The following is a 72,089-nucleotide window of genomic DNA, read 5'->3' as shown; positions in this document are numbered from 1 at the left end:
AGCAAGTTAACTTATGAGATGAATCACAAAAACATACGCACATTAATCACGCATTTTATTTTGACTGTACATGATCCTTAACCTTACGTGTGGATGGTTACCTGAAAGGTGGCACGGTTTGTTACACAGTCAGTGATCAGATCAATGCATATGTCAGTGCAAAGATGTGTGAGGAGACTCTGACTGTTTTGTTTGCTGGCAAATTTCACTTAAAAAAAGCACCCTGACAGAACTTTTGATAAAACGGTTTCCGAGTGTAGAGGGGGCCGTGGCCTGCGGACCTGCAGCGAAGCGGGGTGTGCCAGGACCGGCCTCGAAGTCAGCGACAGGTGCGTAGATGGCCCACCAGGGCCTTGTTATCTAATCACCTGTCGCTCTGTATAAGCAGCAACCGGGAGAAGAAACGTTGTTGGAGCTGAAGGGGAGCTGGAATGAGAGCGAGAGCGAGAGCGTGACGGACACGGACAAAAAGACAATTGCTGAAAAGCAACCTGCTGAACTAGAAAAATACAATTGTATTATAACCCTGATCCGGGCTCTCATGATGATGATTGGTGGTCCGAAGAACCCCCTGGAGGGCAACCTTCACACCGAGTTTTAAGCAAATAAATGACGTGCATTCAAGTAAAACTTTAACAAAATGTTAATGTATGACATTCTGACAACATTTTATTTTTGTCCAAATATTTGGGTCTTTTATAAGTTAATTTAAATGTTAAAACCTGTGATTAATTAAAATTCAAAAGCACAATTAATCTAATTTAAATGTTTTGACTATATACAGTACAGGCCAAAAGTTTGGACACACCTTCTCATTCACAACACAAATGATGGTCCCAACTCCATTAAAGCAAGAAATTCCACTAATCAACCCTGATAAGGTATACGTGTGGATTGGAAACCATTTCAGGAGACTACCTCTTGAAGCTCATCGAGAGAATGCCAAGAGTGTGCAAAGCAGTATTCAGAGCAAAGGGTGGCTATTTTGAAGAAATTAGAATATAAAACATATTTTCAGTTATTTCACCTTTTTTTGTTAAGTACATAACTCCACATATGTCAATTCATAGTTGTGATGCCTTCAGTGACAATCTACAATGTAAATAGTCATGAAAATAAAGAAAACGCATTGAATGAGAAGGTGTGTCCAAACTTTTGGACTGTACTGTAAATTAAATGATAACTCAGTAATACATAAAAAAAAAAAAAAAAACACAAACAATTGGCATAATTATTGCATCAATACAGAACACAGAGAACGTGCAAAAGACAACTTACTTGACTTGTAATGTTTGATGCCCAAAATCGCGGGTTTTCCTGAATGCACCTCCCTTGCCATAACCGTCATTTGTGCATAATGACTAAGTGTTTGGTTGTTGCTGTTGTGTCTAGTGGCTCGGCCAGGGCTGCAGTGATAACTGTGTTATGACGGCTCTTGTTGTCAAGTAAAGGTCGACAATATAGTTTAAAAAGAGCCTCTGACACAGTGTGCTTCTGTTGGGACGCAAGATTACTTACAAGAATCTTATTTGCACATTCGCTTAGCGCCGGAATGAAGCTTATAAATTAAATATAGCTTCTTCTTTTCTTGGTCCTGTTACTACTGTATAAATCAGCACCGGTGCCACTGTGGAACCATGTTTCCGTGAGCATCCCTAATCATTCCTGTTCTGGTTTATCCCAAAGGTGTGTGAAGAATAAATGAGTTGAGCTCAGATCTCCCCTTCTTACACACAAAACTCAGCCAACCATGCTTTAATGAACTTGTTTTAAATTTTTCGTATGAGTACAATTGTTATACGCTATATTTTGGTGGTTCTTCATTTAATATACCGTACATGTTACACACTACGAAATATTAGCTAATGTACGATTTATTAGGTTATGGTTTTATTTGGAGTGTTTTGGATTTGCAAACAAAATATTTATAACCCAATAAATCACACATTTGACCGTTTGTAGTATGAAACATGTCCATTATAATAAATGTCAAAATACAAAAATATAGAGTTATTTAGTGTTAACGATTGTGAGAATGCAATTTAATTTCCGTATTCCTTCAATTAATACACATGCGCAAATGTACGGGTTTCATGAATTCCAATAGGGAGCACCACTCGCCAGAACACCGGCTTCTTCTCTTTTTTACTTGTGCAAAATAATATTTATACCATTCAACTCAAACCTGACTCCCTGATGTTTTGGAGCAATACATGGGGAACACATTGTTCAGTAATTCCCCCCCGCAAAATCACAAAACTATCAGAATCTTTAGCATACTTCTGTCCACCTTAACCTACAAAAGTAAACATTCAGTGTCCACTAAAGACACACAACTCGTTTTTTGAGGACAAGACATAAATATTGTAATGATAACAAGAAAGAAGAGTTAATTCTGTGCTATTATGCAAAACCAACTTGTCTTACTTGTCAAAACCTGTTTGAGTGTATTTGGGATCCCCATAAGTCCAGAAAATGTAAAATCAGTTCTTAAAAGAAAGAAGATGGTGGAGATATTATATAACAATCTTGCCTACTTCCATAATTGCTCCAAACAAGCCGTTTGGACTTTGAAACTTCAGTGATGTATTTTGCCTTATTACGTCAGTGGATATTTCCATTTATGGTAAAAGTTTACCTGAAGGGCTTTGCACGAGTGCACCATTTTTATTCAGTTGTCTTCCAAAGTTGCTAGATTTAGTTCTTCAAAAACTATTTTTAGTTCTGTGGGACTTTTGGAAGGTCCCTGGAACGTTCCAGGGGGTGGGCTATGCTGTCGATTACTGATTGGTTGAACACAGTTTGGGGCATTCCTAAAACGTATTTTTCGAACACACGACTGCCATTACGGAGAATGCCAGGACAATTTGTTTATTTCCCATTTTCGTGTAATTCTATTACAACAATTATTTTACAACCGAGAGAAAAAAAACAAAATACAATTTTGACTTGCAGCTACTTTTGTGGGGCATCTTTTTGTTGAAGCCTGATCAGTGCAACTATCTTGCAGTGTTTTTAATCAGCCATTGTCTTTCAACTATATACAGTTTAATGTTGTTTATTATTTTTTTACAGACTTCATTTTGGTGCGCAGAGCTACAAGAAGTATTTACAAAAGCATTTACAAGGAGTGACTGCATGGGTTCCCTCCGGGTACTCCTGCTTCCTCACGCAATGCATGCACCTGGGGATAGGTTGATTGGCAACACTAAATTGGCCCTAGTGTGTGAATGTGAATGTGAATGTTGTTTGTCTATCTGTGTTGGGCCTGTGATGAGGTGGTGACTTGTCCAGGGTGTACCCCGCCTTCCGCCCAAGGCACAGCTCCCCCTCCCCGCGAACCCGAGAGGGCTAAGCGGTAGAAAAATGGATGGATGGATTACATTTAGCTATTTTCATGTGATATCCTTTTGGACTTATTCTAGGGTATATTTTACTATTGTAGTTTTTTATTCATCCTGCAGTGTTAAATGTAAACGTGACACTGCTTGCACTATATATTTGTAATGTTTTCTTATGTCTGTACAGCACTTTGGTCACCTGGAGTTGTTTTTAAATGGGCTATATAAATAAACAAAAGTATGAGTATGAAGAATATGAGTATGAAGTATTCAACTGGACTTGAAGCTACGACATCAGCTGCTTATTACTTTGTTGAATAAATGTGAAATAAAAGTACACGAGTGGAACACAGGTAAATAACATCAAATGTTATCTTTTTACTTTGTCAGTGACACTCCATTTATGCAGTTATTAGCATCAACCTGAGTGAACAGAATGCTAATGCTATAAAAAAATTATATATTTTTTTGTTTTTGCTATAGCAAGCTAACGCTATACCCGATGAGTTTATCTTGTCGGTGTGAGATAAACACTGACATTTGTTATTTATTAGGGATGTCCGGTAATGGCTTTTTGCCGATATCCGATTTTCCGATATTGTCCAACTCTTTAATTACCGATACCAATATAAAACGATACCGATATCAACCGATACCATCCTTTTAAAAAATAAAAAATAAAATAAAATAAGATAAATAAATTAAAAACATTTTCTTGAATAAAAAAGAAAGTAAAACAATATAAAATTAGTAACATAGAAACTAGTAATTAATGTAAATGAGTAAAATTAACTGTTAAAGGTTAGTACTATTAGTGGACCAGCAGCACGCACAATCATGTGTGCTTACGGACTGTATCCCTTGCAGACTGTATTGATATATATTGATATATAATGTAGGAACCAGAATATTAATAACAGAAAGAAACAACCCTTTTGTGTGAATGAGTGTGAATGAGTGTAAATGGGGGAGGGAGGTTTTTTGGGTTGGTGCACTAATTGTAAGTGTATCTTGTGTTCTTTATGTTGATTTAATAAAAAAAAATTTAAATAAAAAAATGTAAAAAAACGATACCAATAATAAAAAACCAGATACCGATAATTTCCGATATTACATTTTAAAGCATTTATCGGCCGATAATATCGGCAGGCCGATATTATCGGACATCTCTATTATTTATATATTGTTATTTACAGCTGAAATGGACCATATGGAATCACCTGAACCTCTTGAATTCATCATTTATGGAGAAAACGACTTTCTGACTGTTGGACATTGCGGACAAAAGACCTAATATTGTCTATTTATTTACATGGTATCAGTGTAGAAATATACTAAACCACTCCTTCAAACCAACACTAAATTGTCCCTAGTGTGTGAATGTGAGTGTGAATGTTGTCTGTCTATCTGTGTTGGCCCTGTGATGAGGTGGCGACTTGTCCAGGGTGTACCCAGCCTTCCGCCCGAATGCAGCCGGGGGGCGGGGTTAAGGTCACACTGAGGGTGGCCGTATAAACAACTTTATCACTGTTACAAATATGCGCTACACTGTGAACCCACACCAAACAAGAATGACAAACACATTTCGGGAGAACATCCGCACCGTAACACAACATAAACACAACTGAACAAATACCCAGAACACCTTGCAGCCCTAACTCTTCCGGGTTAGAATATACACACCAGCTACCACCAAACCACGCCCCCCCCAACCCCGCCCACATCAACCGACGCACGGAGGGGGAGGGGGTTGGTGGTAGCTGGTGTGTATATTCTAGCCCGGAAGAGTTAGGGCTGCAAGGTGTTCTGGGTATTTGTTCTGTTGTGTTTATGTTGTGTTACGGTGCGGATGTTCTCCCGAAATGTGTTTGTCATTCTTGTTTGGTGTGGGTTCACAGTGTGGCGCATATTTGTAACAGTGTTAAGGTTGTTTATACGGTCACCCTCAGTGTGACCTGTGTGGTTGTTAACCAAGTATGTCTTGCAGTCACTCACGTGTGTGTACAGAAGCCAAATTCAACATGTGACCGGGCTGGCACGCTGTTTGTACAGATTGTAGAGGGCGCTAAAGGCAGTGACATCACGGCACGCCCTTAATATTGTTGTTTGTGTGAAAATTGGCAGACATTCGAGAGAATGGTTGCCCTGAAATTCGGGAGTCTCCCAGAAAAATCGAGAGGGTTGGCAAGTATGACGCTGTCAAGCACCATTCATATCAAACTCGCGTTATAGTAACAATAGGTTAAGCTTTGTCAGTGTGCCGTGTGTTACCCAGTTTCCTCTAGGGCAGGGGTCTCAGACACGCGGCCCACGGGCCAATTGCGGCTCGTAAGACGTTATTTTGCGGCCCGCAACTTAATATGAAAATTTAATGTTATTGCGGCCCGCAAAATAACGTCTTGCGGGCCGCGTGTCTGAGACCCCTGCCCTAGAGGAAACTGGGTAACACACGGCACACTGACAAAGCTTAACCTATTGTTACTATAACAATCTACAAGGTTAATACAGTTCGCTTCTCTTTCTTCCCCTCCATTTATCTGCTTTATTTTGTATTTCAAGTTATCAATACATATATGTATTGTTGCATTTGAAACAATTGTATTTTTGATATTAGAAGTAATGATTTGTTTTTATTCATTATCAATAGTGCTATTTCTATTGGTATTTTTATTGCTCCATTTGTAGTGTAATAATGTTCATTGCCATTTCTGTGTTATTATTATTTACTTCACTAACTGTTTCTCTGCAACCACTTTTCGTATCATATTTGTTCATATTGTATTTGCTGATGCTGTTCTGTTGTTGTTGTTGTTATTGTTGTTGTTACTGTTGTTGTCTCTCTGCCTTATCTCCCTCTTGTTCCTGCAATTTCTCCCTCGGTCTTCCTTTTTTTCCCTCTTTCTATCCCCTCTTGCTCTGACCCGGCTGCGCCAAACAATAATATAAATCCATTTAATAAAGTCAAATACAAATAAAGCAACAAGAGAAGTATCCCACACTTCTCTTTTGTAAAGTAAATCTGTACAGCACATACGAGCAACTACATCAACAATTTGATTTTCCTGAGTAGCTGGACAGGACTTTGGCACGTAAATAAGCCCGCCCACAAAACAGCTCATTCTGAATTGACAGTCAGAAAGTGACTTGAAGATGCAACATTTGGACCAAAGCACCATCATTACACGTTATGTAGACCAGTGTTTAACCATAGGGCCAGGGACCATTGTTCGGCGCCAAAAAATATCTGTTTCTCAGCTGTGGTTTGTAAAGGTTGAATCGGTACACAGTTGTAATACATTTTTCCACCACTTTTCGCAGAAATATAAATATCAAACAAAAAGAAGAAATTTGCAGCTAAGGTCGTCGAAAAGTTTCTTAAGAGCAATCATTTTTACTAAAGTGGTGAAATAGATTTTTCATATGCAATTACATTTTATTGACATTTTATCTTAAAAATATATATTTTTGTATTATTTATTATTAATTTAGTTAGAATGTGTTTATTTTAGCACTGCATAATTGTATGTAAATGTATATTTCATTTGTTTTTCGTGAGCATTGTATTTATTTTGTAATCAGTCTTTGTGATTAACACATGGTTGCATATCATTTGACAAGGTTTATGAACTTTAAGTAGGTTAGATATAACTATTAAATACCATTAATATTGATAGTAAGACTACTAAGACTCGACTCGTGGACGTGACAGCGACTGGTGGCTTCCTCGTCAGACAAACAAGAGCTCCAAATTAACCCCAATACTTTTTCTTTTTTGTTAAAAACAAAATGTCACTGCAGTAAATAAGTTCCCATTTAGAGTGTGAAGACCAGAAGCGAGGTGTGTAACTAGCTGAATAAATATACAGGGTGATTCACAAAGAATCACACATTTATTCAGTTCTAAAGCATTGACCAGTGGCGTGCGGTGAGGTTAATGTCTGGTGAGGCACGACTGCATCATCACAGTCAGATTTACAAACATATGAACCCTAAAGATTATCTTATTCACCATGTGATTGGCAGCAGTTAACGGGTTTTGTTTAAAAGCTCATACCAGCATTCTTTACACAACTGTAGCACACAAAAAAGCACATTTAATTAAAAAAAACATTATTATGGTCTTACCTTTCTTGCAGGACATCCACACAGCCAGCCTTTGTGTGTGTACCACGCCGTTTGAAAAAGAACGGGTCTTCTGTTCCGAAGTCAAAAGCAAACCTTTTAGCTCCGGCGTTGGTCTACCTTTAATTATTACCTCCTGCTTCGATTGAAAGTCCAGTTTAGAAAACTGTTTTATTTTACATATGTAATCCTCCATGTTTTTAATAAAAGTTCAGGCGAGAGGAAATAAACAATCGCCGCACTTATTGCTAACTTTTTTTCTTTTCTTCTGCGGCCGAGGAATGATCTCTGGGATCACTACCGCCCTCTACCACCAGGAGGCCGGATTACTGTGAGCCTCAGACAGTACGTTTTTTGCAGCAGTTTTATGAATGCTCAGCACAAGAAATACGTTACACACATACAGTTGTTGACAAAATACACTGTACATTATATACCTCAGCTAACTAAACTATGCCATAGTTTAGTTAGCTGATATAATTCATATAGCAATACAGTCTCACTGCACAGCAGCTCAGCAGTTAGCCGAGTCATTGTGCACAATCCATGTTGAGGCACAAATCAGTGACGTGCCTCAAATGGCTGCTGATCACCGCACCGTCTCTTCTCAGTATTTGAACGGCAAATGTGAAAATAAAAATAAAAATAATCTAAAACTGGTGAAGTTAAATGGAACATAACTTTAGTATAATCACTGGATACATATAACTGTCCAAACCAGCTAGAATTGTGAGCCCTTCAGACGGGCCATGTGGTAATAATGTATGTACAGTGTATGTCATGTGGTCTCTGACAAGCTGCTGTCAATTGACATCTTCAGTCTGTTTTTTAATCTCACGGTAATACAGAACAAAGTGCGTCCCTTTTCAGTTTATCGCGGGACGCATAACTTTGTTTCTAAATATGTGATGACTCGGGTTTTCTAGGAATGGTTGGCAATCCTAGTTCATATTGACATTTTGGTTGGACTACAAGGGCGCCCAAAGTGGGGCCTGCAAATGTTTTTGTTCGGCCTACTAAAAGTTGGCCTTCCAGATGTATTACATACTCACACTGACCTCCTGTAAGCCCACACAATGATTCAGTGCATGTCCGCTAGGCTAAATAGCTATTTAGCCATGATATTTGCACTAATTAAAGGAACTTTATTATTTTATTATTTAGCTATTTGCGTTTCATGCTTAAAATGCTTTTTCCCAAGATGGCGCCGCTGTAGTGGCTGCTGGTGGCTGCTGGTGGCAGGAGCTCTGTGCTCTTGTGTCATGTGGGTTTTTTTGCCTTTTGGTCCGGGACCCTTTGGGACTGTGCGACAAGGGGTGGCACTTTCGTGTCTTCTGCTGTGCTTTTTTGTAAACTTCTGGATCTGCCTCCCGGGAACCTTTTGGCCATGGAGACCAGCTGCTGGGTCTCTGCCACACCAGAGTCCGTTTGGAGAGACTGGAGGAGATGCGGATGAAGAGACAGGTCTGCGGAGCTAGGACTGAGCACCGGGACGGACAAGCTTCACAGTGTCTTGGCTGAATGAGCAGGTATCGGACACCTCGGTCTCCTTAGACCAGGGGTCACCAACCTTTTTGAAACCAAGAGCTACTTCTTGGGTACTGATTAATGCGAAGGGCTACCAGTTTGATACACACTTCAATAAATTGCCAGAAATAGCCAATTTGCTCAATTTACCTTTAACTCTATGTTATTATTAATAATTAATGATATTTACACTTAATTGAACGGTTTAAAAAAGGAAAAATCCAATCTGCACTTTGTTAGAATATATAACAAATTGGACCAAGCTATATTTCTAACAAGACAAATCATTATTTCTTCTAGATTTTCCAGAACAAAAATTTTAAAATAAATTCAAAAGACTTTGAAATAAGATTTAAATTTGATTCTACAGATTTTCTACATTTGCCAGACTCATTTTTTTGAATTGTAATCATAATAAGTTTGAAGAAATATTTCAAAAATATTCTTCGTCGAAAAAACAGAAGCTGAAATTAAGAATTAAATTAAAATGTCTTTATTATTCTTTACAATAAAAAAAATAAATTTACTTGAACATTGATTTAAATCGTCAGGAAAGAAGAGGAAGGAATTTAAAAGGTAAAAAGGTTTATGTGTTTAAAAATCCTAAAATCATTTTTAAGGTTGTATTTTTTCTCTAAAATTGTCTCTCTGAAAGTTATAAGAAGCAAAGTAAAAAAATTAATGAATTTATTTAAACAAGTGAAGACCAAGTCTTTAAAATATTTTCTTGGATTTTCAAATTCTATTTGAGTTTTGTCTCTCTTAGAACTAAAAATGTCGGGCAAAGCGAGACCAGCTTGCTAGTAAATAAATAAAACTTAAAAAATAGAGGCAGCTCACTGGTCCTAAGTCCTGCTATTTGAGCTATTTTTAGAACAGGCCAGCGGGCTACTCATCTGGTCCTTACGGGCTACCTGGTGCCCGCGGGCACCGCGTTGGTGACCCCTGCCTTAGACGCATCCTCGCTCATCCATGCGGACTGGACACTGGCCGAGAGTTGGTGGGCGGCCGAGGGTGAAGTCGGCTCTCTTGGTTGCTTTGTTGGGTCCGCTCCTGTCTCTGGCCATGCTTCCCCCACCCCAGCAGACGATGGCATGGAGGCCACCACAGTGTATGTTTTTTGTTGTTGTTGTTGTTTTACTTTTGTGGCTGTGTGTAGAAGTGGCTGGTTTCATCAGCTCTGCTCTTTTAATGTCCTTTGTGTTCTTTGATGTTTCCCTCTTACACACACATGTTTATGTGTGCTATAGCTATGCGGTTTTTGTTTCCTTGGCTTCACTCTGGACCCCCTCTCCAGGGGCCCAGGCTAAGACTGAATTTTTTTCTTTCTCATTCCCCCAGCATTTACCTGTTTCCCACCTTTTTTGTACGGAAGTTGGCAGACCCGTCAGCGATCCTGTTCTGTGTCGCTGTAATGTTTGTCAGCTCTTGAATGGGATTGTGCTGAAAATCTTAATTTCCCCTCGGGGATTATTAAAGTATTTCTGATTCTGAAAATTGCGATTTTCACTCTGGCCCTTGGAGACAAAAAGTTTGGGCACCCCTGTTGAATCGGCTGCTTTTAAAAAAAACAAGTTTTAGTAGCTTTAGTAGCAAAAAAAGTGCTTTCAAAATATAAAACAAAACCTTTTTATTTTCGGACAAAAATACTAAAAACTAGTGAACTTAACTAGCTGCATGGACAGCTAATTTTACTTGATAAGATCTGTATATCTAGAAATAGGCAAGAGTTTTAAGATAGAAATAATTATTTTAGTCCGAAAACAAGCATTATTCAACTTGCAAATCTCAATTTAAGCATCTTCGAGATGTTGCAGAATCTTTAAACAAGATTTTCTATGTGGGGAAAACCAAAAACCAAAACCATCTCATTTGAATAGTTGTTTTCTAATTTTTAACATTTTTCAACTAGAATAGAAAAATATAATTATTCATGCTAAAATTTAGATTAGTCAATGATTAAAAATAACATTTTACATGCCGTAGCAACATTGTTATTGTAGGAACTAACACCACAGAAATATTTTTAAAATACAGCGCCTTGATCACAGAGACTCATTGTTTGTTCGACCACTAGCGAGAGGTTAGCAAGCTAATGAACTTCTGCTGAATCTCATGGGAGTTATACCTCTCCCTTGTATAGTAGAAAGTTGTAACCATAAAATGAGAAGTTAGTCAACTTTGAAATTCACTTTCGACCGGAAGATGTTGCTTGGAAGAGGCGACAATATGCCTGTTCCATCCCAGCATTGTTTTACTTGAGTGAGGATTATGGTGAATTCATCATATTAACGGGGAACACAAGTCTTGTGCTGAAAGATATAAACATCCCATCGGTTGGTATCCTAGTGAGAGCGGACATTGTACTGTAAGTAGACAGACAAACAGACAGAGAGACATATACTGTACTTCGTTGATCTCCAAGATAAATTCACATTTCCAGCAGCTTGTAAGAGTAGAAACATACAGGTGCACGCAAGGTTTAAAAAAAATTGAATAAAAAGTATTAAAAAATGTATAATACCCTTAAGAATATGCCTATTACAGGCAGACACAGTGAACAATCCAATCCCAAAACGAAGCCATATAAGAGAGATTTAATATATGGTTGTTTTATTATGTTTGTAGGTTGTATTTTTTGTTTAGCACTTAGTTATACTGCTACATGATGCTTAGTTTTTCACAACCGCTGAATCCGTTTTTAGCTCAGCTTCTAAAACTTGTAGCTCATCCTTCGTGTATTCAGGCTCACAAATGTAAGTTTCTGGATCATCTTTTGTCCCAAAGTAGTCCTTGGTGTCTCTCCTGCAGTCTGCCATCATTAGTGGTAGGCATTGTTGAAAGAAATAGTGAACGTTGCAATGCGCTCTGTGAAATCAATCTGACCAGGAACAAAGTTCTGGTCGAGCTTAAAATGACCAACATACATAACTATTATATGTTATTGTGAATGTGCCTGGTAATACATTACATATATACTTATAGCATGTACAGTGCATCCGGAAATTATTCACAGCGTTTTTCTTTTTTACAGATTTTAAGTTAAAGCCTTATTCCAAAATGGAGTAGATTCATTTTTGTCCTCAACATTCTAAAGACAATACCCCATAATGACAATGTGATTTTTTTAAAAAAACGTTAGCAAATGTATTAAAAATATAAATCTAAGAAATCACATGTACATAAGTATTCACAGCTTGTTCTCAATACGTTGTTGATGCACCTTTGGCAGCAATTACAGCCTCAAGTCTTTTTGAATATGACGCCACAAACTTGGCACACCTATCTTTGGGCAGTTTCGCCCATTCAGTTTTTGCCCATTCCTCTTTGCAGCACCTCTCAAGCTCCATCTGGTTGGATGCGAAGCGTTGGTTTATATCCATGTCTCATTGCTGCATTCCTCTTAGTCTAGTCAGGGAGGTGACCAACAACCCGATGGTCACTCTGTCAGAGCTACAGCATTCCTCTGTTGAGAGAGGAGAACCTTCCAGAAGGACAACCATCTCTGCAGCAATCCACCAATTAGGCCTGAATGGTATAATGGTCATACGGAAGCCAACTTTTAATAAAAAAAAGTTTGCTAAAATGCACCTGAAAGACTATCAGACCACGAGGAACAAAATTCTCTGGTCTGATGAAACAAATATTGAACTCTTTGGCATGAATGCCAGGCATCATCTTTGGAGGAAACCTGGTACCATTCATCACCAGGCCAATACCATCACTACAGTGAAGCATAGTGGTGGCAGCATCATCACCAGTCAGGATAGAGGGAAATATGAATGCAGCAATGTACAGGGACATCCTGAATGAACACCTGCTCCAGAGTGCTTTTGGATTCGGACTGGGGCAACGGCTAATCTTTTCAACAGAACAACGGCCCGAAGCACAGAGCTAAGATATCAAATGAATGGCTTCAGGACACCCCTCTCTGAGCTGCCACATTACCGTGGTAGAGGAGTTTGCGTGTCCCAATGATCCTAGGAGCTATGTTGTCCGGGGGCTTTCATGCCCCCTGGTAGGGTCTCCCAAGACAAACAGGTCCTAGGTGAGGGATCAGACAAAGAGCAGCTCAAAGACTTCTATGGAAAGGAAACAACAAGGATTCAGATTTCCCTCGCCCGGACGCGGGTCACCGGGGCCTCCCTCCGGATTTGGGGCACGATGGCGAGCGCCTGGTGGCCGGGCCTGTCCCCATGGGGCCCGGCCGGGCACAGCCCGAAGAGGCAACGTGGGTCCCCCCTCCAATGGGCTCACCACTCATGGGAGGGGCCATAGAGGTCGGGTGCATTGTGAGCTGGGTGGAAGCCGAAGGCAGGGCACTTGGCGGTCTGATCCTCGGCTACATAAGCTAGCTCTTGGGACGTGGAACGCCACCTTGCTGGGGGGGAAGGAGCCTGAGCTTGTGCGCGAGAAGTTCCGGCTGGATATAGTCGGACTCACCTCGACGCACAGCAAGGGCTCTGGAACCAGTTCTCTCGAGAGGGGCTGTACTCTCTTCCACACTGGCGTTGCACGCAGTGAGAGGCGACGAGCTGGGGTAGCAATTCTTGTTGCCCCCCGACTCAAAGCCTGCACGTTGGAGTTCAACCCGGTGGACGAGAGGGTATCCTCCCTCCACCTTCGGGTGGGGGGCCGGGTCCTGACTGTTGTTTGTGCTTAAGCACCAAACAGCAGTTCAGAGTACCCACCCTTTTTGGATACACTCGAGGGAGTACTGGAAAGTGCTCCGTCGGGGGATTCCCTTGTCCTACTGGGTGACTTCAACGCTCATGTTGGCAGCGACAGTGAAACCTGGAGAGGTGTGATTGGGAAGAATGGCCGCCCGGATCTGAACCCGAGTGGTGTTTTGTTATTGGACTTTTGTGCTCGTCACAGATTGTCCATAACGAACACCATGTTCAAGCATAAGGGTGTCCATATGTGCACTTGGCACCAGGACACCCCAAGGCCGCAGTTCCATGATCGACTTTGTAGTTGTGTCATCGGATTTGCGGCCTCATGTTTTGGACACTCGGGTGAAGAGAGGGGCGGAGCTTTCTAGCGATCACCACCTGGTGGTGAGTTGGCTGCGATGGTGGGGGAGGATGCCGGACAGACCTGGCAGGCCCAAACGCATTGTGAGGGTCTGCTGGGAACGTCTGGCAGAGTCTCCTGTCAGAGAGTGTTTCAATTCCCACCTCCGGAAGAACTTTGAACATGTCATGAGGGAGGTGCTGGACATTGAGTCCGAGTGGACCATGTTCCGCACCTCTATTGTTGAGGCGGCTGATTGGAGCTGTGGCCGCAAGGTAGTTGGTGCCTGTCGTGGCGGTAATTCTAGAACCTGTTGGTGGACACCGGCGGTGAGGGATGCCGTCAAGCTGAAGAAGGAGTCCTATCGGGTTCTTTTGGCTCATGGGACTCCGGAGGCAGCAGACAGGTACCGACAGGCCAAGCGGTGTGCGGCTTCAGCGGTCGCAGAGGCAAAAACTCGGACACGGGAGGAGTTCGGCGAGGCCATGGAAAACGACTTCCGGACGGCTTCGAAGCGATTCTGGACCACCATCCGCCGCGTCAGGAAGGGGAAGCAGTGCACTGTCAACACCGTGTATGGTGCGGATGGTGTTCTGCTGACCTCGACTGCGGATGTTGTGGATCGGTGGAGGGAATACTTCGAAGACCTCCTCAATCCCACCGACACTTTGAGGAAGCAGTGCCTGGGGAATCTGTGGTGGGCTCTCCTATTTCTGGGGCTGAGGTTGCTGAGGTAGTTAAAAAGCTCCTCGGTGGCAAGGCCCCGGGGGTGGATGAGATCCGCCCGGAGTTCCTTAAGGCTCTGGATGCTGTGGGGCTGTCTTGGTTGACAAGACTCTGCAGCATCGCGTGGACATCGGGGGCGGTACGTCTGGATTGGCAGACCGGGGTGGTGGTTCCTCTCTTTAAGAAGGGGAACCGGAGGGTGTGTTCTAACTATCGTGGGATCACACTCCTCAGCCTTCCCGGTAAGGTCTATTCAGGTGTACTGGAGAGGAGGCTACGCCGGATAGTCGAACCTCGCATTCAGGAGGAACAGTGTGGTTTTCGTTCTGGTCGTGGAACTGTGGACCAGCTCTATACTCTCTGCAGGGTCCTTGAGGGTGCATGGGAGTTTGCCCAACCAGTCTACATGTGCTTTGTGGACTTGGGGAGAAGGCATTCGACTGTGTCCCTCGGGAGGTCCTGTGGGGAGTGCTCAGAGAGTATGGGATATCGGACTGTCTGATTGTGGCTGTCCGCTCCCTGTACGATCAGTGTCAGAGCTTGGTCCGCATTGCCGGCAGTAAGTCGGACACGTTTCCAGTGTGGGTTGGACTCCGCCAAGGCTGCCCTTTGTCACCGATTCTGTTCATAACTTTTATGGACTGAATTTCTAGGCGCAGTCAAGGCGTTGAGGGGATCCGGTTTGGTGGCTGCAGGATTAGGTCTCTGCTTTTTGCAGATGATGTGGTCCTGATGGCTTCATCTGGCCAGGATCTTCAGCTCTCACTGGATCGGTTCGCAGCCGAGTGTGAAGCGACTGGGATGAGAATCAGCACCTCCAAGTCCGAGTCCATGGTTCTTGCCCGGAAAAGGGTGGAGTGCCATCTCCGGGTTGGGGAGGAGACCCTGCCCCAAGTGGAGGAGTTCAAGTACCTAGGAGTCTTGTTCACGAGTTAGGGAAGAGTGGATCGTGAGATCGACAGGCGGATCGGTGCGGCGTCTTCAGTAATGCGGACGCTGTATCGGTCCGTTGTGGTGAAGAAGGAGCTGAGCCGGAAGGCAAAGCTCTCAATTTACCGGTCGATCTACGTTCCCATCCTCACCTATGGTCATGAGCTTTGGGTCATGACCGAAAGGACAAGATCACGGGTACAAGCGTCCGAAATGAGTTTCCTCCGCCGGATGGCGGGGCTCTCCCTTAGAGATAGGGTGAGAAGCTCTGCCATCCGGGGGGAGCTCAAAGTTAAGCCGCTGCTCCTCCACATCGAGAGGAGCCAGATGAGGTGGTTCGGGCATCTGGTCAGGATGCCACCCAAACGCCTCCCTCAGGAGGTGTTTAGGGCACGCCCAACTGGTAGGAGGCCACGGGGAAGACCAAGGACACGTTGGGAAGACTATGTCTCCCGGCTGGCCTGGGAACGCCTCGGGATCCCCCGGGAGGAGCTGGACGAAGTGGCTGGGGAAAGGAAAATCTGGGCTTCCCTGCTTAGGCTGCTGCCCCCACGACCCGACCTCGGATAAGCGGAAGAAGATGGATGGATGGATGGATGGCTTCAGGACAACTCTGTAAATGTCCTTGAGTGGCGAAGCCCGAGACCAGACTTGAATCCGAGAACATCTCTGGAGAGATTTGAAAACGGCTGTGCACTGATGCTTCCCATCCAACCTGATGGAGGTTGAGAGGTAATGCAAAGAGGAATGGAGCAAACTGGCCAAAGATACTGTAGGTGTGCCAAGCTTGTTGCATCGTATTCAAAAAGACTTGAGGCTGTAATTGCTGCCAAAGGTGCACCAACCAAGTATTGAGCAAAGGCGGTGAATACATATGAACATGACTTTTTTTTTTTTTTTTAAATGTTCAATTTAAAAATAAAGTTTTAACATGGTCATTATGGCGTATTGTCTGTAGAAGTTTGAGGGGGGAAAAAAGGAATTTATTCCATTCTGAATTAAGGCTATAACATAACAGAATGTGGACAAAGTGAAGCGCTGCGAATACTTTAAGAATGCATTGTAACTAAAATGTTAGTTTCTTAATGAAATTAAACAATGGATGTCCGCTAACTTTTTGCAACTCAACACTAAGAAAACGGAAATGCTGATTATCGGTCCTGCTCAACACCGACACCTATTTAATAATACCACCTTAACATTTGACAACCAAACAATTACACAAGGCGACTCGGTAAAGAATCTGGGTATTATTTTCGCCCCAACTCTCTCGTTTGAGTCACACATTAAGAGTGTTACTAAAACGGCCTTCTTTCATCTCCGTAATATCGCTAAAATTTGTTCCATTTTGTCCACTAGCGATGCTGAGATCATTATTCATGCGTTCGTTACGTCTCGTCTCGATTACTGTAACGTATTATTTTCGGGTCTCCCTATGTCTAGCATTAAAAGATTACAGTTGGTGCAAAATGCGTCTGCTGGACTTTTGACAAGAACAAGAAAGTTTGATCATATTACGCCTATACTGGCTCACCTGCACTGGCTTCCTGTGCACTTAAGATGTGACTTTAAGGTTTTACTACTTACATATAAAATACTACATGGTCTACCTCCAGCCTATCTTGCCGACTGTATTGTACCATATGTCCCGGCAAGAAACCTGCGTTCAAAGAACTCCGGCTTATTAGTGATTCCCAGAGCCCAAAAAAAGTCTGCAGGATACAGAGCGTTTTTTTATTCGGGCTCCAGTACTATGGAATGCCCTCCCGGTAAAAGTTAGAGATGCTACCTCAGTAGAAGCATTTAAGTCTCATCTTAAAACTCATTTGTGTACTCTAGCCTTTAAATAGACTCCCTTTTTAGACCAGTTGATCTGCCTTTTATTTTATTTTATCCTCTGCCCCCTCGCCGGGTTATTCCGGTTCCCGTGACCATGGATGAAGTGCTGGCTGTCCGGAGTTGGGACCCGGGGTGGACATCTCTGCGCTACTGACCCGTCTCTGCTCGGGCCAGCAGGATGGTCTCCTGTGGACTGGACTCTCACTATTATGTTAGATCCACTAAGGACTGTACTTTCACAATATTATGTCACTCGCCATACATTGGGGGGTTACCCACATATGCGGTCCTCTCCAAGTTTTCTCATAGTCAGTCACATCGACGTCCCTTGTGTGGGCTCTGTACCGAGGATGTGGTTGTGGCTTGTGCAGCCCTTTGAGACTTTTGTGATTTAGGGCTATATGAATAAACATTGATTGATTGATTTTTCCATGGGCTTTATTGGGATTACCTGCATTGTTAGCTGACTCTTGCTAGCACGTTTAAATATTTTATACGCAAAAAGATGTTTCACATAGGGATTGTGACTGATCGGCAAAATAAAAAATAAAAAAGCGCAGCTCCACTTTAAATAAACTCCAAATTACAATGCAATGTAAAATTATACAAACACATTGTTGCATTTGGTTTGACAAAACACTTAAAACATTTACAAAAAAAAAAAAAACACCTTAAATAGAAATATATACAATTGCTAGTTTTTGTTATGATTGGCATTTGGCTACTTGGCAACTGGTTAAAAACATAAAAGCAATAGTCAGGGAGTTTTTCAAAAATTCTATTTATTACATACCAGGTTGGGGAGGAGATCTTGCTCCAAGTGGAGGAGTTCAAGTACCTCGGAGTCTTGTTCACGAGTAGGGAAGAGTGGATCGTGAGATCGACAGGCGGATCGGTGCGGCGTCTTCAGTAATGCGGACGCTGTATCGATCCGTTGTGGTGAAGAAGGAGGTGAGCCGGAAGGCAAAGCTCTCAATTTACATGTCGATCTACGTTCCCATCCTCACCTATGGTCATGAGCTTTGGGTTATGACCGAAAGGACAAGATCACGGGTACAAGCGTCCGAAATGAGTTTCCTCCGCCGGGTGGCGGGGCTCTCCCTTAGAGATAGGGTGAGAAGCTCTGCCATCCGGGGGAGCTCAAAGTAAAGCCGCTGCTCCTCCACATAGAGAGGAGCCAGATGAGGTGATTCGGGCATCTGGTCAGGATGCCACCCGAACGCCTCCCTAGGGAGGTGTTTAGGGCACGTACGACCGGTAGGAGGCCACAGGGAAGACCCAGGACACGTTGGGAAGACTATGTCTCCCGGCTGGTCTGGGAACGCCTCAGGATTCCCTGGGAAGAGCTGGACAAAGTAGCTGGGGAGAGGGAAGTCTGGGCTTCCCTGCTTAGGCTGCTGCCCCCGTGACCTGACCTCGGATAAGCGGAAGAAGATGGATGGATGGATGGTATTTATTACATAGGCTCTTTTTTAAGAACTATATGTACACACCCTCCCTCTATGTTTGTGTGTCAACATGCACTGCTATGGTTATTCTAAACCACTGGAAGTGGGCCAAACCCTAACCCTAACCCACTGTAACCATTTTAAAGGCAGATTATTATGGTTATTGTATTTAATCTCATTACATTGTGCAATGCAGAGTCAGTTGTGATGGGTGAACAAATCAAGTGTTCAGTCCTAAATTTATTCTACACAATAATGCAAATGAAAATACTATTTCTTCATTTCATGTCAGTGTGGTTTTACACTTTTATTGGAATATTAAGACAATGAAGCAGAAGCCAAGCACCAAGAGTGACAGCTACATATGTATCGCATCTTTCAAATGAACATGTTACATTGAAAAACAGTTTTTTTTTTTTGCTGTTTATGACTGATGAAGCAAACACACAGAACAGCGAAACATGAACATGATTATTATGCCATTTACACGCTATAAATCATACCTGGCTGAAAAAAAATGTAGGTAAGCAGGAGAAATATAAAAAGCGATATTCTTGTGATTGGTCACCTTGTGGCGGCCGCAGTCCTACATTTAAAGGGATCAGAATGAGTCAGTCTGGGCGACACAGGGCGATAGGAAGTTCTTTAGTTGCCATCATTTTGCTGCACTATCATGGACATAGCAGTAAAGTGGCAGGATCGCAAACGTTACACTCCATTGCATGTAAGGACGGTGTCGAAATGCATACAGAATTGACAACAGATGTCTAAAAACTATGGAAAATCTATGTTCTTGAGTTAATCAATTGTGTCTTTTTAGATTCCATGACTGTAGTAATTTACTACATAGTACATTACAACAATGGTTTGTTTTTCTTGAGTGACATTTGTTTTATATGTGAATACTTCCAAATATTTGGGAGGCCTTTCCTGGACTGGGCCTGCTCGAGTGTAAAAAGGAGTGGGGCAGAGTGTTCATACGAGCCATTGACCCTCACAGTCAACACTCAAACGCTGAGTCGGCAGAAAGGTGTGACTCAAAACTGCAATCACGCAGCTTTTGTTGCTTGAATCTAAATAAGGTTTTCCAAGTCTTGCTTTACACTACAAGTACAGCCCAGCCAGTAGGTATTATAACATGACACCTATCTTTCCATTTTAATTCAGTTTGACAATGAAGGTTCCTCAAAAAAACTGGCCTAAACTTTAAAAACAGTCATTTGAAGTTTGTCAGAATTAAACCCAAAATGTTATGGAAATACTAATAAATTCTAAATTTTACACAGAGAAAATTATATTATTTTTCTTAGTCTTAATTTATATATTTAAAATATCAGTCATATAATTCTCTATATTTAAAGTGACTGAAAACTTTACGCACTAACTTTTGAATGTTTTTAAGCATTGCATCCTGCCTAAGTACGCCCCACAAAACACACACACACACACGTTATGTTTGTTGTCAGCTAAGATATCGATTTGCCAAAGTTCAGCTACTAATTACCATCATAATAACCTTGACTGTTGCTTGTCTGGGACTGGCTTGTGTATGCCAAGTTGTGTTAAACCACTAATGGTAACATAAGCTGTTCTTGATATATTCCTTAGTTGGAAAAATGCTACTTAGAGTAATCATGGTTCTCTCATTACCTAGTATCTTTACTAATTGGCTTGTAAAAAAAAAAAAAGTACAGGATTTTGACGATTCCTTTCCAACTCCACAAATACTGTTTTGTAGCAATTATTTGAACCTGTTTATCCAGGCATCACTGTCCTAAAACCAGTATTGTCCGAGTCCGCATCAGTTTTTTCACAAAAATGCAGTGTTTTGAGGCTTAATGACATTGGATCAGCTTATGGTTCTAATAATTTGTGTCAATGGTTTAAGTGTTCTATGTAACCTTAACCCCAAAAAGCACAGAATTTCAACAAATTAACAAAACGTGTCATTTACACATTAAACTCAAGTGCGGGGCACGTTTTAAGATCCCTGATTTTTTAAGTGTCTATTGTGATACAATTTGATAACTGGCCCAAATGTGAGGGGGGTTACAAAAATTGGACAAAGTTGCAAGGTCGTGAACAGTTCGCGAAATCACGGAGGGTTTATTCTACTCAGCAGTTATACTGCATTCCACAAATACACAAAGTGCTATTCGTTTAATGTGAGCACCCTTTGAGAAAAAAAAGAGGACAACTGACAAAAAAAAAGGAACATTTCTATCTGCCGAAGTGATCCTAAGCAACCCCCCAAAGAGCATTTTGAAAATCGAGACTACGTTTCCAGCAATTGGGTACACTTTTCTACACTATATTTCACTTTAAGATAGGTTCTCATCTACCAACCTCTTTTCAATCTTTTGGTTGGCTTTTTGACAATCCAATTTAATGTACCACAGAAATTTAAGTTTTTCTTAGGAAATGTACTAACATTATCATTGAAAATGTAATGTAAAGTTCTATAACATGCATGCAAAAAAACCCCAGAAAACGTTGGCAACTCCATCCTACAGCCACACCTTCTCGGGTAGTACACTTCCAGTGTTGTGACGTCTGTTTACAGCAGTTACGTCAAAAATATATTTTCTCGCTGGCTATTGATAAATGCTCTAGAACTACAACTGGTTAGGAACTAAGAGTGTTTGGATTGTAATCATCCAAATACGATTAGCAGCAAAGTGAACATTGTGGCTCGGAGAGCGAACGGCGGCGACAAGATAGCTAGATGATGCTAACTAGCGAGCTTGTTCAGGCGCCCCTGTCCTGAAATCAGCGAGTACCTGCAGCTAACGCGAGCATTCAACACATTTTGTTTGCATCCTATTTTTTTATATTGTAGTGGGTTTACATTATTCATCCACAAAACTGTTGTTATTGTTAAGAGTTCTGGTTGGACGGGTTTGCACGGGACACATTTCCGGTGTTGTGTGTTGCGCAGAGAAGTCACGGATGTTTTAGATAGTGCTTGATTGCTGATAAAAAAATGAAGTTCACTCCATATTTTGACACTCCTTCGACTCCTATCCTTGCATGATACAATATTTCATTTAAAAAAACGCGGAATTTATATTTTGACGAGGAAATGAGTGTTTAAAAATGTGATCTTCTGCAGACATTTCCCATGGCTAAACAAGGGAAAAGACTGTGGTCTGAATGGTCAGAAGCACTCTGGATCATAGCCATTACTTTAACTAGCTCCTTAACTTCAGTCGACACCTTACCCTGAGACTTGAACACCAGTGAGGTCAGGTCCTCTACGGCTCACACTTGAACACATGGAGATATACAGTCCAACTCCAAATTATTCAACCCTTGTTACAAATGTTGTTTTTTGCAATGTATATCCTTGCAGTAGTTGGAAATAAACCAATAACACCTATAAAATTAGCTCAACATCTGTTTGAAGTTTGTACTGTGCAATTTATTATGGAGGTTGAATAATTTGAGTACTGGAATAACTAAAACAACCTTTTTCATTCAAATGGCAACGGTAATCTGTTCAGTAAGCACTACTAATAAATACTGCAAATAGTGATTCTATTGATAAGGAGTAAGAAGCAGAGCGAGTACAGAGGTCATTTAAATTCTGACACAATATAAGTGCAGGGCTTTTTATTTCTGACAATATAGCCACTCTTGCAGTTTTTCTTAAAATAATGACATATTTTTAAGCAAAAATGTTACGTATATTCTGATTACTTCACAGAAGAGTGGAGACAACTAAATATTGGTTAAGAATTTGAGACATTTTCATATTAAATGTACACAAATGAAGCCAAACGAGTTGTAAAAGTATCATTATACTTGGGCGTAGGTTTTAGCAGAAAATATGGTGTTTCCTGATTAGTAATATCAAGTGTATTTACCCCAAAAAAAGGAATAGTCTACTTGTGAATACTGAAGAATGCTGAAAATGACTTTGAAGGGGATTTTGCAAAATCCCGACAGCACTCTTTACTTACTAGTTGACACAAATGTAGTTGACTTTGGTCACAGACTCTTCTACAATGGCAGACAAAAACAATGTAATTTCTCCTCACTGATGACAAATGCAATAATCTGCCGCTGACAAAATATTAACATTAAGCAATTAAGCACCGTTAGAATTTCTTCTTGCCATTGTTCAATGGTATTAAGTAACACAAAGCTTATCATTCAAGTCAATACATTTTTAAACAGTGATGTGAAACATTGACATTTCAAGTTAATGCTGATGATTTTATTTCAGCACTGATAGCTAGGGTGATTTTTAGTGAGAACATCTTTCCTGACACTTAGATTTAGGCCCTGTGTATATTATGCCGGATGACTCCTTAAACAAATAATTATTTAGCCGAAACCCTGTGTCAGCCACACAAACCCATCGTTTAAGGTTCCCCTCCTTGGATAATTTTTTACACGGATAAGAGCACCGTCCATTTCTTGAATCGCCAGCACTTAGCTCTGTATGGACTCATTGATCGTTTATAAAAGGAGTTCAGAGAGGAAGTGGCGTCAGAAAGAACGCGTCACAACCAGCTTCATAACAACCGGTTTCTACTCGGAGGTAATCAATAGAAAATGGAGGTGAATCATCCAGACATGCCCATGTTTCTCCTTCTTCTACATGTGCAGGCGCTTGTAGAAATCACACATGAATACCTTAAGAGAAGGAAACGCGCGATTGCAGCCATTTCGGATACATCACATCTCAGACTGCAACATAGCAATGTTGAGGGGCGGTTTTGGATAAGGCCTGGAAGAACGGCTGCCTGGTGGGATATGTTAGTCAACGAGTGTGTTGTGCCAGAGGAACGGCAAGAGAACTTTCCAATGTCCAGGTCAGCTGTGATTCTACTTAGCGAAAAACTTTGTCCATTTGTCGAAGGGGGAGACAACGAGAATGCAGGCTCTTGTGGATGTGATAAAAAAGATAGCTTGTGCTTTCTATGACTTCGCCGATGAGACTTGCGTATGCTTGTTTTGTACTCCACAACTACTGTGAAGCCATGAAGGAACTCATTAGGTTCAGTTTTGCCAGACAAAAGCAGAATTTAGGGATTGAAAATCACAAATATATGCTACAGAAGAGCTGGTATTGGACCCACAAAGTCTTTCTTCGCTGCCCCACAAGTGTAACTGGAGAAAGCAATGCATACTAGTCAACACTGAAAGTGCATGTCTCTTTCAAGGCCAATATTTGAAAATATGTTTTGTTCCAACGGATGCTTTTGAATCAATGAGGAATGCCCAAGTAGTTTTGGCGTGACATTGCCAGATGTGAGTGAAACCATAACCTTGGCAGTGCAACCCTCAATTCATTTTTTATAGCTTATCCAAGCAGCACCGGTAAACAGACATAGTTTACAAAGATCTTATGTGCTCCAACAAGGAAAAAAAGCTTGGCGCTCACACACCTCTTTGTTATTTAAGATTTCTGTCTGATTTGACGGCATCAGAATGTGATTCAGCACCACTTGGTCTAGGTTTATATCACTAAAGAAACTAGATAAACAGTTAACTACAAAAGGCACATAGGTTACACAAGAATTGATTTTATGTTGAGTGGGTGTCTTCTGACAGTTGAACGTAAAGGACATCAGCACCATTGTGCCAGCACCTCAAATGACTTGCACTGCACTGTGCAGGTTGGCTTGCAACAAAATGGAAGTTTGATGGAAACATTATGCAAATCCATTAAATGTTCATTGATTTTCTTCTAAAACTTCTTGAAATGTGACCCAGTTTCCGCTCTAGAATGTTCAAAGTGTCTGTAAAGCATGAAGTCATAATCAAAATGAAAGATTTCTGTAAGACAGTTCAGTTTCAACCAAGAAGAAATGTACTGTATGTGTGCTTGCAGTAAAAGCCAAAATCAATCAATACAATGAGAATAAAGTTGACAAGTTTGCCTTACAATGTAGGACACAATAAGCTGGTTTATTATTTATCATTCACCATCACTGTTTTTGGAGAAACACGTGTTCAATCTATAATCTTTTAAAAGCACAATTTCCCTGATCTACTGAACTCTGTGGACCCTCACAGAATCCTTCCCTGTCTCTAGTTTAGCTAATGCTCATGTGCAAAGAGGTGGCAAAGAATGTGGCTTATGTAGCTTTATCCATGAGACAAGCTTGGACTGCAATACACCAGTAGGACTTCCTGATGCGTTCACAACAATGCACCTTAAAGCCCTCTTGGAAAGGTGCTCCCCGATGTGTTTTGACAAGAATAACAATTGAGTGCATTAAAAGTGACCTGTACAAAGTAGCTACAGTATGTGGGTTTAACTAGCTATTTGAACTGATTGGGATGGAAAGGGAGGCATGCATGCAGGTCTACAGGCAGGGTGATGTTTTGGGATCAGGCAGACGTTTAGGGCAAAGCACGAGGTAAATAACACAAAACATTTGAGATTTGTGCCACTCCTCCCAGCCCTCATCTAAAATATTTATATAGTGTATATATTCATTTTTATATATCACTGAATTCAATAATTTGTGCTTGCCACGCAGCACTACACAGAATATAATATGCTTTTCAGTAAGTAATAACTAAAATAAAGATTAGAATGAATCTTGTATATGTTGTTACATTAGAATTCCAACCTCCCGTGGAAAGATGAAATCAGTACGTCCGTCAGTACAAGTTTTAATGAGCCATTCATCACGTTCTGTAATCTTCCTCCATAGTTTTTATAGGCTTTGGACATAGAACCTTATTTGACCTTTAGCGGTGGCTCCCGTTCCAGCCAGCGGACTCGTACTTTCTGTTTATAGTGATACTCCTTGAGAAAGTCCTGCAAGGCGGGGGGCAGCGGCAGAGAGCCTATCCCATCGTAAGTGGTCCAGCGGCAGATGGCAGCTCGTGCAAAGTGCTGCAGACTAAAGGGAAAGGTCCGATGGAGAGGCGCTGTAAGCAAAGGTTCAAAAAACATACAGGCGCTTGGATCCTTGTAGTGCTCCAGCAGTCCTGTGACAGTGGAAGAGTGAAAAACACAAGGATCGTGTGCGTCGAAACTGAAGTTGTGGTTCCACTGCTCAATGCGGGCATGCAGTGAGCGGTTGTAACGGCGGAAGCTGACAGAGAAAAGGTAGTCCTCCTGAGCGGAGTCACGTAGCAGGAAAGTGCCCTCAGGACGCCCATCCAAAAGTGACTCGGCTTCGTAGCGGTCCATTACACCCCAGTAGCAGGGCAGAGCTGTGATCTGCAATAAATCTGGCACCAGGCAGTGGATGTAGTCTATTTGGGTGTGAACCTTCCAGGACCCGGGCTGCTGTCTGCTCAGGTGACCTTCCCCAGACGCATGCCTTTGTTTTGGTCTTCTGGCCTGTAGACAGAGGGTTGTTGAGTCCTCCTCGGAATCAGTGTCCTGAGCTGAAACTGTAGCCCCTGACACCTGCCCACAAGCCCCCGATGTTGAGGCTCCCAGAGAGCTACCAGTTCCTGAGGCTCGGGCCTCACCAGAGGCTTCCCCGATGCCAGGAGCCATCTTTGGTCCCAGTTTGTACACAGACGAGCCTGGCACAGAAGCCTCAAGGGTGTGGATCTGTGCATTAGGTGGTGGGTCCACACCTTCCTCGATGCTAAGTCTACGGCGTTCACGCAGACGTTCTTCCTCATCCTCAGGAGAGGGGTGCACTGAATCAAAGGATTCCAACAGAGCTGTGGAGGAATGTGGACTGACTGGTGCTGTGTGTTGCTTGATTAAGTGCCACTTGTGGGCAAGGTCTGAACCAGGTGGGAAGGGGCAGGTCTCCAGCATAAGCTCAGTCAGGTGAATTTTCCGTTTGGAATTAACAGAGTTCTTTGAAGAGCGCCTGTGAGCAGGTAGTGGTAAGCAAAGGCCTACAGTGTCACTGAGTCGCTGGCGTAATGATCGACCATTCAAACTGCGTCCTCCAGACAAAGAGTCGCTCATCTCCTGAATAGAACAAGCTCCACAACGTCTGTCTCTGCGGTTTCCACTTCCTCGCAAGCGCCCGGACCGCCTATCAACCTCTAATGAACTCTGAGTTTTTGTGGAACATGAGTGTTTTTTCTTGCCCCCCCAAGGAGCATGACGTGAATAAGAGTCTCTGCGAGCCAAAGGGACAACCCCTAGTCCCGCACCTACATCCTCTGATTCCTTATCGATAGTGATCTCTACTATCTGAGGTGTGTCTGAGACACAGTTGTGATGACGACGTCCTACTGTTACCATTGGCACTGGAAGGAGGCTACTTGATGAACTGGAGAATTCAGATGCTTGAGTCGCACCTGACGCACTCCCATGGCTGAGATCCAGTACACAGTGGACGGCATCTTCCTCACTCCTGCCTTCAGTAGATCCCGAGCTGTTGTGAAAGAAAGTTTGGCATTTGCTTTTCAGGTTGCTCCACATATTGCCGTATATGTTTTCAACAAGAGCCCCGGGGACCTGCAAAGAAAGAAACAAATTTGTTAAAAAGATGGATACCTTCCAAACTGGTGTTGTGCAGTGGTAGACTTTGAGGTGTTGGAGCGGTAGAGTTAAGAGTTGCCAGGCAGACATGCAGGGACACAAGGCCACAGCTATAAATGACCCAGGATCTGCTCACAACTGATCTGCTGGTATGTACTGTAATACAGAGCTAGTCTAGACCTGACCACAACCTTCCTTGAAACTGCAGCAGGCGGGCATGTGTAAATGACCCCTTCCTGTATGTATGCAGGTGAACAGAAAGTTCAACTATGCCATGCTTTTTGCACTGTGGCATATTTGGGCAGGCACAAAAAAAGGGTTTCTGTTAGATTGAGGGGTAACTGTGGGGTCATATATATACTTTTCCTGTAAATAACTCTTACTAGTATAACCAAAGCCTAAAACATACTGTTAAGTAGAAACTCAAAAAGTGGAATATTGTGCAAGGTTTGTTTATTCCAGCAATTAGAATTACAAGGTGAAACCAATATATGACACAGGCTCATTACATGCAACTCAAAACATTTAAAGCCTTCTTTGATATATTGTTGATGATTATGGCTTACATCTTATAAAAAACCTTGAATTGAAAATCTTAGAAATTGATCATGAGCCATCAAAATTATAACAAACAAAGGCTTAGCATATCTCACTTTGCATGTAATGAGTTTATATCAAATAGTAATTTCAGATTTGAAGTTAAATTGATGACATGAATAGACTTTTGCGAGATATATATTGAGTTTCAGTTGTTTATACTGTACACCTTACTCTCAACAGCTCGAGTTTAGCCATAAATTTGTGGCCAGAATCCACTGCGACGTGATCATGTTCTGACTTAACATTTCACACAGGTCTTCGGATGTTCTTCATAAATTCAACAAGAGGTTTTAATTGTTGCTCTTTATTCCATTTACTGATTAATACAGTTGGAAGTAGCCCAACTTTTAGTAGGATTGTGGGAAAATGTTGGGCTCAGTTGGAATATAGTACTTTTTTCCAAAACTAGTATTCAATTTAAAAAATAATTTCCATCAAAAACTCCCATTTATAAGAGGACACCGCAGTAAAACAACAACACTTTTTTTCAGAAGTTACTTAGGGCAGGATTATACAACTGACTTATTTAAGGGACCATATTTAGGAGAGCTAAGGACCAGGGGGGCAGACTTCTCTCCACTGTTATTCTTATTTTTTACAAAACCCAAAACCAGTGAAGTTGGCACGTTGTGTAATTCAATGATTTGCTAATCCGTTTAAACTTATATTCAATTGAATAGACTGCAGAGACAAGATATTTAATGTTCGAACTGAGAAACAAATTTTCTTTTTTGCAAATAATCATTAACTTAGAATTTAATGGCAGCAACACATTTCAAATAATCATTAACTTAGAATTTAATGGCAGCAACACATTGCAAAAAAATTGTCAAAGAGGCATTTTTACCACGGTAAAAATCGGGGCGGTATAGCTCGGTTGGTAGAGCAGCCGTGCCAGCAACTTGAGGGTTGCAGGTTCGAGCCCCGCTTTCGCCATCCTAGTCACTGCCGTTGTGTCCTTGGGCAAGACACTTTACCCACCTGCTCCCAGTGCCACCCACACTGGTTTAAATGTAACTTAGATATTGGGTTTCACAATGTAAAGCGCTTTGAGTCACTTGAGAAAAAGCGCTATATAAATGTAATTCACTTCACTTCACTTCACCACTGTGTTACATGGCCTTTCCTTTTAACAACACTCTGTAAACATTTGGGAACTGAGGAGACCAATTTTTGAAGCTTTTCAGGTGGAATTCTTTCCCATTCTTGCTTGATGTACAGCTTAAGTTGTTCAACAGTCCGGGGTCTACATTGTGGTATTTTACGCTTCATAATGCACCACACATTTTCAATGGGAGACAGGTCTGGACTACAGGCAGACCAGCCTAGTACCCGCACTCTTTTACTATGAAGCTACGCTGTTGTAACACGTGGCTTAGCATTGTCTTACTGAAATAAGCAGGGGCGTCCATGGTAACGTTGCTTAGATGGCAACATATGTTGCTCCAAAACCTGTATGTACCTTTCAGAATTAATGGTGCCTTCACAGATGTGTAAGTTAGCCATGTCTTGGGCACTAATACACCCCCATACCATCACAGATGCTGGCTTTTGAACTTTGCGCCTATAACAATCCGGATGGTTCTTTTCCTCTTTGGTCCGGAGGACACGACGTCCACAGTTTCCAAAAACAATTTGAAATGTGGAATTGAGGCATTATTTATGTTTACATTATATATTTAAGAGGTTATTTTGAATATTTCTACCTCTGCACTTTTTTTTTCCAAAACTGTGAATGTTACAGAATATAAGTGTGACTTATTTTGTTATACTGTCAACCAGTGTTGGCGTTAACACACTTTTTGTGTATTTTTAACGCATTGAAATCAGAAAGGACGCAGATTATTAATTTAAAATTATTTTTTTTTACCATTTGTGGCCCACAGCTAATGTTTTAAAGGCCCACGGCACATTCTAAAAATACTATTAAAATTAACAAAAACATAACAAAAGTGAAATAAAAAAGCTTAAAGGTGAAAAGTAATTTAGAAAAAGTTGCAATGTTGACTAATAAAACAAAGCTGTTTTTTTTCTTTCAAACGGTCATTGCTCAAAACATTATATTGAATCAAAATCAATGTTATTATGAATTATTGACCTATCAAAGGTTCCAATTACTTCACATCAAATACTCCACTTTGAAAAATATTTTTGGTGGAAGATTTTGCATATTTTGTGTGTTTGCCATAAAAAACCTAGTTTTGTTTGACAAAAAAGGGCGGAAAACAAACAAACAAAAAAAACAACATAAAAAAAACTAAAACATTTTGAAATGAGGAATAGATCCGAAGTTGATGTAGACTCCAGAGATTTAAGCGTTAAATATAAAATGTATGTATGCCCTGGCACACCATTATCATCATTTCATGACCCAAGCAAAACACTTTTTACACTTTTATACTGAAATAAATACCATTACAACTTATTAAATAAAAACATAGAAAAATCTAGCAGCAGCGGTAAAGTTTAGATCAATGAAGGAAAGAAGAAAGTGAATGAATGTTTATAACTGAATACATTTACATATGTATACACATTTGTTTTCTTTTGTATTATCTTTTTTAATGAATTAAGTAACGTTTATGACAACCTTTTTCCAAAACACAATATAGAATGTGAGATATAACAGGATAATGCATACATTTGTCATTTGATTTCAAAACGCTTACAAAAAAGTGGGACCCCAAAAATTTACTGTGGGACCCCATTTTTATGACTTGATGGGGTTTTGAAAATTCCTAGCGCCAACACTGCTGTCAACAGAGGAGAAAAAACGCTTTATTTAAAAAAAAAAAAAATTTTATAAAGCAAGTTCGAGTATCATTGGCAAATTTTCACCTAGTCCCGGCCTTGGCGTGCTGCCCGCCTTGGCACGCATATATGTGTCGTCTTTTTGGGATTTCAGAATATGGTCAGCCTAGTTTAATATCTATATATGTACTCTTCAGAACTGTGTAAATATAACTATTTTATATACATTGTGTGTTTACACACACAAATCTAAAATCTCTTGGTACACAGCTGCATTGACTCTGGACTTGATGAAACACAGTGGACCAACACCAGCAGCTGACATGGCTCCCCAAACCATTGCTGACTGTGGGAACTTCACACTGGATTTCAAGCAACTTGGATTTTGCTCCTCTCTAGCCTTCCTCCAGACTCTAGCGCATTGACTTCCAAATGAAATACAAAACTTGCTTTTGTCTGAAAACAGGGCTCTGGACCACTCTGCAACTGTCCAGTGCTTCTTTTCCATAGCCCAAGTCAGACGCTTCTAGAGATTTTAGAGCACTACATGCTTCCATCTGTTGAAAAGCTCTATGGAGATGATGATTTCATTTTCCAGCATGATCTGGCACCTGCCCACAGTGCCAAAACCACCAGTAACTTGTGTACTGACCATAGCATTATTGTCCTCGAGTGGCCTGCCAACTCCCCTGACCTGAACCCCATAGAGAATTTGTGGGGTATTGTGAAGGAGAAGCTGAAAGACACCAGACCCAATAATGCAAATGAGCTAAAGGCCGCTATTGAAGCATCCTGGGCATCTATAACACCTCAGCAATGCCACAGGCTGATTGCCTCCATGCCACGCCGCATTGATGCAGTAATCCGTGCAAAAGGATTCCCAACCAAGTACTGAGTGCATTAATTGACATTTTCAAATGTTTGATTTTGTTTTGCTGTTATAAATCTGTTTTTTTACTTGGTCTGAGGAAATATTCTAATTTTCTGAGATACGATTTTTGAGTTTTCTTAAGCTGTATACCATAATCAGCAATATTAAAATAATAAAAGGCTTGCAATATTTCAGTTGATGTGTAATGAATCCAGAATGTATGACATTTTCGTTTTTTTTAATTGCATTACAGAAAATAAATAACTTTATCAGAATATTCAAATTTTCTGAGACAGTCCTGTATATATTAGGGGTGTAACGGTACATGTATTTGTATTGAACCGTTTCGGTACGGGGGTTCCGGTTCGGAGGTGTACCGAACGAGTTTCCACACGGACATACAGGTATTAAGTAGCATAACGCACGTTGTGTAAACAATGCACACCGAGGCACAACACACGGCATACTAGCAGCTAACGGGCTACGATTGACTGACCATACGTCCTCTTTTCACCGGACATGTCCTCTTTTGCGGAGCTGTCAGGGCGGAGTTTCTTAAATGCCTCAAATGTCCGGCATTTTGAGTTAGGGTTGCGTGTATTTTCAATGTACGTTCAGAGTTAAGAAGGGGTTAAAAACAAAACAAATTGTGCGTGCAGCAGTATTCGTGAGGGAGGGGCAGAGACAGAGAGAGCAAGAGAGTTATGATAAACGCGCATGAGTCACCAGGCTCTGCTTTTTATCCATAGATTTATCAGATTTAATTTTTTATTATCTATAGCAGGGATGTCAAAAGTGTGCCCCGGAGGCCATTTGCAGACCACAGCTAATGTTTTAAAAGGCCCACGGCACATTCTAAAAATACTATTAAAATAAACAAAAACATAACAAAAGTGAAATAAAAAAGCTTAAAGGTTAAATGTAATTTAGAAAAAGTTGCAATGTTGAGTAATAAAACAAAGCTGTTTTTTTTCTTTCAAACTGTCATTGCTCAAAACATAATATTGAATCAAAATCAATGTTATTATGAATTATTGACCTATCCAAGGTTCCGATTACTTCACATCAAATATTCCACTAAAAAAAATAGTTTTGGTGGAAGATTTTGCAAATTTGGTAAATAAATAACCCAAAAATGTATATTTTGTTGTTTTCTTACTGTACCGAACATGAACCGAACCGTGACCTCTAAACCGAGGTACGTACCGAACCGATATAGTCAGAAAAATACGGTTATGTTTTTTTCCTTCTTTAGTATGTGGGCTCTGTACCGAGGATGTCGTTGTGGCTTGTACAGCCCTTTGAGACACTTGTGACTTAGGGCTATATAAATAAACATTGATTGATTGATTGATTGATTGATATTATGCATTTTCGGGCGGTGCGACTTATACTCTGGAGCGACTTGTACTCCGAAAAATACGGTAGTCAGCAAACAGTGCAGAGCATCAGACTGGCCTAGTCGTACAAAGTTGGCAGTCAATATTTGTTTTCACAGAATTTGGTGAATATATGTCTATAAATACAAATACATTTCATGTTTTATATCAATTTTGGTCCATTAAAATCTTATTTGTGAAAAGTGTGTACAAGTTTAAAACAATTGCGGTTAGCCTGTCAATACAATCTGTCATTGTATGTTAGCATTAAGCTAGTGGCAAGCTAGGCCAGGGCTGATAATAATAATAAATTAAATGAACAATACATTCAAATAAACTCGACATTTTTGCCCTTATTGATAAGTGTTTTGTGTTTGTCTTTCGCTTCCAAACATACCTGTCAACATTTGCAATTCACAATAAGGGAAACTTTCCGCAAACATTTTCGTTTCTAGAACAAATCGCAGTTAAATCAATAAAAATAAAAAAATTAGCGCTTGCATTACACTGGATTTGAACTAATCAAAAACCAAAAACCAAAAAAAACGTTAAGGATAGGATAGGGGGCGGCGTGGCGAAGTTGGTAGAGTGGCCGTGCCAGCTGGTTACTGGGGTTCAATCCCCACCTTCTACCATCCTAGTCACGTCCTTTGTGTCCTTGGGCAAGACACTTCACCCTTGCTCCTGATGGCTGCTGGTTAGCGCCTTGCATGGCAGCTCCCGCCATCAGTGTGTGAATGTGTGTGTGAATGGGTGAATGTGGAAATACTGTCAAAGCGCTTTGAGTACCTTGAAGGTAGAAAAGCGCTATACAAGTATAACCCATTTATCATTATTTATTTATAGGATAGACTATTCATCACACAACAAGGAAAGTATGTAGTTGCAGTAGGGTTAGACAATTAACATTTTGGTTTCGATTTCGATTATGGCTTCTCACGATTATGAAAATATAATAATCGGAAAAAAAATGATTAATGTGCTGCGCAATGTGCATGCAAATTCCTGAGCTGGTGACGGTGAAACGGATGAGGAGCGAATGAGTGAAAAAAAGAACATGTCTACCAGATGTTGCAATATGGTTGCTACTTTGCCTAATCAATAATCACTAAACTCAACAAAAAAACAAAGGCCATATGATTTTCGTGTTAACGTAACCATGGACGGAGTCACAATTGGCCAATAAAACGGAACCCGCTGTGAAACGCAGAATATCAGGGAAATTGACATAAATGTGAGTGAAATGTTGTCATTGTGAGGAGAGGAAACATTTGTTTAGGAAAATAAGGTGTCCTGTACCGCTTATTCATCCCCGACACACTCAGTCGCCCTGCCCTAAACTAACAATGTCGAGACGGTCATTTGAAACAGCGACTTAACTACAAAGCTTAGGCTATCAATAACAATCCATACACCCACAACACATCTCATCTGCTTGTGTTTTTGTGAACGACATCATCGATGTAAGAATAATGTGCAAACAGAACAGCGGTCGCATCCTCAGAGGCTCTCTCCTTTGATTTCTTCTTAACAGCCTCTGTACTTGTCAATCTTAGAACAACGGCACAGCAAACTTGCCCCCTTCACAATAATAGCGAGGTGCGCCACATCCGGTCTGACAAAATAACAAAATAAAGAATTTCAAAAAAGTACCCTAGCATAATGTACCTAAAGTAATTATTGATACAATTACAAAATGATTATGCTTTGACCTAAAAATACTGGTCAAAATTGTTGAGATGTATTGCATTTTGCATTTAATTAAAAAACATTTTATACAATTTTATTTGACACAAAAAGCACACTCTGGCAGTGCTAAAATAAGTACAAAAGGTAAAAAACGAAATGTAAAAAATTAAAACGCTACAACTTAATTGTATTATTTATATTGATTTTGTTATTATTATAGATACAAAAAGCACACAAAAAATAAGGTAAAAACACATGCAAACAAAAGGAAAGATCAAAGAAAACAAAGGACATAGACATAAAGGAGTGTACAGTTGATGCAACCAGCTGCCACTTCAGCCCACCATTTATATATACAGCTAGCTACAAAGTAAAAGAAACTTTAACCATTGTGCCATAAATTCTGACAGTCAGCTCCTCACGTTATCGAGTTTAATATAGTTCTTCCTTGTGAGGAACTCTGCAACACTGCATAAATGAAAATAAATTATTAATAATTCTGAGCTCCTTCACAGCACTTATAGCAGGGTTTCCTCTTAATGTAAATTATTGTGGCGGCCCGCCAGTGCAAAAATCCTAGCTGCCACACCTTGAAAGTAAGTTCTTTTTTATGTGGAAACAAATTGAAATACTATAATGTAGCCTCCAGAACAGTGGTTCTTAACCTGGGTTTGATCGAACCCTAGGGGTTCGGTGAGTCGGGCTCAGGGTTTCGGCGGAGGTCAAGACACACCCGACTCATCGTGTAAATACAAACTTCTCCCTATCGGCGTATTACAGATACGGCAACATTTGACTGATTTGCAGGTGTGTAATTTGTTGTGAGTTTATGCACTGTGTTGGCTTTGTTGTTTGAACAAGGTGATGTTCATGCACGGTTCATTTTGTGCACCAGTAAAAAAAACATGGTAACACTTTAGTATGGGGAACATATTCACCATTAATTAGTTGCTTATTAACATGCAAATTTGTAACATATTGGCTCTTAACTAGTCATTATTAAGTACTTATTAATGCCTTATTCGGCATGGCCTTATTACAACCCTAATCCTCTAACCCTGACCCGAACCCTGACCAAATAACTATAAATGAAGTCTTTGTTATTTAGAATATGTTCCCCATACAAAGTGTTACCAAAAACATATAACTTTGTCTTGAATTTGAAAAAAAAACATTTTATTTTTCACTAAAGAAGGGTTCTGTGAATGCGCATATGAAACTGGTGGGGTTTGGTACCTCCAACAAGGTTAAGAACCACTGCTCCAAAAGAAGCCACAAACAGTCTGACGCTATTTTTAACTTTAATTGCCAATTATAATAACAACAACCGACCCAATTCCAACAAGTTTCTCCTCCCGTACAAACACTTTTGTCTCCGTGCTTCCCAGACAAACAACACCACTCTCTGCCAATCTGCTTTCAGGCACGGATGGTGCGTTCACAGACTATGGAAAAAATTAACATCCAATCAAAACCACACAACATAAAACATTAACACCAGCAGGCCGTTCAAATATGAACGTATATATAGCCTATTATATGCGCACTATAGACTAGTGACGCACCAAAAAGGAAAAAATGAAAAAATCCCAATTAAGTACATTCAGTAAAAAAAAGGATGGATGATGTTATTACTAATCCATAAAACAGATTTTCTTTTAAATGTACAATATATATACATTTTTTAAAATCTTTAAAAAAAAAAAAAAAATCATATCGTCATAGAAAATTATACGATGATGTTATTGTGACCAAGTCCTCATCGTCACATGTATCTTGGCAACCTTGCTTATAGTTCAGGATTTTTTCAAGATAGTTTATATAATTTATCCCTCGATGTTACAGAACTTATGAGGAAGTGTGAGCTACTCATATTCTTTAGTTAGAGAATTAGTCCTATGAATATATTTATACAAAGTTAACATTTTTGGCAGCGATATCTTTTTCATCGTCTTAATGTCCAGTCTTGTTTTGTTAATTTGATTAAATTACCTAACATGTAACTCGCCGCGCTGCATGTTACATGTCCATTTGCACTTTTCACTAAGAAGGCAACATGTTCCCAAACAGGAGAATTATGATGGAAGAGGGTTTTCAAGCTCTGGCTTCTCATTGGGACCATTGCTAGCAATAACTCCCACCCAAAGGCTGGGTATAATATATTAGTTTACGGTGTTTAAGCGTGATGCAAGGGACACTCAATGTTGCATACGGAAAGAAATACACATACATTTCCTGTTACACTCCTACTAAAGACTACACTACACAGAACAAAGGTAATACATTTTAACTGTACAATGGCAAACTAAACTGTTATCTTAGGGCATACTAACATTAGACTAGGGCATGATTGCAACTTTGTCTGCCCTACTCTACTGCGTTCACAATCAATATGCGCGCTTGGACCGTTTTTCTTATACCATAGCTTCTGTTCGGTTGTGTTACTGCAAATTCCCCAACTTTTAAAATAAGTTCTAGTCTTATGTCAAGTTGTTACGGTTATTTATTTGCATTTGTTATTAAAGGTGCCCTATTATGCAAAACCAACTTATATTACCCGTTTTATTTTTCTATTGGTAAATTGTGTTGTATCATTAGGAATTTGGATTAAAGCGATTCTGTGACACAGCTAATACACGCTTGTGGCTGTGCATGCAATTGTGTTGTGCCGTGGCCCACCTCTTCCAATCGTGCCAGAGGTGGGGAAGTGGGCCGAACGTTAGTGTGGATCAGTGTGCTCACACTAACATTCTATGCTTTCGGTGCGAAGTAGACACAAGCGACTGAAGATTGACATTGTGTATGAACTCCCTTATGACAAAGAGTATAGTTTTACTTTCTAAGAAGCAGTGTCCTCCACAGTAGACATGTTAATATCAGTTTGGACAATTCTGTTTCTCCGAAAAGTTAACTAACAATTTAACTTTTAATAATGTAAATACCTCACAAACTGATGTTTGGCTTCCCTGGCTTAAATATACAGTATTTTCTGGGTGACGGGTTACATGGTGGCGATTTGTCCAGGGTGTACTCTGCCTTTCGTCGGAGTGCAGCTGGGCAGGCTACACCCCGCTCACGACAGCAAGAGAGACAAGCGGTTCATGACACCGTTTTTCAGTTTACTCGTATTTCCCGCAATGCACAGTTTTTTGTGTGATTTCTCTCGGTGCATTGCGACGTGAGCAGCTTGCTCTGAGCCGCCTTGGAAATGCTTGTGATGAAAGTATCGCTTTGCAGAACGCAGACTTTCTTACCTCCACCAAAGAGGTTAAGTTTTCGCCAGGGTTTGTTTGTCTGTCTGCTAGCAACATAACTCAAATAGTTATGGATAGATTTTGATGACATTTTTCAGGGAATGTCCAAAAAAACAATTCCTCGTATCGACTACAAACACACTTAACTTCCTGCTCACGGCGTTCCACGCCCCCACCTTTGCCCCGCATTGCACAAAGGATTCTGGGAGATGTAGTTTATTAGGGACGGTGTGGCGAAGTTGGTAGAGTGGCTGTGCCAGCAATCGGAGTGTTGCTGGTTACTGGGGTTCAATCCCCACCTTCTACCTTCCTAGTCACGTCCGTTGTGTCCTTGGGCAAGACACTTCACCCTTTGCCTCTGATGGCTGCTGGTTAGCGCCTTGCATGGCAGCTCCCGCAATCAGTGTGTGAATGTGTGTGTGAATGGGTAAATGTGGAAATACTGTCAAAGCGCTTTGAGTACCTGGAAGGTAGAAAAGCGCTATACAAGTACAACCCATTTATCATTTACCATTTATTTTCAGACTGGGCCAATGCTAAAGCATCGGAAAAAACTAAACACTAACTTTTAGTTTGATACAGTCAGGCGTCACGGTATTATTGTAAAGACTTTGAAACCAAAATACCGCGGTATCTACAAAACCGTCACACCCCTAGTTGCAACATTTCTATCACATTATGGACTTTAGAGTTAGAGTTAGAGTTTATTTCGAACATGCAAGTATACAACATGATACATCACAATTTCCAGTTTCTCTTTTCAACATGTTCGAAAAGGAGTAGGAAGAAGCAGAGCTTATTTAATCAAACCCCTTTTCTTACATAACAGTTGCTGTAACTTTTTTATTCACTTCCTGTTCTCAATGTATTCACAATAAACTCCATAGGTAATCACAATAAAAATAAATAAATAAATAATAGTAAGAATTTAATAATAATAATTGGTGAAGAAAGTCATATTTCATATGATGAGATAAGTAAGATTACTTTAAGAATGAATGAATGGATGGATGAAATAAATTGAGAATGTTTGTCATGGTTCTTCTTCTTTGTACTTTGTAAACACTTTAAGTTTGAAGAGTTTCTTGAAGTGGATCATATTAGTACATTGTTTGATTGCTTTGCTTAATCCATTCCATAATTTAATTCCACATATTGATATACTGAAGGTCTTAAGTGTTGTACGTGCGTACAAATGTTTTAAATTACATTTTTCTCTAAGATTATATTTCTCCTCTTTTGTTGAGAAGAATTGTTGTATATTCTTGGGTAGCAGGTTATAGTTTGCTTTGTGCATAATTTTAGCTGTTTGCAAATTCACTATGTCGTGGAATTTCAGTATCTTTGATTCAATAAATAAAGAATTTGTATGTTCTCTATATCCAACATTATGTATTATTCTAACTGATCTTTTTTGTAACACCGTTAATGAATGAAGTGTACTTTTGTAATTATTTCCCCATATTTCTACACAGTAGCTCAGATATGGTAACACTAGTGAGCAGTAGAGAATATGAAGTGATTTTTTGTCTAGAACATGTTTTTCTTTATTCATTATTGACGTGTTTCTTGCTACTTTATGTTGTATATTTTTTACGTGAGATTTCCAGTTCAATTTATCATCAATCATTATACCTAGAAATTTAAGATGAAAGTCCATTCCTATGACCAGCCCTTGTTGCTGGTGAGTAATAACGGGTTTCAATATTTTAAGCAGTTGTAGAATATTAATATTATTTATTTTATTTTTAATGTTCCCATTGATTAATAACAAGTTGGTCAGTTTTTTCTCAGACCTTCTGATTATTGTTTAATGTTGGAGAAGTATCACTTGATCAAGCCTTTTCAAAAATTCCACACTACCAAATAAGTCATTTAAGTATGTAAAGTTCATGCTGATAGAGTATCGGACAATACTCGAAGCTTCAGTTTCGCTATCATAACAGAAGTGAAATACATTGCCAAAAACATGGCGCCAATTAATACTGTTATAAAACTAGCATTTCTAAAATTACTGAAAACGTTTAAGTTAAAGTTAACAGAGTTAAAGTTTGACAGACATTTTTCATGTTGTCATCTAATGTTGGTGTTCCTCACTTGGAATCTGCCAGACTTAGGCTTTTTTTTTGTGTGCATATTAAGGCTGCAGCTAACGATTATTTTTCTATCGATTAATCTATAGATTATTTTTTCAATTAATCGGTTAATCTATAGATTATTTTTTTCGATTAATCTATAGATTATTTTTTCCTTTTGCCGATTATTTTTTTTATTCAAAATGAAGATGAAAAAATAAATGTAGGCCTGTTTTTTCAAAAGGCATGGCTTTTATTTACAAAAAAAAAGAAGTATGGCCACTCAGTCAACATTGACAACAACATGACTAAATATTCTGTAACAATGTAAACATTTAAAACTTTTAACATTTAACAAAATTAAAAGTAGCTTATTTGCTTTTTAATGTGCAAATATAAAAGTCAACATCCAGTGCAAATCTTAATATTCTGCAATAGTATAAGCATTTCAAAAGTAAAAGTATTGCTTTTTTTGCTTTAAAATGTACAAAAATAAAGATAAACATCCAATACAAAAAAGTGCAAAACGAAATATTCTGTAACAACAGTGTAAACATTTCAACAAAAGTGAAAGTATTGCTTATTTGCTAAAATATGCAAAAATAAAGATAAACATCCAATACAAAAAAGTGCCAATCTAAATATTCTGGAGCACTGTAAACATTAATTATTGCTTTTAAAATGTGCAAAATAAACATCCAGTCCAACACAGTACACAATAACCAATTCTACTCATTCCAGTGAGTGTCTAACAGTTGTAATGAAGAAAGGTTAGCATGTCTACATGCTTTGGTTCTTTTCTTGTTTACAATATTCCCAGCAGCTGAAAATAGGCGCTCAGAAGGGGTCGATGTGGCTGGAACTGAGAGCTAATTAGCCTTCACCTCAAGCCAGGACTGCAAGCGAGCTGAGCTGCAGTTTAAGTTTCTAGAAGGTCAACGGGCTCATAGTGATGTTACTAGTAGTTGACTGGGAGGTGTTTATTATCATTTGGGGAGAGTCTGCTGCCTGATGCTCACCTGCTAAACACCTATCTGCTCCACGCTGAAGCGATGACTACATGCGCTCTGAATACGCACTGCTGATTGGCTGATAATGCTTCGTGTGTACCAATCAGATGGTTGTGTGGGTGGGACAATGCTGCGTGTGTACCAATCAGATGGTTGTGTGGGTGGGACAATGCTGCGTGTGTACCAATCAGATGGTTGTGTGGGTGGGACAATGCTGCGTGTGTACCAATCAGATGGTTGTGTGGGTGGGACAATGCTGCGTGCTGAGACAGAGGCAGACGGAGCAAAGCAGCTTGTTAAGACTTTAGCTTAGAAACTCGTTCGGTACACCGCCGTACCGAACCGAAAGCCCCGCACCGAAACGGTTCAATACAAAACACGTACCGTTACACCCCTAGCAGATACAAATGACACATTCATGTTTTTGTGTAATGATGACAACGTATGCTCGCGCGGACGATTGACTAGTTGATGGTTTTCTTTTCAAATGTTCGTTTATAGCCGTTGTGCTGCTATGATAGGCCATTTCCGCTCGACACAGTGTGCATACAACAACATTATTAGGCCGTTTATTGAAATACTCCCACACTATTGGCATGCTTTCCCCCCCTCGCTCGCACCGCTCGCATCGTCTTCTTTGATCGTCTGCTTTGCGCTTCGCCATGACGGTAGTGTGACGTCATTATGCGACGCGTCGACGCACAAAAACGGCGTCGACGTATTTACGTAACCGATGACGTCGACTACGTCGACGCGTCGTTTCAGCCTTAGTGCATATGACCTGTTAATACATCTTCTTATAAAGTAGTGTTTGTATTGTTACTCTGCACATTTTGATAAATAAGGTCCTAACTTGATTGTACAAACCCCGTTTCCATATGAGTTGGGAAATTGTGTTAGATGTAAATATAAACGGAATACAATGATTTGCAAATCCTTTTCAACCCATATTCAATTGAATGCACTACAAAGACAACATATTTGATGTTCAAACTCATAAACTTTATTTTTTTCCAAATAATAATTAACTTAGATTTTCATGGCTGCAACACATGCCAAAGTAGTTGGAAAAGGGCATGTTCACCACTGTGTTACATGGCCTTTCCTTTTAACAACACTCAGTAAACGTTTGGGAACTGAGGAGACACATTTTTTAAGCTTCTCAGGTGGAATTCTTTCCCATTCTTGCTTGATGTACAGCTTAAGTTGTTCAACAGTCTGGGGGTCTCCGTTGTGGTATTTTAGGCTTCATAATGCGCCACACATTTTCAATGGGAGACAGGTCTGGACTACAGGCCGGCCAGTCTAGTACCCGCACTCTTTTACTATGAAGCCACGTTGATGTAACACGTGGCTTGGCATTGTCTTGCTGAAATAAGCAGGGGCGTCCATGGTTAACGTTGCTTGGATGGCAACATATGTTGCTCCAAAACCTGTATGTACCTTTCAGCATTAATGGCGCCTTCACAGATGTGTAAGTTACCCATGTCTTGGGCACTAATACACCCCCATACCATCACAGATGCTGGCTTTTCAACTTTGCGCCTATAACAATCCGGATGGTTCTTTTCCACTTTGATCCGGAGGACACGACGTCCACAGTTTCCAAAAACAATTTCAAATGTGGACTCGTCAGATCACAGAACACTTTTCCACTTTGTATCAGTCCATCTTAGATGAGCTCAGGCCCAGCGAAGCCGACGGCGTTTCTGGGTGTTGTTGATAAACGGTTTTCGCCTTGCATAGGAGAGTTTTAACTTGCACTTACAGATGTAGCGACCAACTGTAGTTACTGACAGTGGGTTTCTGAAGTGTCTCTGAGCCCATGTGGTGATATCCTTTACACACTGATGTCGCTTGTTGATGCAGTACAGCCTGAGGGATCGAAGGTCATGGGCCTAGCTGCTTACGTGCAGTGATTTCTCCAGATTCTCTAAACCCTTTGATGATATTACGGACCCTGGATGGTGAAATCCCTAAATTCCTTGCAATAGCTGGTTGAGAAAGGTTTTTCTTAAACTGTTCAACAATTTGCTCAGGCATTTGTTGACAAAGTGGTGACCCTCGCCCCATCCTTGTTTGTGAATGACTGAGCATTTCATGGAATCTACTTTTATACCCAATCATGGCACCCACCTGTTCCCAATTTGCCTGTTCACCTGTGGGATGTTCCAAATAAGTGCTTGATGAGCATTCCTCAACTTTATCAGTATTTATTGCCACCTTTCCCAACTTCTTTGTCACGTGTTGCTGGCATCAAATTCTAAAGTTAATGATTATTTGCAAAAAAAAAAAAAGTTTATCAGTTTGAACATCAAATATGTTGTCTTTGTAGAATATTCAACTGAATCAGGATTGAAAATGATTTGCAAATCATTGTATTCCGTTTATATTTACATCTAACACAATTTCCCAACTCATATGGAAACGGGGTTTGTATTATACAAACATGAGGTCTGGTTCAAATATAGAGATTGTTCAGTTTTTTCCGTATTGGCCCTCTGAATAGGGGTCGTCACTCAGCATAAAAGGAATTACTCGCTTTGCATTCTTTGCTTGTTTTATTTAGTAGCAGCAGCAGTAGTAGTAGCAGCAACTGCAGCAGTAGTAGCAGTAGCAGTAGCAGGTAATAACCTAAAAGTAAACATGAACATAAAACAATGTATCTATCTTGAATCATCAAAACATGAACATAACAAAACAATGTATCTATCTTGAATCATCATAATGTAAATAATAGACATGAATTCATCAACTGAACCATAATGTTGTCAACCATGACATGACATATTATCAATCACTGTGATTTTATCCATCCATCCATCCATCCATTTTCTACCGCTAATTCCCTACGTGGTCGCGGGGGGCGCTGGAGCCTATCTCAGCTACAATCGGGCGGAAGGCGGGGTACACCCTGGACAAGTCGCCACCTCATCGCAGGGCCAACACAGATAGACAGACAACATTCACACTCACATTCACACACTAGGGCCAATTTAGTGTTGCCAATCAACCTATCCCAGGGGTCGGCAACCCGCGGCTCCGGAGCCGCATGCGGCTCCTTGACCACTCTGATGCGGCTCAGCTACATACATGCCGACCCCCCCGATTTTCCCAGGAGATTTATGGATGTCAGTGTCTCTCATAGACTACTCCCAGGAAAATATAATCCTATTTACACTCTAATTACTATATAAAGGGCATGCCCTAATTGCACTGCAGTAATTGTCCCCTATAGTATTTACATACAGCATGCCAGTCCAGCCACATGTTGCATGTTGTTATTACTTGCTCACACAGGAGACAGCAAAGCATACTTACTCATCAGCCACACAGCTTACACTGACGGTAGCCGTATCAAACAACTTTAACATTGTTACGTTACAAATATGCGCCACACTGTGAACCCACACCAAAAAAGAATGAAAAACACATTTCTGCAGAACATCCCACTGTAACACAACATAAACACAACACAACCATTACCCAGAATCCCATGCAGCCCTAACTCTTCCGGTCTACATTATACACCCCCGCTACCACCAAATCCCCCCACACATCAACCCACCCCTCTCCGTGCGTTGGTTGAGCGGAAGAGTTAGGGCTGCATGGGATTCTGGGTATTGGTACCGTCAGTGTAAGATGTGTGGCTGTTGACTTAGTAGCCTTGCTGTCTGTAACGCTATCAAGCCAAAGCTGCATTCCACTTGTGGCCGAGCAGATACACTGATTGGGCAGACTCTAGAGGGCGCCAAATGCAGTGTCATCACGCTCTGATATTCGGGGGTCTCCCGGGAAAAATGAGAGGGTTGGCAAGTATGACGCAAGCGACATTCATTCAAAACTCGCGGGCTGCACTAACATCAAATTTCCACATTAAAGTACGTGCCGGTGCGTGTGTCGGAGACCCCTAGTTAACATAGCACAAAGCGTTTAAGCTTTGTATGCGGTGTTTTTCATTTTAAATTTTAAAAACATATTTTGTGGCTCCCATTACTTTCTTTAATGTGTGAAACTTGCCAAAATGGCTCTTTGAGTGGTAAAGGTTGCCGACCCCTGACCTATCCCCATGTCTTTGGAGGTGGGAGGAAGCCGTCCTAATTTATTAATTTTAGCATTACATTTTATTATCACCATTAATTTATGTCATATAATGTTTTAAATGTAATCAGAATTATTTATAATGTCACCATAATGTCATGGAACAAACATACTAAAAAGACATAAAACACCGGCGCTCTGTTTGAGGCACACATTACACATATGAGCAGAACTACACAAAAGAACTACAAATCCCATCAGCCAAACCAGGAAGTAAAGTGCCGGTGCCGGTAAATGTAAATGGTAAATGGGTTATACTTGTATAGCGCTTTTCTACCTTCAAGGTACCCAAAGCGCTTTGACACTATTTCCACATTCACCCATTCACACACACATTCACACACTATTTTTAACTCAAACCTTCGAACTCTCAAACGCAGCCGGACACACGCAACATGACAACAATATAATCCAACAGATTTCAATCCGCACATTACTTTTAATTTTGCCAACGTTGTTTAAAAACTAAACAGTGAGTGTTTGCGCTGGTTGTGACGCAGCAAGTCAGCCGCACAACAAGCGCTGCGGACATAGCAGGCATACAGCAAACAGAAAAGCAAGGAAGCGGGCAAGCATGGAATATAAACAATTCAGCTGATCTAACAAAGAAAAGCGGATATAACAAAATGAGCTTACCAGTGGGGTATGCTGGTGACGAAGCACGCTGTTTTTACAAACGAAACAATGACGCCATTTTTAAAGCTACGTACATGGTCACCTGTCAGTGGTAGCCCCGCCCATCTTAAAGTCCCAGGTAAGTCTGCCATAAATACATATAGACATAACAAATACACATAATAAATCCAACAGAGATGAGGGTCTTTAATTTGACCTGCTGTTTTACTCTGTCTCAAAGTGTTAACATGTGCTCAATGTTTCCTTACCATTATTGCTTTGTTGTCTATTACCATTATTGCTATGTTGTCTATTACCATTGTTGGCATTTTGTCTATTACCATTGTTGGTATATTCATTATTCCTACATTGTTGATACCAGTGTTTCCCACACATTCATTTATTTGTGGCGGCCCGCCACGAAAGAATTACGTCCGCCACAAATAAAAAATTTAAAAATATATATATATTTTTTTGTCCTGTCCAGCTTCTCAGGCAAATCATATAGTTGATGTAGATGCCCATATCGGCTGTTCAGATTTACTTTACAAAAGAGAAGTGTAGGATACTTCTCTTGTTGCCTTACTTGTATTTGACTTTATTAAATGTATTTATATTATCATTTGGTGCAGCCGGGTCGAAGCAGGAGGGGATAGAAAGAGAGAAAAAAGAAGACAGAGGGGGACATTGTGGGGACAAGAGGGGGATTAGACAGAGAGACAAAAACAACAACAGCAAACACAACAACCACAACAACAATAGAGCAACATCAGCAAATACGACATGTACAAATATGATGGTAAAAGTAATAGCAAATAAGTAGTTAGCAAAAATAAAAAACAATACAGAAATGACAATGAGCATTATTACACTACAAATGGAGCAATACAAATACCAATAGAAATAGCGCTTTTGATAATGAACAATACCAATACTTTACCTTTATTATCAACAATACAGTTGTTCAAATGCAACAATACATATACCTGTACGTAATGATAACTTGAGATACGAAAGAATGCAGAAAAATGGAGGGGAAAAAAGAGAAGCAACCTACATTAACCTTGTAGATTGTTATAGTAACAATAGGTTAAGCTTTGTCAGTGTGCCATGTGTTACCCAGTTTACCCTAGGGCAACAACGTTAATATATGTTTGATGAAACGTGATTATGTGCATGAGTATATGTATGCATATGTACTTGTACATGTACACAATGTGTATATGTGTTTGTACAGTGAGTGTATATGTACAGTATGTGTATATGTATGTTTGTACAGTGAATGTATATGTAAGGTATGTGTATGTTTGTATGATGAATGTGCGTGTGGATGTACGAACTTTGAGTATGTAAATATGTACTGTATTTGTATATGTATGTGGGAGCGTATGTACCTATGTATGTGTGCATGTATGTATGGGAGTATATGTGAATTTGTATGTACAATACATTTGACTCCCAGTGTGTGTGGGAGCCAGAGTACGGCCCCAGCCTCCCCGAGAGCCCAACCCACAAACAGTAGGTGTGGTGCCCAGGGAACCAGGGACCACCGCCCCCACGCAGCCAAGCCGGACAGCGACAGATTTTTCGGCTTTTGACTCGCTCGACCGCTCATAAAAGCAATGGGACTCTGTCTGTGAATGTAGCTTGTAGTTACAATTCCGGTGCAGTAGGTGGCAGTAGCCTACTATGCATTGTAACTCCGCCAATAGCACTTAATTCACCTGGTGGGCCAGAAGAAGAAGAAGAAGACGACGACGAAGTAAAAGAAGAACGGACCGAACGGATCAAAATACGAGGGTAAGACGTCTTGGCAAACAAGTTAAAAAGTGGTCCGAACCTGTGCAGTGTGCAGCACCGACTCGGATTTTCTTAATTTTTATTTTCGGGATTTGAATGCATTTATTTTGAAAGGACAGCTGGAGAGAGACGGGAGAGGGGGGGATTGACGCGGAGCAAAGCGACTGTCAGGCCTTACACTATTTTTTTCGGAAGCCTCGAAAAATTCATTGCCTAACAAAGGGTGCAAAGTCTGCAGGCAGTAGGAAACACACGGTTAAGTGTAGGGAGTAAAACTGATGGCAGTCTAAAGTTCAAGATTTTTGGAGCTCTTTGTTCAGTGGATCAGATGTTTGATGAAGCTCTGTGTCTATCTACCACCACTACTGTTTTCTGTTTATTTATTACTGACTGTGGCAGGACACCTCTGCCTCTGTTTCACTTTATGTTGCTGGTAAATAATATGGTTGTAGTAGTAGGCTAAAATTAAATTATTTAGTATGCACTAATTAAAGGGGCAGAGCTTTAAGAGACATTTTAGGTTTTATATTTTATAAGATATATTTTTTGTAAGAACCACAATTAATAAATATATTTTAGTGAATAACTTATTGTTCAAATCTGTATATAAATATGTACATAAAGTGTTGTAATTATATTGTAAAATGGATGGATGGATGGATGGACGTTTAAAACAAAACTGTTATTAATTAGTAAGTATACATTTTTTGAGCCTTTTTACAGAAAATCATATCATTGTGGTAAATTATGCAAATTACTCGATGATGTCATGGTGACCATGCCCATAGCCACGCCCCCACCGCCACGGGTATCTTGGCAGTTTATGGGAAACACTGGATACAAATTATTGTTACAGTGTAATAATTATTGTTACCTGTGGTAATGCCAGTATGATACAACATCTATATTATAATCCTTGAACGAAGTAACAGTGAACTCGTGAATAATCACTGAATGGAGAACTGGGGGTGGGATTAAATAAATTATCTTCTTCCCACTCCCTTTCAGGTAAAACTGGACAATCATGCATTTCATACAGTACTATACATTAATTTATATTATGTGTTGTCAACTTTGTACTTTTTTATGTCATTGCCTGAAATAAATAAATAAATGAAAAAAAATAAAAATGAAAGTCTTTTTTCTGTGGTCAGGTTTTCGGTACGTCACTTGTCAAAAGTGTACAAATAATAAGCAATATATCAATTAAAGACCAGCTAATGTTAATGTTTTATGTTTGGATTTGATTTCAGTTTTTCCCATGTTCGCAAACACACCGTCCGTGCCTAAAAGGTGATTGGCTGAAAATGAGGAAGTAGTGTTGTGTGTCCGGGGAAGCACACACTCTACAGAGATGAAATGGTGTGCACTGGAGGTAAAACCTGATGTTTGTTATAATAAGATAATAAAAGTTAAAAATAGCGTCGGACTTTGTCTTATTTCTTCTGGGGGCTACAATATATTATATTACGCACACGCACAAGCACACACAGTACAGACCAAAAGTTTGGACACACCTTCTCATTCAATACGTTTTCTTTATTTTCATGACTATTTACATTGTAGATTGTCACTGAAGGCATCAAAACTATGAATGAACACATGTGGAGTTATGTACTTAACAAAAAAAGGTGAAATAACTGAAAACATGTTTTATATTCTAGTTTCTTCAAAATAGTAACCCTTTGCTCTGATTACTGTTTTGCACACTTTTGGCATTATCTCGATGAGCTTCAAGAGGTAGTCACCTGAAAGGGTTTTCACTTCCCAGGTGTCATAGTTTTGATGCCTTCAGTGACAATCTACAATGTAAATAGACATGAAAATAAAGACAACGCATTGAAATGAGAAGGTGTGTCCAAACGTTTGGCCTGTACTGTATATATACACATACATGTACATATATACACACATATTCATATACACACATTTTCATATATACACATATGAAGTGAAGTGAATATATCTATATAGCGCTTTTTTCTAGCGACTCAAAGCGCTTTACATAGTGAAACCCATTATCTACTCCTTTAAGCTTTGAAGCAGCCTCAGTTATCTGTAGCTGTTTTACTTGATGTCCATCCTTTCATTTTAATGTGTAATATGAAGGTAATTTTACTGCAACTTTGCTGCCTCTTGGCCAGGACTCCCTTGAAAAAGAGGTGTTTAATGTCAATGGGATTTTTTCCTGGTTAAATAAAAAATAATAAAAGCTATATTTAAACCAGTGTGTGGGGCACTGGGAGCAGGTGGTTAATTGTCTTCATGAACACAATGGCAGTGACTAAGATGGTGAAGCGGGGATCGAAACTGGAACCCTCAAGTTGCTGGCACAGTCGCTCTACCAACCAAGCCACGTCGCCCACGAACATACAAACATTTACATATACATACATGTACATATATACACACTAGGGTTGTACGGTATACCGTTACTAGTATAGTATCGCGGTACTTATGAATCAAAAACGGTAATATGTTTGAAAAGTACTGGTTCCCGGGCATGACGTCACGTCGTGACATTGCTGGTTTTACGAGCAGAGGAGCATGTTCGGTAGCACACAATCACAGAGTACTTACAAGCAGACATAGTGTGAAGACAGAAAAGGGAGAACGGACACATTTTGGCCTAAAAACTGACGATAAAGGTGAAGCTATAATACTGAAACGCCCTCAGGAAGAGGTGCTTTAAGACATGGCTAGCTATCAGCGAACATCCATCTGCAGTCGACAGTGTTTCAGCTACTTCTAAATCACTAATCCTCGCCTCCATGGCGACAAATAAAGTATGTTTCTTACAATTTTCCTCCCTGCAGGACGAGGATTAGCTAAACATGCTTCACTACACCCCGTAGGAGGATACAACAGCTCACCGGAGTCAGCGCTAATAAAAGCTAGCGCGCCTGAATGTAAACAAATGCCATGGGTGGATCTACACCTGACATCCACTGTAATGATACCAAGTACAATAGCTTATCTAGTGTTAACTACTATGAGATATTTACTGCATACGTCAGCAGACAAATTAGGATCCTTTGTTTGCTTACTTAAAACTAAAAGACAAGTTGTGTAGAATGTTCACTATTTTATTTAAGGACAAAATTGTTCTTCCATTGCAATAAGATACATATGTTTAATGTACTGTAAGATTTGTTGTTGTTGTTTTTGCTGTCTCAGAAGGATCTGTGATCACGTTTACAGAGCTGTTTTTAGACCTAAACCAGCAAACCATTTTTGTTGTGATTATGGTTGCCTATTGAGGCAATTAATGTTACCTAAAGGGTGCATTTGGTTGATTTTTACTTCTATATTGGTGCAACATGTAGGGCTGGACAATTATGGCAACATTAAAAATCCCGATTATTTGGATTGATATTGTAATCACGATTACACGGTTATTCATTAAATTTAAAACATGAGTAATTATTGTACCACCAAAACACAACTTTAAACATAGTTTTAAAGAACCTAGGTATACAGTAGTAACGAATAAACCACAACAAGTAAAATAATAATACAACATTTAAATAATATAAAACATTACAATTCAATTTTTCCTTTAATTTATTTTTAATTAGGTTGTTTTTATCTTTTATCATCATAAAGTGTGTGCTTAATGTGTGAAATAAAATGTAATACAATGTTTGTTACCGTAATTATTGGTACAATACATCTTTGGACAATTTTGACCAGTATTTTAGGTCAAAGCATAATAAATGTGTAAATATATCAATAAGTGCTTTAAGTACACTATGCTTGTGTAAGGTGCTTTTTTTAAAACATTTATTTTGTTAGCGCAGTCAGACCCACAATCGAAATCGAAATTAAAATTGTATTAATTGTGCAGCCCTACTACAAGCATTTTTTCGGTTCCCGAAACGATACATATATGTTCTTTGAATGTTACCTAATGTTCTGTGAGGGCAGCAATGCTTTAAGTCTGCATTTTAATTTTATACCAAATGGAAGAGGGAAGTTTGCCAAACATGTAAAAAATGTAATACCAATATAATAAAATACAATTCTCCACTGACTCCACAGTACATTCATGCACGTAATTAAGAAAAGTCAATTAAAGCAATTACTTCTCCCACAAGTTGACAAATGGGCCAGGGCGAGCTGTTTCTGCTGCTTTGTCCAGTGAGGTGAAATTTAAAAGAAAAATTGTTGGCCATCATGCAAAAGGCAATGCACTGTGAGCCCTGAAGTAAAATGGGCTTTGTTTGTGATGCAGCTTGAGAAAAAACTGTCTTAGAATTGGAATTAGACTGCATGTTAATATGAATTAGGATTCATGTTTTCATTGTTTTTTGTAGCTCGAGTACCATCGCAATATTTTGTAAAGTTAATCGCAATATAAAATGTTTGTATCTATGAGTTGTTAACGGGTGTATGGATAGTCGAAATGAGTGTACATTTTTGTTTGAGATATTAAAAAAAGGCCACATCGCCCAGCCTTAATGAGTAATACAAGTTGATTGTATTTGAGAGGATATACATACATTTTTATTATCCATCCATCCATCCATCCATCTTCTTCCGCGTATCCGAGGTTGGGTCGCGGGAGCAGCAGCCTAAGCAGGGAAGCCCAGACTTTCCTCTCCCCAGCCACTTCGTCCAGCTCTTCCCGAGGGATCCTGAGGCGTTCCCAGGCCAGCCGGGAGACATAGTCTTCCCAACGTGTCCTGGGTCTTCCACGTGGCCTCTTACCAGTCGGACGTGCCCTAAACACCTCCCTAGGGAGGCGTTCGGGTGGCATCCTGACCAGATGTTCGAACCACCTCATCTGGCTCCTCTCGATGTGGAGGAGTAGCGGCTTTACTTTGAGCTCCTCCCGGAAGACAGAGCTTCTCACCTTATCTCTAAGGGAGAGCCCCGCCACCCGGCGGAGGAAACTCATTTCGGCCGCTTGTACCCGTGATCTTGTCCTTTCGGTCATAACCCAAAGCTCATGACCATAGGTGAGGATGGGAACGTAGATCGACCAGTAAATTGAGAGCTTTGCCTTCCGGCTCAGCTTCTTCTTCACCACAACGGATCGATACAGCGTCCGCATTACTGAAGACGCCGCACCGATCCACCTGTCGATCTCACGATCCACTCTTCACTCACTCGTAAACAAGACAATGAGGTACCTTAACTCCTCCACTTAGGGCAGGGTCTCCTCCCCTAACCCGGAGATGGCACTCCACCCTTTTCGGGCGACAACCATGGACTCGGACTTGGAGGTGCTGATTCTCATCCAGTTGCTTCACACTCGGCTGCGAACCGATCCAGTGAGAGCTGAAGATCCTGGCCAGATGAAGCTATCAGGACCACATCATCTGCAAAAGCAGAGACCTAATCCTGCAGCCACCAAACCGGATCCCTCAACGCCCTGACTGCGCATAGAGATTCTGTCCATAAAAGTTATGAACAGAATCGGTGACAAAGGGCAGCCTTGGCGGAGTCCAACCCTCACTGGAAACGTGTCCGACTTACTGCGGCAATGCAGACCAAGCTCTGACACTGATAGTACAGGGAGCGGACCGCCACAATCAGACAGTCCGATACCCCATACTCTCTGAGCACTCTCCACAGGACTTCTCGAGGGACACGGTCGAATGCCTTCTCCAAGTCCACAAAGCACATGTAGACTGGTTGGGCAAACTCCCAAGCACCCTCAAGGACCCTGCCGAGAGTATAGAGCTGGTCCACAGTTCACGACTAGGACGAAAACCGCACTGTTCCTCCTGATCCGAGGTTCGACTATCCGGCGTAGCCTCCTCTCCAGTACACCAGAATAAACCTTACCGGGAAGGCTGAGGAGTGTGATCCCACGATAGTTGGAACACATCCTCCTGTTCCCTTCTTAAAGAGAGGAACCACCACCCCGGTCTGCCAATCCAGAGGTACCGCCCCCGATGTCCACGCGATGCTGCAGAGTCTTGTCAACCAAGACAGCCCCACAGCATCCAGAGCCTTAAGGAACTCCGGGCGGATCTCATCTACCCCCGGGGGCCTTGCCACCGAGGAGCTTTTTAACTACCTCAGCAACCTCAGCCCCAGAAATAGGAGAGCCCACCACAGATTCCCCAGGCACTTCTTCCTCATAGGAAGACGCGTTGGTGGGATTGAGGAGGTCTTCGAAGTATTCCCTCCACCGATCCACAACATCCCACAGTCAAGGTCAGCAGAACCCCATCCTCACCATACACGGTGTTGACAGTGCACTGCTACCCCTTCCTGAGGCGGCGTGGGTGGTGGTCCAGAATCGCTTCGAAGCTGTCCGGAAGTCGTTTTCCATGGCTTTCCGAACTCCTCCCATGTCCAAGCGGTGTGCTGAAGCCGCACTCCGCTTGGCCTGTCGGTACCTATCCGCTGCCTCCGGAGTCCTATGAGTCAAAAGAAACCGATAGGACTCTTTCTTCGGCTTGACGGCATCCTTCACCGCTGGTGTCCACCAGCGGGTTCTAAGATTACCGCCACGACAGGCACTAACTACCTTGCGGCCACAGCTCCAATCAGCCGCCTCGACAATAGAGTGTGGAACATGGTCCACTCGGACTCAATGTCCAGCACCTCCCTCGTGACATGTTCAAAGTTCTTCCGGAGGTGGGAATTGAAACTCTCTCTGATAGGAGACTCTGCTAGACGTTCCCAGCAGACCCTCACAATGCGTTTGGGCCTGCCAGGTCTGTCCGGCATCCTCCCCCACCATCGCAGCCAACTCACCACCAGGTGGTGATCGCTAGAAAGCTCCGCCCCCTCTCTTCACCCGAGTGTCCAAAACATGAGGCCGCAAATCCAATGACACAACTACAAAGTCGATCATGGAACTGCGGCCTAGGGGGTCCTGGTGCCAAGTGCACATATGGGCACCCTTATGTTTGAACATGGTGTTCGTTATGGACAATCTGTGACGAGCACAAAAGTCCAATAACAAAACACCACTCGTGTTCGGATCCGGGCGGCCATTCTTCCCGATCACGCCTCTCCAGGTTTCACTGTCGTTGCCAACATGAGCGTTGAAGTCCCCCAGTAGGACAAGGGAATCCCCCGACGGAGCACTTTCCAGTACTCCCCTCGAGTGTATCCAAAAAAGGGTGGGTACTCTGAACTGCTGTTTGGTGCGTAAGCACAAACAAAAGTCAGGACCCATCCCTCCACCCGCAGGCGGAGGGAAGCTACCCTCTCGTCCACCGGGTTGAACTCCAACGTGCAGGCTTTGAGCCGGGGGGGGGGGGGGGGGGGGGGGGGGGGGGGGGGGGTTTGGGGGGGGGGCAACAAGAATTTCTACCCCAGCCCATCGCCTCTCACTGCGTGCAACGCCAGTGTGGAAGAGAGTCCAGCCCCTCTCGAGAGAACTGGTTCCAGAGCCCTTGCTGTGCATCGAGGTGAGTCCGACTATATCCAGCCGGAACTTCTCACTTTGCGCACTAGCTCAGGCTCCTTCCCCCAGCGAGGTGACATTCCACGTCCCAAGAGCTAGCTTATGTAGCCGAGGATCGGAACGCCAAGTGCCCTGCCTTCGGCTTCCGCCCAGCTCACATTGCACCCGACCTCTATGGCCCCTGCTATGGGTGGTGAACCATTGGAGGGGGAGACCTACGTTGCCTCTTCGGGCTGTGCCCGGCCGGGCCCCATGGGGTCAGGCCCGGCCACCAGGCGCTCGCCATCGTGCCCCAACTCCGGGCCTGGCTCCAGATGGGGGCCCCGGTGACCCGCGTCCGGGCGAGGGAAATCTGAGTCTCGGTTCTTGTATTTATATGTATTATCAAATTAATGGTTAATTTGGTCTCATAAAAATCATGACAATAATATCGTTTGTCTGCAATCAATTGTTGGGCAATATATCGTCAAGCTAAATTTGGTATCGGCCCAGTCCTAGAAGTCATGAGAACAAAGTGTATCAGACAGAGCTAGTATCTTAATCCTATGTTTCTTAGTGGAGAGTGATTCTAGCTTAATCATGCTTTGCTTAGCGTTGTTTCAGAGATCAGTTTGATCCCAGGAGAATGGGTGTGTTGCCTGCCAGAAAGTAGAATTAGCCTATTTCTGCTACACAGAGCTGCTGCAGTCCTTCATACACGATGTAGTGATTTTCATAGGTGACAAATTGTGCTGTCAACAGTGTTTCCCATAAACTGCCAAGATACCTGTGGCGGTGGGGGCGTGGCTGTGGGCGTGGCCACCATGACATCACCGAGTAATTTGCATAATTTACTACAATGATATGATTTTCTCTAAAAAGGCTCAAAAAATGTATACTTACTAATTAATAACAGTTTTGTTTTAAAACATCCATCCATCCATTTTACAATATAAGTACACTTTATGTACATATTTATATACAGATTTGAACAATAAGTTATTCACTGAAATATATTTATTAATTGTGGTTCTTACAAAAAATATATCTTATAAATATATAAAAGCTAAAATGTCTCTTAAAGCTCTGCCCCTTTAATTAGTGCATACTAAATAATTTAACTTTAGCCTACTACTACAACCATATTATTTACCAGCAACATAAAGTGAAACAGAGGCAGAGGTGTCCTGCCACAGTCAGTAACAAATAAACAGAAAACAGTAGTGGTGGTAGATAGACACAAAGCTTCATCAAATTTCTGATCCACTGAACAAAGAGCTCCAACAATCTTGATCCTACACTTCTCTTTTGTAAAGTAAATCTGAACAGCCGATATGGGCATCTACATCAACTATATGATTTGCCTGAGAAGCTGGACAGGACAAAAAAAAAAAAAAAAAATATTTTTTTTTTTTTTTTTGTGGCGGCTTTAATTCTTTCGTGGCGGGCCGCAGCAAATAAATGAATGTGTGGGAAACACTGGTCAGTGTTGATTTATTCATTTACGTATCAATGCTGCATTTAATTGTTATGCAGAAAAACGAATGAAACAATGCCATTGAGATGTAGCAAACGTTACTTTTTTGTACTTCACTGTGTTTTTTTAATAGTGTAGAAATATAAAAAAAAATGTCAGCATGTACATGGTTAAAGGCCTACTGAAATGAAATTGTTTTATTTAAACGGGGATAGCAGATCCATTCTATGTGTCATACTTGATCATTTCGCGATATTGCCATATTTTTGCTGAAAGGATTTAGTAGAGAACATCGACGATAAAGTTCGCAACTTTTGGTCGCTGATTAAAAAAAGCCTTGCCTGTACCGGAAGTAGCGTGACATCGCAGGTTGAAGGGCTCCTCACATTTCCCCATTGTTTACACCAGCAGCGAGAGCAATTCAGACCGAGAAAGCGACGATTACCCCATTAATTTGAGCGAGGATGAAAGATTTGTGGATGAGTAACGTGAGAGTGAAGGACTAGAGTGCAGTGCAAGACTTTCTTTTTTCACTCTGACCGTAACTTAGGTACAAGGTCTCATTGGATTCCACACTTTCTCCTTTTTCTATTGTGGATCACGGATTTGTATTTTAAACCACCTCAGATACTATATCCTCTTGAAAATGAGAGTCGAGAACACGAAATGGACATTCACAGTGACTTTTATATCCACGACAATACATCGGTGAAGCACTTTAGCTACGGAGCTAACGTGATAACACAGTGCTTAAATGCAGATAGAAACAAAAGAAATAAGCTCCTGACTGGAAGGATAGACAGAAGATCAACAATACTACTATCAGGAGACACCGAACCAAACACTGGACCTGTAACTACATGGTTAATGCTGTGCCGCCTGTCGAAGCCTAGCAATGCTGTTGCTATCGACGCCATTGAAGCTAACTTAGCTACGGGACCTCGTCAGAGCTATGATAAAAACATTAGCGCTCCACCTACGCCAGCCCTCATCTGCTCATCAACACGCGTGCTCACCTGCGTTCCAGCGATCGACGGCGCTACGAAGGACTTCACCCGTTGCGGCTAGCGTCGGATAGCGCGTCTGCTATCCAAGTCAAAGTCCTCCTGGTTGTGTTGCAGCAGCCAGCCGCTAATACACCGATCCCACCTACAGCTTTCTTCTTTGCAGTCTCCATTGTTCATTAAACAAATTACAAAAAATTCACCAACACAGATGTCCAGAATACTGTGGAATTTTGCAATGAAAACAGAGCTGTTTGTATTGGGATAAAACGTGTCCGAATACTTCCGTTTCAACCATCGACGTCACGCGCAAATGTCATCATACATAGACGTTTTCAGCCGGAAGTTTCGCAGGAAATTTAAAATTGCACTTTATAAGTTAACCCGGCCGTATTGGCATGTGTTGCAATGTTAAGATTTCATCATTGATATATAAACTATCAGACTGCGTGGTCGGTAGTAGTGGGTTTCAGTAGGCCTTTAAGATTAGCGGTGTCCCGATGCAATGTTTATCGGATGTCAGCCATAAAACCAGTAACGACAATTGGAAAAGAAGAGCCTATAGATATTAACATTTAAATTCTTGTGTGTGAAAATATACTTTAGAATCACAATCTCAATTATTAGAAAAAAATAATTGTGCAGCCTTAATTTGGAAACAATTCCAGTTGCTGAATGATGTCACTCAAATCAAAGATAATATTTGTAAACCTGTGTGAAGTTGCCCCCCCATACCTCTTGTCCAAATCTCCCCCACCTTGTCCCAATGTTGGTCTAACTCAGGGGTGTCAAACTTACGGCCCAAGGGCTGGATCAGGCAGGCGAACAGGTTTTATCCGGCCCGCAGGATGAGTTTGCCAAGTATAAAAATTAACCTGAAATAAGTAATAAGTATAACAATTAACCTGAAATTTTTGAATGAAAGAAACAGCTGTTCTAAAAGTGTCCACTGGATGTTGCAATAGCAATTATTTGTATCTTTGTAGATGATGCAACATATGTACAAAATAAACCACATGATGTTGGTACATCAGTCGAGGAAAATGAGTAAATTACATAAATAACTAATAATTAATAAATAATTTTACGGCTGTAAAATGATCTAAAACGGTTAGCATGTGTCAAGTACCAAGCAACAAATAATTAAATTTTGATATGTTTTTATCTTAATAGATTAAAAATTAACACCAATGAGTTGACTGATAAACATTATCACATGATTTATTCAGAAAATATAAACAATGACAAATACAAATAGGATACTAAAAACAACAACATTATGATTTTTATATTTTCAGAATGTGCTTGTTCTTTTTTTTTTAAACAAAGAAAACTATCTGAAGTTGTCTTTATTTTTAAGTTATTGTGCCGTGATTTTACCAGTCCGCCCCACTTGGGAGTAGATTTTTCTTCATGAAGCCCCCGAACTAAAATGAGTTTGACACCCCTGGTGTCCATCCATCCATCCATTTTCTACCGCTTTGTCCCTTTTGGGGTCGCGGGGGGTGCTGGAGCCTATCTCAGCTGCATTGGGGCGGAAGACGGGGTACACCCTGGACAAGTCGCCACCTCATCACAGGGCCAACACAGATAGACAGACAACATTCACACTCACACACTAGGGCCAATTTAGTGTTGCCAATCAACCTATCCCCAAGTGCATGTCTTTTAACTATAATTTATAAGTTAGCAAATTATGATTCATAACCCCCCCGGTCAAAATCATTATCCCAATCGTTTGTGCTTGTTGGTGCTGCAACTTTTTTTCTAAATAGTGTTTTAGTTATTAACGTTTTAGGTTTTACATGAATGTTGTCTGTCTATCTGTGTTCGCCCTGTGATGAGGTGGCGACTTGTCCAGGGTCTAAAAAGGGACAAGCGGTAGAAAATGGATGGATGGAATCGTAAGTTTTACTATTGAAGACCAACCCCACAACAATGTCCAAATCTACCCAAACGTGTCCTATACGGTTGTGCTGCAAACATTGCTGATGCACAAATGAAACACAAACGAATGGAACAAGTTTGGGCTGATTTGGGCAAGAGGGGGGAGGCTGGATGACGTCATTGGTCCAAAAAATATTTTAGAATAACTTAAAAACCCTTTAGGCACAAACTAAAATGTTTGCAACACAAACGATTTGGACAAGGTGGGAGACATTGCTGACTTGACGAGTACAAAACAGTATGATTTAAAATGAATCTTATCACAGACTTGTTGTGTAGCTACAGTTTAATACGTGTGAATTGTGTGAATGACGATACATTGTTATAAAGGAACTAATTATAGCTGGAATAATAACATTATCATTTCTGCAGAACCTCTTCCTTTTTTCCTTGATCCCAGCCAAGATAGCTCCCTTACTAAACGTTTAACGTCTATCAATCAATCAATCAATCAATGTTTATTTATATAGCCCTAAATCACAAGTGTCTCAAAGGGCTGTACAAGCCACAACGACATCCTCGGTACAGAGCCCACATACGAATTCTACAAAACGATTAACTATTCGACCAGACGGACACGGAAATCTCCGTAAAATATATATGAAAACAGCTGCAACTAAATGTTTGCGGTAAATTGGAAGACGAGTGTGAAAAGAATGTCCAAAGATGCTAACCGTTAGCATTCCACATACTGCTTGCTAGCTTCGGAGCTAGCGTGTTAGCTAGCCACGGAGCTTAGCGTGTTAGCTTGCGCTATAAAATCTAGACAAAATGGGACAGAAATAAGGCAAACACACGCGTGTAGCTGCGGCTGCTTTGGATAGACTGAACATGCTTGTTACGTAATGGCGTGGTTCTCGAAATGTGTCTTACCCTTGTGCTGTTTTGAGAGCCCTATTCAACAGCCCTCTTTGTCTGCAAAAAAAGGGCTATTGAAAGGAAGCAGGCATGTATCCTTTAGGCTTGGCCACCGCATCGACGAAAGCGCAGAATGTCCGACGATACCAGAAGGTGTCATCCCGAGTTCTTTAAAGCATGGTGTGGTTCCAGTTCAAATCATTTAAAAGGCCGAATTAAATTCAAGCAACTAACTCCCATTCTTCGCAGGAGCAGGCGGTTTCTTCTCCGCCGAGCTAGCACTAGCAGCCAATATGACGGCGCTCTCAGACCTCCGAGAGCCGGGGAGCGCTGCGAGCACTTCGGCAGCGCGACTGACGGCACGACGGTCCAATGGAGTACGAGGGAATCATTTCCACTTCCGACTGGCAACGCGGATAGGGAAAGGCCCCCGAGTTGTCTCCCAGTGATGGACGTCTCAGGCTACCAATGAACAGAGAGCCGAGGATCGCCTGGGTCGTTGGCAGCTATTTGGAAACGTGGAGCGTTGCGATGGTCCTCATGGAGACCTGAGTCTGAGCGCGATGCAGTGACAATGACGTCACCCAGGTAAGAACGTCGACCTTGCAAAATATTCAGCCTGTGCATACAACCAAACATTTTAGACTTAGACTTCCTTGTTATTGTCATTCAAATTTGAACTTTACAGTACAAATAAGAACAATATTTGGTTGCATAAGCTCATGGTACTGCAGGATAAAAAAGCAATAAGGTGCATATATAAATAAATAAATAGGTTACTGTACAGATAAATATATTGCACTTTTTCCACACGCGTCCACGTTTATGGATGTATGTTATATTGTTTTTTTTATTCCAGCGAGTTAATCCATTTTGGGGGGAGTTGAGGGGATAATTTCTTTCTTTCTTTCTTTCTTTAGTTTATTTCGAACATGAACACACTTACATCATAATACATCACACAATTTCATATCATTTCATTTTACATCATGCCCGAAAAGGAGTAGGACGAAGCAGAGCTTATTTAATCCTACCCCTTTCCCACTTCAAAGCGTTTACATATATAGAATAATTTACTGACCTTTTTATATAGTAAAATAACATCCATGAATTAGTATACACAACAGTTTTGTAATATGTAATTCATTAATTCAGTCATTATTAACATACTGAGATGAAGAATATCTTATTTTCAATAAAGTTGGAAGTATTTCTCATAATTCTTCTTCTTTGTACTTTGTAAGCACTATTATTTTGAACAACCTCTTAAACTGGATCATATCAATAAAATTTTTAACTTCTTTACTTAATCCATTCCATAATTTAATTCCACATACTGATATGCTAAAAGTTCTAAGTGTTGTACGTGCATATAAATGTTTTAAATTATTGTTTCCTCTAAGGTTATATTTCTCCTCTTTAATTGAGAAGAATTGTTGTACATTCTTTGGTAGCAGGTTATAGTTTGCTTTGTACATCATTTTAGCTGTTTGCAATTTTACCAAATCACTGAACTTTAATATTTTTGACTTAATAAATAAAGGGTTTGTATGTTCTCTATATCCAACATTATGTATTATTCTAACTGATCTTTTTTGTAACACGGTTAGCGAATGTAGCGCACATTTGTAGTTATTTCCCCATATTTCTGCACAATAACTCAGATATGGTAACACTAGCGAGCAGTAGAGAATATGAAGTGATTTATTGTGAATTAAATTATGATGCGTTCAAGAGTCTTACGGCCTGAGGGAAGAAGCTGTTACAGAACCTGGAGGTTCTGCTTTGGAGGCTGCGGAACCTCTTTCCAGCAGTGAAAACAGTCCTTGGTGGGGGTGGGAGGAGTCTTTGCAGATTTTCTGAGCCCTGGTCAGGCAGCGGCTTTTTGCAATCTCCTGGATGGGAGGAAGAGGAGTCCTTAAAGCAAAATGTTTGGTTAGAACTAGGATGTTATAATATGAACATTTCATGTCACAAAATTATCACGGTTGTTATTATTGTTGTGGTATTGTTAAATATGCTCAAAAAAGTACTTATACACTCTGAAATATTTTGGACAAGTATTTTATTATAACAACGCGACTCTCTATTTTGCATGTTTTGTGTTTCTTATGCTTCACTGATAGTCTTAGTACATGGGGTGTCAAGCTCATTTTAGATTGGGGGCCACATGGAGAAAAATCCACTCCCAAGTGGGCCAGACTGGTAAAACCACGGCACGATAACTTAACAATAAAGACAACTTCAGATTGTTTTCCTGGTATAAAAATAGAACAAGCAAATTCTGAAAATTTACAAATCATAATGTTGTTGTTTTTTTGTTTTTTACACTTACATGTTGCGGTTAATAGTATTCTATCTTTATTTGTTGTTATTTATTCGTACTTATTTATACTCTGAATACATTATGTGATAATGTTCATCAGTCATATGGAAAAATAATAAATCAATCAAATTACAATATGTTATTTATGTAGTTTGCTAATTTTCCTCGACTGGTGAGATAGGCTCTAGCGCCCCCCGCGACCCCAAAGGGAATAAGCGGTAGAAAATGTATGGATGGATAGCATAATCTACAAAGATACAAATAATTGCTATTGTGACATCTAATGGACACATTTAAAACAGCGGTTTCTTTCATTCAAAAATTTCGACACATTTTTATACTTAGCAAACTCATCCTGTGGGCCGGATAAAACCTGGGCCGTACGTTTGACACTCCTGTCTTAGTATGTAATAATATGCAAATTTCATTTATTGGTTATTAAGAAGGGGAACCAGAGGGTGTGTTCCAACTATCGTGGGATCACACTCCTCAGCCTTACCGGTAAGGTATATTCAGGTGTACTGGAGAGGAGGCTACGCCGGATAGTCAAACCTCGGATTCAGGAGGAACAGTGTGGTTTTCGTCCTGGTCGTGGAACTGTGCACCAGCTCTATACTCTCGGCAGGGTCCTTGAGGGTGCATGGGAGTTTGCCCAACCAGTCTACATATGCTTTGTGGACTTGGCGAATGCATTCGACCGTGTACCCCGGGAAGTCCTGTGGGGAGTGCTCAGAGTGTATGGGGTATCGGACTGTCTGATTGTGGCGGTCCGCTCCCTGTATGATCAGTGTCAGAGCTTGGTCCGCATTGCCGGCTGTAAGTCGGACCCATTTCCAGTGAGGGTTGGACTCCGCCAAGGCTGCTCTTTATCACCGATTCTGTTCATAACTTTTCTGGACAGAATTTCTAGGCGCAGTCAGGGCGTTGAGGGGATCCGGTTTGGTGGCTGCAGGATTAGGTCTCTGCTATTTGCAGATGATGTGGTCCTGATGGCTTCATCTGGCCAGGATCTTCAGCTCTCACTGGATCGGTTCGCAGCCGAGTGTGAAGCGACTGGGATGGGAATCAGCACCTCCAAGTCCGAGTCCATGGTTCTCGCCCGGAAAAGGGTGGAGTGCCATCTCCGGGTTGGGGAGGAGTTCTTTCCCCAAGTGGAGGAGTTCAAGTACCTCAGAGTTTTGTTCACGAGTGAGGGAAGAGTGGATCGTGAGGTCGTCTTCAGTAATGCGGACGCTGTATCAATCCGTTGTGGTGAAGAAGGAGCCGAGCCGGAAAGCAAAGCTCTCAATTTACCGGTCGATCTATGTTCCCATCCTATGGTCATGAGCTTTGGGTTATGGCCGAAAGGACAAGATCAAGGGTACAAGCAGCCGAAATGAGCTTCCTCCGCCGGGTGACAGGGCTCTCCCTTAGAGATAGGGTGAGAAGCTCTGTCATCCGGGAGGAGGTCAAACTAAAGCCGCTGCTCCTCCACTTCGAGAGGAGCCAGATGAGGTGGTTTGGGCATCTGGTCAGGATGCCACCCGAACGCCTCCCTAGGGAGGTGTTTCGGGCACGTCCGACCGGTAGGAGGCCACGGGGAAGACCCAGGACAGGTTGGGAAGACTATGTCTCCCGGCTGGCCTGGGAACGCCTCGGGATCCCCCGGGAGGAGCTGGACCAAGTGGCTGGGGAGAGGGAAGTCTGGGCTTCCCTGCTTAGGCTGCTGCCCCCGCGACCCGACCTCGGATAAGTGGAAGAAGATGGATGGATGGATGGATGGATTATTGTGACCCAAATTATAATGGTTATCATTTTTATCGCGGTATTGTTAAATGTGCTCAAAAAGTACTTTTACACACACTGAAATCTTTTGACCTAGTTAAAAAAAACAACCTGCGGGTTTTCTAAAATTGTAGTTTTTACATGACGTCACGTGCGGCTCACGTCCGGCTCATTAAATATGTGTGGAGGTCAAGCTAGTGTCTGTTCTCAATGGGGTATTAGGTGCCATTTAGCCTTGCTTGAAGAAAAATGCCCTACGCTTTGCATTGTTTTCGGCTGTACAAATTGTTCAAATCGCAAAAAGGATAAACGTTTCTTAAGAGTTCCTCGAGAGGTAATCAAGAAGGGCAGAAGAGTGCACCATTTTACGAAAAACAAGAAAAGTGGCACGCACTCCAGACCAAGGGAGCAGAGTTGAATAACGTGCAAGTTTGCAGTGATCGCTTCGTTAAAGGGGCTCTGCGATGTGGTGATGACTTGTCCAGGGTGTACCCCGCCTTCTGCCCGAGTGCAACAACGAGAGGGACAAGCGGCAGAAAATGGATGGATGGATGTTTATTATTTCCCATTTAAGTATTAGACGTGAAGTTAAATCATGAAATGCAATTACCTAAGCAAAAACGATGCATATTTATCCAGGAGAGTCTTGATACCAATGTCTTTGACCCAGCCACACACAAAGACGTTGTAGACCTCCATGCTTTTCAAAGTTTACATATGTTTTGCCGTGTAGAATGATGTCTGGAGCACCAGATAGTTCACCATGTCTGGGAACTCCACTGACAGATAATCCTATATATCACCAGACAAACCTTTTTTGATAAAGTAGGGGTATAGTCCATTGCATAGTTAGATTTTGTTTATCGTATCGGCGTTCTACAGTACGATCTAGACCCATTGCGTACTCAGAGAGTCTGTGTGCTGCTTGCTGCACAACAGCCATCTTGGCTTGGTTGACTACCACTGTTTTTCACTTCCGTGAAGAAGTCACAGAATACAAGCAATTTTGCATGTTTTGTGTTTCTTATGCATCACTCATAGTGTTTTAGTCTTAGTTTTTTTTAATGTTTTTATGACAAAGTTGTTATTGATTTAAATATTGGTTTGTACTGTAGCACTTTAAGATGTATGCAAAAAAGTGTGCAACAAATAAAATCTATTATTATTATTTAATATTTATGGCGAGCGTTGTGTCCTACTCTGTTCAGCAGTCCTTGAACACACTATAAAAACACCTCCTCTGAGGAAAAATTGGTCACTCTGAGAGACCGTAAGAGGGCACAGCTTGTAGGTTCAATGTGCACAATTGAATAGCTTAGTTGCTCAGAGAGTAGGGTTGTCCCGATACCAATATTTTGGTACCGGTATTTCGATACTTTTCTATACTTTTTGATTCTTTTTTAAATGAAGGAAACTGCAACAAACAATCTTACAGTACATCAAACATTAATTTGACTGCTGATGTATGCAGTCACATATTTTGTCATTTTCCATTCTATTATTTTGTCAAAATTATGAAGGACAAGCGGTAGAAAATGAATTATTAATCTACTTGTTCATTTACTGTTAATATCTGCTTAATTTCTCTTTTAACATGTTCTATCTACACTTCTGTTAAAATATGATAAATTCTTATTCTTCTGTTGTTTGGATGATACCACAAATTTGGGTATCGATCCGATACCAAGTAGTTACAGGATCATACATTGGTCATAATTTAAGTGCTCATGTGTCCAGCGACATATTTCCTGAGTTTATAAACATAATATGAATTTTTTTTTAAACTAAAAAAGATTTTGTGATGCTAAAAAATATTGATGTAATCATAGTAGTATCGACTAGATATGCTCTTGTGCTTGGTATCATTACAGTGGATGTCAGGCATAGATCCAGCCATGTTGCCCCTCGGCTTAGAGCCTGGACGTTGGAGTTTAACTCGGTAGACGAGAGGGTAGCTTCCCTCCGCTTTCAGGTGGGGGGACGGGTTCTGACCGTTGTTTGTGCTTACACACCAAACAGCAGCTCAGAGTACCCACCCTTTTTGGATTCCCTCGAGGGAGTATTGGAGAGTGCTCCCTCAGGTGATTCCCTTGTTCTGCTGGTGGGGGAGGACCAGTTAGTCCTGGTAGGCCCAAATGCACAGTGAGTGTCTGCTGGGAACGTCTGGCAGAGTCTCCCGTCAGAGAGAGTTTCAATTCCTATCTCCGGAAGAACTTTGAACATGTCACGAGGGAGGCGCTAGACATTGAGTCCGAGTGGACCATGTTCCGTACCTCTATTGTCGAGGCGACCGATCAGAGCTGTGGCTGTAAGGTGGTAGGTGCCTGTCGTGGCGGTAATCCCAGAACCTGCAGGTGGACACCAGTGGTGAGGGATGAAGAAGGAGTCCTATTGGGTCCTTTTGGCTCCTGGGATCCCGGGGGAAGTGGGCAGGTAATGACAGGCCAAGCAGCACGCGACTTTGGTGGTCACAGAGGCAAAAACTCGGACATGATTGGAGTTCGGCGAAGCCATGGAAAACGACATCCGGACTGCTTCGAAGTGATTCTGGACCATCATCCGCCGCCTCAGGAGGGGGAAGAAGTGCACTGTCAACACCGTACATGGTGGGAATGGTGTGCTGCTGACCTTGACTCAGTATGTTGTGAATCGGTGGAGGGAATACATTGAAGACCTCCTCGATCCCACCTACATGTCTTCCTATGAGGAAGCAGTGCCTGGGAAATCTGTGGTGGGCTGTCTTATTTCTGGGGCTTAGGTTGCAGAGGTAGTTAAAAAATTTCACGGTGGAAGGGTGGATGAGATCTGCCCAGCGTTCCTTAAGGCTCTGGATGCTGTGGGGCTGTCTTAGTTGACAAGACTCTGCAGCATTGTATGGACATCGGAGCGTTGCCTCTGGATTGGCAGACCGGGGTGGTGGTTCCTCTCTTTAAGAAGGGGAAAGGGAGGGTGTGTTCAGACTATCATGGGATCACACTCCTCAGCCTTCCTGGTAAGGTCTATTCAGGTGTACTGGAGAGGAAGCTACACCGGATTCAGGGGAAGCAGTGCGGTTTTCGTCCTGGTCGTGGAACTGTGGACCAGCTCTATACTCTCGGCAGGGTCCTTGAGGGTGCATGGGAGTTTGCCCAACCAGTCTACATGTGCTTTGTGGACTTGGAGAAGGCCTTCAACTGTGTCCCTCAGGAAGTCCTTTGGGGAATGCTCAGAGAGTATGGGGTATCGAACCGTCTGAGTGTGGCGGTCCGCTCCCTTTATGATCAGTGTGAGAGCTTGGTACGCATTGCCGGCAGTAAGTCGGATCCATTGCCAGTGGCGGTTGGACTCAGCCAGGCCTGCCTTTGTCACCAATTCTGTTCATAACTTTTATGGACAGAATTTCTAGGCACAGTCAGGGCGTTGAGGTGATCCGGTTTGGTGGCTGTAGGATCAGGTGCCTGATTTTTGCAGATGATGTGGTCCTGATGGCTTCATTTGGCCAGGATCTTCAGCTCTCACTAGATCGGTTAGCAGCCGAGTGTGAAGCGACTGGGATGAGACTCAGCACCTCTAAGGCTGCAGCTAACGATTATTTTTCTATCGATTAATCTATAGATTATTTTTTTCGATTAATCTATAGATTTTTTTTCGATTAATCTATAGATTTTTTTTCCTTTTACCGATTATTTTTTTATTTAAAATGAAGATGAAAAAATAAATGTAGGCCAGTTTTTTCAAAAGGCATGGCTTTTATTTACAAAAAAAAAAGTATGGCCACTCAGTCAACATTGACAACAACATGACAAAATATTCTGTAACAATGTAAACATTTAAAACTTTTAACATTTAACAAAATTAAAAGTAGCTTATTTGCTTTTTAATGTGCAAATATAAAAGTAAACATCCAGTGCAAATCTTAATATTCTGCAATAGTATAAGCATTTTAAAAGTAAAAGTATTGCTTATTTGCTAAAATGTGCAAAAATAAAGATAAACATCCAATACAAAAAAGTGCAAAACGAAATATTCTGTAACAACAGTGTAAACATATCAACAAAAGTAAAAGTATTGCTTATTTTGCTTTAAAATGTGCAAAAATAAAGATAAACATCCAGCACAAAAAAGTGCCAATCTAAATATTCTGGCCTATTAAAGGCCTACTGAAACCCACTACTACCGACCACGCAGTCTGATAGTTTATATATCAATGATGAAATCTTAACATTGCAACACATGCCAATACGGCCGGGTTAATTTATAAAGTGCAATTTTAAATTTCCCGCGAAACTTCCGGTTGAAAACGTCTATGTATGATGACGTATGCGCGTGACGTCAATGGTTGAAACGAAAGTATTCGGACCCCATTGGATCCAATACAAAAAGCTCTGATTTCATCTCAAAATTCCACAGTATTCTGGACATGTGTGTTGGTTGAATCTTTTGCAATTTGTTTAATGAACAATGAAGACTGCAAAGAAGAAAGCTGTAGGTGGGATCGGTGTATTAGCGGCTGGCTGCAGCAACACAACCAGGAGGACTTTGAGATGGATAGCAGACGCGCTATCCGATGCTAGCCACCGACCGCATCTATGATCGGGTGAAGTCCTCCGTCGATCGCTGGAACGCAGGTGAGCACGGGTGTTGATGAGCAGATGAGGGCTGGCGTAGGTGGAGCGCAAATGTTTTTTATCATAGCTCTGACGAGGTCCCGTAGCTAAGTTAGCTTCAATGGCGTCGTTAGCAACAGCATTGTTAAGCTTCGCCAGGCTGGAAAGCATTAACCATGTAGTTACATGTCCATGGTTTAATAGTATTGTTGATTTTCTGTCTATCCTTCCAGTCAGGGTTTATTTCTTTTGTTTCTATCTGCATTTAAGCCCGATGCTATCACGTTAGCTCCGTGAGGTCCCGTAGCTAAGTTAGCTTCAATGGCGTCGTTAGCAACAGCATTGTTAAGCTTCGCCAGGCTGGAAAACATTAACCGTGTAGTTACATGTCCATGGTTTAATAGTATTGTTGATTTGCTGTCTATCCTTCCAGTCAGGGGTTTATTTCTTTTGTTTCTATCTGCATTTAAGCCCGATGCCATCACGTTAGCTCTGTAGCTAAAGAGCTTCACCGATGTATTGTTGTGGAGATAAAAGTCACTGCGAATGTCCATTTCGCGTTCTCGACTCATTTTCAAGAGGATATAGTATCCGAGCTGGTTTAAAATACAAATCCGTGATCCACAATAGAAGAAGGAGAAAGTGTGGAGTCCAATGAACCCTTGTACCTAAGTTATGGTCAGAGCGAAAAAAGATACGTCCTGCACTGCACTCTAGTCCTCCTCTCACGTTCCTCATCCACAAATCTTTCATCCTCGCTCAAATTAATGGGGTAATCGTCGCTTTCTCGGTCCGAATCGCTCTCGCTACATTGTAAACAATGGGGAAATGTGAGGAGCCCTTCAACCTGTGACGTCACGCTACATCCGGTACAGGCAAGGCTTTTTTATCAGCGACCAAAACTTTATCGTCGATGTTCTCTACTAAATCCTTTCAGCAAATATGGCAATATCGCGAAATGATCAAGTATGACACATAGAATGGATCTGCTATCCCCGTTTAAATAAAAAAAATCATTTCAGTAGGCCTTTAAGTATTGCTTTTAAAATGTGCAAAATAATCCAGTCCAACACAGTACACAATAACCAATTCTACTCATTCCAGTGAGTGACTAACAGTTGTAATGAAGAAAGGTTAGCATGTCTACATGCTCTGGGGTGAGGCTGGTTCTTTTCTTGTTTACAATATTTCCAGCAGCTGAAAATAGGCGCACAGAAGGGGTCGATGTGGCTGGAACTGAGAGGTAAGACCGATGATGATGATGATAGTATGATTAAAGTGAAAGTTAATTGTTCGTTTATACATAGTATATGTAACTGTTAATGTTGTAAAACGTATTTGTACAACTAATTCACGTTAGCGTTAAAGAGGAGCGCGTCTTTGTAAACACTGAACAGGCACGCCAAACGCGCCTCTCAGAGCGAAACGGTGCTTTAGTTTATGAATTTACAACGCAGATACAAATGACACATTCATGTTTTTGTGTAATGACGTATACTCACGCGGATGATTGACTAGTTGATGGTGATGGCAAGAACGCTGTCGGGTGTTTTCTTTTCAAATGTTCTTTCATAGCCCTTGTGCTGCTATGATAGGCCATTTCCGCTCAACACAGTGTGCGTAAAACAACATTACCCCTCACGTAGGACGCCGAGATGAGCGGTCGCACCCTCTTTCGCTCCCGATCGGGAATTCAAACAACTGCTCGAATTATCCCACATTTCCTCCTTTTTGTACTGTGGATCACGGATTTATATTTTAAACCTCCTCGGATACTTCACTCTCTTGAAAATGAGAGTCAAGAACGCGAAATGGACATCCATAATGACTTTTATCTCCACGACAATACATCGGCGAAGCACCTTGGTTTTGGAGCTAACGTGTTAGCATCGTGCTCGACTGCACATCGAGGCAGAAGAAACATGCCCCTGACTGGAAGGATAGACAGAAAGTCAATAATACTACTATTACTTCTACTATCAGGAGACACTGAACTCAACCCTGGACCTGCAACAACACGGTTAATGTTCTCCCGACTGGCGAAGACTAGCAATGCTACTGCTAGTGTCGCCATCGAAGCTAACTCAGCTACCGGCTCATCTCAGCTCAAGCTCACCTGTGCTCCAGCGGTCGGCGGCTCGGCGGAGGACTTCGCCCCGTTCATCGACACGGTCGGAGGCTCGGCGGCGGCGTTGGAGGACGACCCAGTCATCAGAGAAGGCAGCGACTCAGCGGCGGTGAACGACGCGGCGGCGGTGGACGGCGACCCAGCCACAACTGCACGAGATGGCGGGGGTCCACGCGGCCTCTCCTCGGTCCATGACGGTCGAGGACGCGGCATACACTGGATTTAGAGGCGCCTTTACAAAAACATTTTCGTTGTTCTCTTTGTCTTCAAAAAAGCCCGCCAAAAGGAAATCCAACCCCAGCAACCCTACCTGGCATCCCCCTCTCCCCCTCCCCAACGCCGCCCCTCCCCCTCCCTCCCCCTTCACCTGGAGGAAGAACAATATGCCTCTCTCTCTCTCTCCTTTCTCTTCCTTCTGTTCTTCAACTTCAACAGCAATAATAACCAACAACTTTTCTGATCAGTACCACAACACAGCGGACTCTGATGCCCTTTTTGGTTCCAGTGGACTACACATCATCCACCTTAATGTGAACAGCCTCTCTGGAGCCAAACTCGACCAAATCAGAGAAATGTTCCTCAACACGAAGGTAAAAATCTTGTGTTTCTCTGAAACCAAATTTGATCAAAGTATTTCTGACTCAGAGATAGAAATAGAAAACTTTTCGGTTATCAGAAAGGACAGGAATAAACACGGTGGGGGCGTTTGTATGTATATTCACCAAGATATTAAATACATAACTCGCACTGATCTTAACCACAATGACCTGGAATCTGTGTGGGCAGAAATCAAATTTAAAAACGCTAAGCCGGTACTAATAGGGACTGTTTATAGACCCCCTAATCAGAGTGATTTCTATGGGGTTTTGGAAGAATGCTTGGCGGGGACAGACAACGTGGAGAAAATTATAACTGGGGATCTGAACACAGATATTCAACGCAAAGATGCGCCTGTCTTCAGATCATTCAGCAAGTTTTGTAATCTGCACGGTCTTTCCCAGCTAATAGCGCTACCCACAAGGGTGTGTGATTCCACCCAATCAACCATAGATCTCATTCTCACTTCAGACCGGCCTAAAATAAAAAATAGTGGGGTCATGATCTGTGGTGTTAGCGACCACTATCTAAC

The 72,089-nt window shown here is 41.3% G+C and overlaps 1 protein-coding gene across 1 annotated transcript; it reads right to left on the bottom strand.

Annotated features, from left to right (window-relative positions):
* Positions 1 to 19,241: 19,241 nt before the first annotated feature.
* On the bottom strand, positions 19,242 to 60,697 carry socs5b (suppressor of cytokine signaling 5b). The gene is made up of 2 exons (XM_062058799.1): positions 60,172 to 60,697; positions 19,242 to 27,350 (listed from the first exon to the last, which is right to left on the bottom strand). Exon 2 carries the CDS (start codon positions 27,312 to 27,314, stop codon positions 25,650 to 25,652), a length of 1,665 nt encoding a protein of 554 aa, XP_061914783.1. The 5' UTR covers positions 27,315 to 27,350; positions 60,172 to 60,697; the 3' UTR covers positions 19,242 to 25,649.
* Between the last annotated feature and the right edge of the window lie 11,392 nt (positions 60,698 to 72,089).

The sequence above is a fragment of the Entelurus aequoreus genome, linkage group LG09, assembly GCF_033978785.1.
Source record: "Entelurus aequoreus isolate RoL-2023_Sb linkage group LG09, RoL_Eaeq_v1.1, whole genome shotgun sequence".
NCBI classification, from domain to species: Eukaryota; Metazoa; Chordata; class Actinopteri; order Syngnathiformes; family Syngnathidae; genus Entelurus; species Entelurus aequoreus.
The sequence above is the reverse complement of the archived record's forward strand: the minus strand, read 5'-3'. Positions and strand labels throughout refer to the sequence as shown.

What these genes read in the sequence shown, in the direction of transcription:
- socs5b (XM_062058799.1), bottom strand. Translation starts at nt 27,314, where the DNA reads ATGTGGAGCAACCTGAAAAGCAAATGCCAAACTTTCTTTCACAACAGC.